The sequence below is a fragment of the Lissotriton helveticus genome, chromosome 6 (assembly GCF_964261635.1).
Source record: "Lissotriton helveticus chromosome 6, aLisHel1.1, whole genome shotgun sequence".
NCBI classification, from domain to species: Eukaryota; Metazoa; Chordata; class Amphibia; order Caudata; family Salamandridae; genus Lissotriton; species Lissotriton helveticus.
The window spans coordinates 620,961,893-621,033,981 of NC_136067.1; positions in this window are offsets into that span (position 1 = coordinate 620,961,893).

The following is a 72,089-nucleotide window of genomic DNA, read 5'->3' on the forward strand; positions in this document are numbered from 1 at the left end:
CTATAACTAGTGGACAGCATATGCCAAGCCAACTTCTCACAACTTACCTTTGTTTGTGCAGGCCTATTTGGAATGCATGTTCACAACACCCAAAATCAAACAAGTGCAAGAAAAACCTACATAAATCACTTTAGTGCTCAGTATTAGATGTGCTTTCACACCTGATTTCGACCTGAGTGATAAATTATGGTGACTAATAAACATGTTATTAACCCCCGACTTACTGCTTTGACATTCCTTTCTCACCATATGCATGCTGTGGAGAGAACATGACAAATCCAGCTGCTCATTTTATTGAGAACAAGTGATAAAATGGGTGTAAATGATCTGTGTTCAAGGTGTACAAAATTACCCCAATAGTCCTTGCTGGATCTGTCACCCCATTTCTTCCCTAGAAATGGTTGCACTTGGACGAAGAAGCACAAATCACCTGCTACACTTAATTGTTACTCCTGAAGGTGAGACTCAGTATGGTAAACACACCTAACAACCAGAGATTAAGACAAATAGTCAAGTGAGGTATAAAGTGACCTGAAGTTCAATTAAAATTCAATGTATGTGCTGTTGGGCACATTTGAACAAAGACTCTTCAGAAAACAAATTGTCATGAGTAAAAGGATGCACAAACATTCTTTGTGTTTTACAATGTAAGCAAAAGAGTTGCACTCTAAGAGGATTTGTGCGAATATTCAAGGCCAGTGCTTCAAAGTCTGTACTTGCACATGTGGCTTAACTTGACTTTTAGAAATAAATAATTTACAAAGGCAGCTTTTATCTGTGCTGTGCGGAAGAACTGAGTTAAAGATAAAGCAGACCTTCAATTACATTGTAAGCAAACTGTTTTCCTGAACTGTGTGTTCTACTTTTCAAATTAATCATAGGTTTCTTGGTTAAAACTTATGCTGGCTGTCTGACAATGTCTGCTTTGTCTGTTAACTCTCCCGGATCCCGTATTTATCCTGGCAAACCCTGCCACAGAGCCGACGAAACGTCCGGAGCTTTCGCCCTCCGCATCGGACTCACGGGGGCGAGCATTGTGGGACCGGCGGATGTCCCGCTGCGGAGTGGAGAGCCAGCACGGAGCTCCCGAAGGATTGCGCCCCAGGACCTAAGATGGCGGCGGCAACGGCCCGGGCTGGAGGGACGGAGGTCAGAGGCGCTGCCCGGCCGCAGGGAGCTGGGAGCGGCCGCCGCGTGTGCACGGCAGGACAGCGGCCCGACCGCACAGACGGGGCCGGCGATACCCGCGCTAAGGTGAGCGCTCGGCTGCTCCGCGGTTGGCGGGCTGGTGGCCCTTCCCCCACCGCTGTGCTTGGCTGACTCCGAGAAGCGGGCTGCCCTGTGACGACGGGGCCATCGCTGGACTGCACTGTGGGGCAGAGGAGGCGGACACCCCTGGGGATACAGGGCGCCAACATTGTGCAGCGGGCCCCGGAGCTGAGGTGGATCGGCTGCTCGGTGGGGGGTCCCAAGAACCACCCTGACATTAGGAGAGCTTGAGGGGACAGCGGGGGGCAGAGTGCAGACCCTTGGAGTGCCTGGTGTGGGGCTTCTCCCGCTGAAGCGGCGCTGGCCAGAAATACCGCTGTCACCCACGTTCGGGGTGCACTGCCCAGGGGGATGTCGGCGGACATAGCATCGCGCGGCTGGAGGTCCCTGCAGGGCCTGGAGCGGGGGACTGGATTGAGGGACCAGCGGAGGAGGTGGAACTGCGGGCTCCTTTTCCCCCTTTGGGCTTCCGGCGTCGGCTTGAAACGGAGCACAGAGTGGCAGGGAATCGTCAACATGCACGAGGACATGGTGGGGTCTTCACAGAGATGATTTGAGCCCGGGGAAGCACGTGGACTTTGATCACTTTAATAGCTGGTGTGTTCTCCCTCACGCCGGGCGACCCACAGTTGGGAGGGGAGCGCCCATACCCGGCGCACGTGCTGTGCTGGCATAGAGGGATAGCCCTGCCCGGGGATTTGGGACCGAGGCTGGACAGTTCTCCCCCGGGTGCTGTGGCGAACGTCCGTGTGCTATTCCAGATGGCTGACGTAGGTGGCGACATGGCGGCGGGACGGACTCAGAATCTGACGACTGGGCCGGACATGGCTGGCTCTCTCCAGGAATGCCCGGATGCATCAGCGCAGGAACGCAGACTGAATGCACGCCTTGATAATATATTGGAGGCGATTACAGCGACCAAAGACTCATTGCACCAGGACATAGGGCAGGTGGCTACGGGGTTGGGCCTCCTGAGGGCGGATCACACCAAACTCTCCGATAGGGTGAAAGAAAACGAACTGCTTCTCCAGGAGCTCAAACCTGCGGTGGTCACTGCAGAACATAAACTGTACGATATCCTGACCCGACTGGCAACGCTGGAGAGACGAGCGGAGGATTCCGAAAGTCGCAACCGCCGGAACAACGTAAGGGTGGTGGGCCTGCCGGAAAAAATCGAAGGGGACGATGCAGTGACGTATATGGAGAACTGGTTCAGATCCACCGTTGCCCCTGAAGGCTTATCTCCGTTCTTTTCGATAGAGAGGGCGCATAGGGTCCCGTCTCGTCCGCCCATGCATGGTCGTCCCCCCAGACCGATGGTGGCCAGGCTTCTGCATTTCAAAGACCGTGATTTGTTGATACAAAGGGCGAGATCGGCGGGACCCTTCCAGGTGGACAATAGCCAAGTCACACTCTTCCCGGACTACACCCAGGAAGTTCAGAGGAACAGAGCAACGTTCCTTGCGGTCAAGAAGGAGCTCAGGGAGGAGGGTATTCAATACTCGCTACTCTTTCCAGCCAGGCTGAGAGTGATCCTGGACGGAACAACCCACTTTTTCCAAACCCCTGATGAGGCCTGGTCGTGGCTAGAATCGTACAGGGCGGGAACTGACCATCAGCACAAAGGTGGGAAGGAGAAGAAGAGACCGGTCCAGATCCGAAAATCTCAGCGGATCCGCAAACGCGACAGGCTCAAGCAGGCGATGAGAGAAGACCTGTTGGCGGCAGAACGGAGGGGAGCGCTGGCTGCCACGGCGACTATCACGGGATCGCAGCGAGGGGAGTTGGAGGAGGACTCGGAATCGGAAGGCGGAGGGCGCAAGTCGGGCGGAGAACTTTCTGAAGCTGATAGCTCTGCAGGACCGACGGTCACGCCACAGACGGCAGATGGCCTGTTTAATGAATAATATGGAGGTATGAGGATGGTTCTTCACTGGTGTACATTTATCCTGTTGGTCGGCGTTTAGCAGGTACTCTGTTGTAATTTTCACATGGGATCGTGGGCTTGGGGTGAGGGTTGGCCCGCCGCGGGTTGGTATCGAGGCACCCCCCTATCGCCCTTAAGGCCCCCTGTGGTGACTGCTACAGGATAGTAGAATGTGTGTGATGTTATGGGTTTGGATGGGGGCTATAGCAGTGCTGTTAGGTCCTGTCCTGGGGAGTGGGGTTGGGGAAGTTTGTTGGGGTGTTTGGGGGGGAGGGTATGGCTGCAACGATGTGGTGGGTTGGTTAACACTGGTGGGGTGGAGGAGAGACGGCAGCGATGGGGTCATTACCTGATGTAAAGTGCCTCACATGGAATGTTCGGGGTCTCAGAACTATGTCAAAGAGGTACAAGGTGCATGCCTATCTGGTGAGAAGAGGGGTTCAAATTGCCATGTTGCAGGAAACTCACTTGACCAAACTAGAATGTGATGCATTGCAGAAAAGGTGGCGTGGCCAAGTGTTTGGAACCTCTTATTCGGCGTTTGCGAGGGGGGTGCTGATATGGGTCAGAGCGGGGGTCCCATTCCAGGTCACGGGTCGGGTGGTGGACCCTGGAGGTCGGTTTGTGGCGGTGGGGGGGAGGTTGCATGGTTCTGAGGTGGTCTAATGTAGTGTTTATGCCCCCAATGTCGATCAGGCCCGATATTTTGATGTTCTCTCGGGCTCACTGGCCCACTTTCTGGCGGGCCCCATTATCCTAGGGGGAGACTTTAATTCAATCACAGATATAGTGTGGGATAGGTCCCACCCGCCGTTGGCTGACTCCCCGGTGCGTAAGCTGTCGGAACGTAGGAGGGACTGGCAGGACCGATGGGGTCTGCTGGATGTGTGGAGGACGCAACATCCTACTGTTAGGGATTACTCCTTCCACTCGACACTGCACGCTCTACATGTCAGAATAGATTCCATACTGTGTAGCGCCCCCATAGCAGCCATGGTAACACACACTGAATACCTTGCTAGGACCATTTCAGACCATAATCCCTTGCTGATGGCGGTCAGCTGGCAGAGGGCGAGATCGGCGATCCCGACCTGGAGGCTGCGGCCGGACACTCTAGAGGACTTGGTGTTTGGCGACAGGGTTGGCCAGGATATAACGCTTTATTTCGATGAGAATGAGGGCTCGACCGCCACGAGATCGATGGAGTGGGACGCAATGAAGGTGGTGGTGCGAGGTGTGTGCATGGGTAGCTTCTCGAATGTACGGACGACCGTCCTGGCGGATTTAGAAAAAGCGGAATGTGTGCTGAGAGAGATTGAGCGGAATAGGCCTGAACGTCCGGATTTGCAGGGACGACTGATGGAAGCGAAGGAAGTGGTGGCAAGAGAAACGGAGAGACTGCGATGCTATGATTATAAGCTATACCTCACAAAAGTCCATGCGGAGAGGGATAAGGTGGGCACTTTGCTGGCAAGGCTTGCTGACCCGGCACCGAAGAGTGGCCCGATTATGTGCATCAGAACCGACACGGGGGAGGTGGTCCATTCTCAAACGGCCATTTTGAAGCACTTTCAGTCGTATTATACAGGCCTTTATGATACTCAGTTGGAGGCGGGGCCTTCGGACATAAGTGATTATTTACGCACGGTGCAGCTCCCGGTACTAGACGAGGGGCCAGCGAAGGATTTGGGCGGCCCGATCTCTTTACTGGAGATCCGAGGGGCTATTAAGCGGATGGCCAGGAACAAGACGCCGGGGGTGGATGGCCTGCCAATTGAGTTTTATGCGAAGTACGTGTATGTACTGGTGATAGAGCGCGCGAGGCCACCCAACCAATAGTTTTCGCCGTTTCCGGCTTCAGGGCCCATATACCTTTCAAATCACCATATACATCGATCAGGTGACTTCACGAGCTCTACCAAGTTGGTGTGTGTGTGTTCCCTGCTACCAATTTTCGGTGCACCCGACTTACCATCCACCGATGCGGGTGCCTAATGACCACAATGAATCAGGGAGCTAGCTGTAAAGGAAAGGCAGCAAAATACAAACCCAACCAATAACATTCAAATACTGTTTAAATGACCACGGACAACTGGAAGTTTTAAAATGTTTATCTAAAGTTCAATATTTTCTTGCATGAGATACAGCAAAATAAGGCAATCAATAACCAAGATAACGTAAATCACATATGCATAAAGAAATAATGACAGAGTAATCATCAAAGTACTAATAAAATGTAACGAGAAAAGATACTATATAAGTCAGTATTATCTAGACAGTGATAGACTAAGTGTGTGTGACTATAGAAGAACTTATAATGAATAACACGCTTCACTTAAGGTGAAAGGGCCTTTGAACAACCTAGGCAACGAAGTTCTAGACCATATCAGGAAATGACACACTGCTATGCAAAATATAATTTCAAACAAATGAGAAGACATAGGAATAAACTTTAGGGAAAAATGTAAATGACTTTCAGTAGTTGCGGAAAGGCATGGAAAAATCACATATGCAATGTTTAAACTTTATTAAAGCAAAAGTTAGAAATTCAGAAGGTGCAAGATTTTAAGAGTTTTCAGAGCAATATTTACCTAGAAAGGTGTGGAAACCAAACCCTGGCCACGGGTCAGTTAAGGACAGGAAACCCTCAAGGAAGGATACCCCTCAAAGGACAGCAGGTGCAGAATGGACACCCAGGACAGGACAGGATACCCTCGGAATAGGAATCAGGACAGGACCCTCAGGACAGGACAGCAAACCCTCAGGACAGGACCCTCTTCAGGACAGGACCGGAACCCACAGTTCGGAAGCAACGCCTGCGCTCCACCCGCTCTGCAGCTATCGATCAAGACCCCGATTGGGTCAGCGAACTCCCAGCTAAGTGCTTTGCCAGCACTTTAAGGTTCAGTAGAACCTTAGTCTATGGTCAAATTCGGACAGAGTGCTCCGCAGCGCTCTGTATCTTCAGTCACCTATTGAGTGCGTTGGGTCAGTGACAGGTCAGCTAAACCAGACAAGTCGGACGGTTCACTAGGTGAACCCAGGGTAGATATACAGTTTGGGGACAGTGTACCACCCCCCAATGTTGCAAAGTGTCAGAATCCCTCAATTTCGATTGGTCCTAAGGTAGGGTTTGGGTAACACACCAATCACAATACACGATTTGAAGCCTTCATTTACATATTTGGGTACCGCCTAGCAGATTTGGGGTTCCCATGAGCTAACAGTAGCGTAACAATACAATGTATCATATAAGGAGCCACATTCGCTGTTCTCGCAGGGCAGAGGTGACTTTCTCAGGAGCATCTCGCCCATCACTGCCAGCTGGCTATGTTCCATCAGCCAAGGTCCCTCGTGCTGCCGAATGTCGCACAGGCGCAGAAGGGACCTCCAATATGGCTCTCCTCTCACTCAGACCCCCATTTCCCGCGGTACATGAAAAGTAAGCGAAAACAAATTAATACATAATAATGTCATTATGAAAAACACATCATAAGGTTTGTACTTTTAACTCATCATCAAGAAATAAAATTATTGCATTAAATGTTAGCTACATTGACACAATCACAAGAGCAGTGGCACGAGCAGTACCACATCATAAGCACAGCTATGAATTACGCATGCGCATAACTTTCCCTCCACTTCTGCAGACGCGTCAGGACACGTGAGTGTGGCTGACGCATGCGCAGTAACTAAAATACAAGCGGCGGCCATTTTAGGGGACACGAGTAATTATTTTAGTAAAACACATGTGCAAGCTTCACGGTCTTTCTCCAAACTAAATATAAATGTTAGTAAAACATACACGGGTTACCTTGTTATACATAAACGAGGTTCTTGATTTCGGCAAGCCGCAAAATATGCAAAGCTTTGCTTCATCAATCCCCTCTTTGATGATATCTACTATCATCACAAATTATACTGGAACCAGATGCCAACTTTCTTTCACACTTTATAAAGTTCTATTTCTTCCAGCAACCGCTCTAACTTTTCTCTTTCAGTTTTAGCAGGGTGAGAAGTCTTCACCTTTTTGTATATCTGATCATTCACTTCCTCTAATTCAATCTCATCCACACTTCGTTTCACTCCTCTTGCATTAACCTCATGCTTTTTGGTGCGCTTGCGGTATTTACAGCATAAGAAAATGGAAAGTATAATAAGACCTATAATACCAATTGGCATCAGAATTTTGAATAATAAGCTTTTACCTATGCTAGCAAGCCAATGACCTACATTTGAGAGACCATCTACCAGTCTCTTCCAGGCACTATCAACCTCGAGTGGTTTGAGTTCCTTTGCCAAATTAGTAATGTTTTTCACATATCTTTTGATCTGTACACTTTTGTCCGGAATATAAGTGCAACAATGTTGCGCCTTCAACATCCGGCAGACTCCGCCCTCTTTCGCTAATAAGGTGTCAAGAGCAAGTCGATTTTGTAAAACCATTGATCTGATCGCAACCATTTCGGTATTGACCAGCAGAAATCCATGAGCCGTTTCAGTAGACAGCACATCTACTATAGTAGACAATTTGCAAATTCTGTGAGTATTCAGAACCACTCCCACTCCAGGTATCAGTGCACTGAAAATACTACCCATAATTTCACCTATACTCTCTCTTTTACTACGCACTAAGCCGTTAGTATCTTCATTGCTTCCAGCTTTTCCATTCACATGGTATATTTTCGGGAAAACAATGCCAAAGTAGCAGCTCCCATACCAGTGATCCGGCAATTTGAAATAAGCCTTGTCCCCACAAATATAATAAATTCCAGGAAACACAGGCTCTGACCCATTTTTAAAACCCCAACCTCCAATTACCTTGTAATTATGTTCGCATTCACTGGAACCAATGAAAACATTGTTATAATAGCTAGTCTTCTCGCGGTGAAGACATAGCTTGCCTTTCTTTTCAAAATCCAGCAACAGAGCAGGACCCGCTCCACCAGATGAGGTGCCTTCCATGTTTTCTGCCCACTTTGGCTTTTTCTGACTTTCGTCATTAGCCTTCTTCTGAATTTTAATTCTCCTTTTCTCTGCCATGTTCAGGAACATCTTTTCCTGCTCACGCAAAGAACAAGTCAAGTTATCTCTGTGTGCGTCTGCTATGTCAATGTTCCCTATAGTCAGAAAGTAGTCTCCCATATATCTTATGGTGTCAGTTTTGGTATGTACAGGATTCAAGTTCCCACGTATAGGAAGTTCAGAAAAGATCACGTCATTGTTAGAGTAATAATACTGTAACGGTCCCCTTTTGTAAAATAAACTAGCTAAAATGCTACAGGAAATTCCATATGTCAATGGCAGATGATGGTATGTCACGCCTTCAGCCACCGAAGTAGGTAGCTTCATGCAGACATAGCAATCTTCAATTTCCATAGTTTCTACATAGTGTATTAACAAGTTTGCGAAAACATTCAAATGTGTCCTGTTTTTCATTCCATGGTAATGTAGTCCTTTCTCATCTGATGCTTCTAAGTCTCGTTTAGTTTGTCTCAATGCTCTCTCATGTCTTTCTACACTCTGTGTTGTCAGCTCCTCATTGTCAGTATTTACAACTTCAGTAGGGACAATGTTAGTATCTTTACTTACAGCAAAGGGAATGAAAATTGTTAATCCTATCCAGATAACTATCAGCACTACTACACTACATATACACACCTTGCAACACGTCTTAAAACGGCTGCAACTAGGACTACCATTCACTGTTGAATCAGACATTTTAGCTCAGAAGGAGTGTTCTCACCCCTCTTTTTTACTTTCTACACAACTAGCTTACTTTGTGCAAATTCACGGTGGTTCGTCTTCCTCTTCAGCTGAGTACTCTGGGACAGGTTCTCCGTCGCTCACGTCAGTTATATCTAGATCTTCAAGTTCTTCCAAAACCAGTGTCCATTCAGGAGACTTGTACTTTTTGTTTTGTCTTTTTATTCGCTCACTCCTTCTTTTGGAAGAGTCTTCTTCTTGCTCTGCTATTCGAGCACTTCTTCTTGCTTCTGCACGTTTTTCTTCCACTGTCTTTATCCTTAGTCTCAGTCTTTTTACAAACCTAGGCTCAAGGTTGTTTCTTTTCTTTAGTCTCTTAGTTGGTACTTGGACTTCACTTTCTTTTCTTATTCTCTTATTCTCTTTATCTTGTGGTAATTCTTCTCCACTTTCTTCTCCTACTTCCCTTATCTGACTAGTTCCAGGGCTAGCATCAAATTCTTCTGCCTGGTTGCTAATCTGGCCTTGTTCAGGAATATTTTGTCTTTGGCTTTCGATTGTCTCTGTTTCTGTTTCTGTTTCCTGAACCCGTTTTTCTAACCCTATCTGATCCTGTTCAAGCACTTCGATCTCTTGATTTTCTTCTGCTCGAACTATTACTCTATGTCTAGTCTGTCCCTTATCCACATCAGGAGTTAATGGAGGAGTATCAAACACTTGTTCTGTACCTTGCACTTGTTCAGTATCGGGTACTTGTTCAGTATCGGGTACTTGTTCAGTATCGGGTACTTGTTCAGTCTTATTCACTGGATCTGTATCAATCACGTGCTCTGTCCCTGTCTGACCTTCTCCTTCCTCAGTTTTGATTTGAATCTCAAGTGGCTGAGGTTCTTCGCCTGTGCCTTGCTTTTCCTGACTAGTCCACTCTCTACCTTCACTAAGTCGTTCTCTTGTTCTGATAGGATCTTCGGTCAGATCAATCATCGGTATCCATTCTTCTGGCCATATGCTTGGCAGCTCGTCTTCAGCTACTCCTGGCTCAGTTTCCTGGACCTCTTCAGCAGGCTGGGTTCTTGGCAGTTCGCAGTCAACTACTCCTGGGCCAACGTCTGCTGTTCCTGCAACCTGACTGGTGCTGGGCTGCTCGTTGTCAGTTGCTACTGGTCTGACTTCTTCAGGGTCCTCTGCTGGTTGCCCCGGTTCTTCAAATCCTTTGTCTGGCAATACCTTCTGGGTGTGTCCGGCGTGGATCCACTGGGGAACACCTGCGACTTTCACTGCAGTGGTTGTCACCAGGATTACTTGGCGTTTCTTTCCCCACCTTGGTGCCAGACAGTTTGATCGAGTGTGCTTCTTTATTTTGACCCAGTCTCCTGGAACCAAGTTGTGGAGAGGAGTCGTTGGATTAATGATGCCGTCGTCTCCAATCTGGCGAGAGATAGAACGCACTTGGTCACCCAATCTTCTGCAGTATTCAAGCACCAAATCATCAGTAATACTCAACAGTTTGCTTCCTGGCACCCATGCTTGTCTCATCACTCTTCCCATAATGATTTCATGGGGACTTAGGCCTGTCTTGCGGTCCGGAACACTTCTCAGTCCCATCAGGACCAGGGGCAGGGCCTTCACCCAGTTCATGCCAGTAGCATCTGTCAGCTTTGCTAGTCTGTTTTTGATAGTTCCATTTACTTGTTCCACTATTCCAGAAGCCTCTGGGTGGTATGCACAATGGAGTTTCTGCCTTATTCCAAAGGCCTTACAGAGTTCAGCCAGTATGTCATTCTGGAAATGTCCACCCTTATCTGATTCAATAATGCATGGTATTCCGAACCTAGGTATCAGTTCTTTTAGTAAACACTTCGCTACTGTCAGTGCGTCACTTTTGGGAGTAGGGTAAGCTTCTACCCATTTCGAAAATACGCACACAATGACAAGGACATATCGCTTTCCTTCACAATGGGGCATGGTGATGAAATCAATCTGTATTTTTATAAAGGGACCCCCTGACCTCCCAATCTTGCTCAGTTCAACCATTGTCCTCTTGCCTGGGTTCATCTGTTGACATGACAGGCACCTCTGGCAGAGGGACTCTGCTACCTTCCTGAACTTCTTGCTGTACCAAGTCTGTTGAAATACCAGAATCATGGCATCCCTACCAATGTGTGATCCTTCATGTATTAATCTTGCCATTGTGCCAAGCAAGTGTCGGGGTAACACAGGCATACCAGTTGGACCTATGATGACACCATCCACACGTCTCGGTCTACATCCATCCTCTTTCCATTTCTCTCTTTCTTGCCAAGGAGCCGACTCCTGCCACTCTCTCACCTCATCCCATGTAGGCACTTCCTCAAACACCTGAAGCTGGCAGCTGGTTCCTGGCCCCCCTCGTTTTGGATTTACAATATACCGATCTTTGGCACACCATTGAGCCACTCGATCAGCATAATCGTTTCCCAGAGATACTCTGTCCATGCTCCTTTGATGAGCAGTACATTTTACCACTGCCAGTTCTTTGGGCAACTGGATGGCCTCTAAAAGGTCATGAACAACTTTTGCATTCCGAATGGGAGTACCTGAGGAAGTCATGAATTCCCTCTGCAGCCATAATTGGCCAAAGTCATGCACAACGCCATAACAGTACTGACTGTCAGTATACACTGTTATGCGTAAGTCCTTCCCAATTTTGCAAGCCATTATCATGGCTATCAATTCGGCTACTTGTGCAGACTTGATGTTATATAGGTAACCTGCTTGTTCAATTTTTGTGAAAGACACTACTGCATAAGCAGCACTCAAGCCTCCTAATTCATGTCTTAGGCAGGACCCATCCACAAATAGTTCTTTATCATGCACAGTCAATGGTACTTCCTTTATGTCTGGGCGTGGCTTGGTACTGAACTCTGTCAGATCAATACAATCATGTTCATCATCATCCCCACCTTCTATTTCCAAGGGGTCAGGGAGTAAGGTGGCAGGATTCAGAATACCGCACCTAACAATGCTCACATTTGCTGCACCCACAAGAATCCTCTCGTATTTAGTCAGCCGACTAGGGGTGAGATACTGTGTTTTAGTTCTAGTCAATAAGATTACCACTCCATGTGAAACATACACGGTCACAGGATGTCCCATGACAATGGACTCACTCTGTTCCAAACTTGTACAGGTAGCAGCTACTGCTTTCAGACAGCCTGGTAACCCAGCAGCTACTGGGTCCAGTGTGGCAGAGAAATAGGCCACAGGCCTCCTGGTTGTGCCATGTTCTTGAGTCAGGACTGACAATGCGCAATTATCGCGAGTGTCACAGAATAGTGCAAACTCTTTGGAATAATCTGGCATTCCCAACGCAGGGGCTGTACACAGACAGTTTTTCAATCTTGTGAAAGCCATTAGACTTTCATCGTCCCACTGTACAACATCTGGCATTCCTCTCGTGGTCATTTTTATCAAGGGCCTGGCTAAGGCTGCAAATCCCAGAATCCACTGCCTGCAGTACCCTAATACACCCAGGAACATTCTGACTTCTTTTTGAGTACGGGGCAACTGCATCTTTTGAATTATTCTCACTCTTTCTGATGTGACTTTTCTGACACCCTTTTCTATCTGGTGTCCTAGATATTTCACTGATTTTGCACAGAACTGTAGTTTTTCAGGGGCCACTTTATGCCCTTTCTCACACAGATGATTTAGAAGGGCAATGGTGTCAACTACACAGTCCCGGTGACTTTTAGACGCCAATAGAAGGTCGTCTATATACTGCACTAAGACAGAGTTCCCAGGTAAGGTCAAAGTCTCTAGACATTTCTTCAAGATCTGATTAAAGATAGAGGGGCTCTCTGTATACCCTTGAGGGACCCGGTTCCAACAATACACGTGACCCTCGAAGGCAAATGAGAAAAGAAATTTGCTGTCGGGGTGCAGGGGTATCGAAAAGAATGCATGACATAAATCAATCACAGTGAACCACTCAGCATCCCAAGGAATCTGGTACAAAATTACTGCAGGGTTTGGGACAATAGGGCAGCAAGGAACTACAATTTTGTTAACCTTTCTCAGGTCCTGCACTACCCTATACTTGCCACTAGGCTTTTTGATGCCCATAATCGGTGAGTTGCATGGGCTGCTCATCACTTCCTGTATGATGTTTCCTTCCAATAATTTTTGTATTTCCAGAGTGACACCTGCTTTCACCTCAGCATTCATTCGGTAGGGCCTAGTGTTAGGATATACTGCATTGTCTTTGATGGCTATTTGTATGGGGTCCACATCTTTCATCAACCCCACATCCTTTCCAGTGAAATCCCACACCTCTGGCTTTACGGCTTCCTGTAGTTCTTGGGGCAAGTCCTGCAGGGTCAATCTTTTAATTTCTGAGTCAGGTCTAAGCAACAATAATTTATAAATGCCGTCTTCATCTGGGGTCTGTATTTCAACACCTTTTGGTGTGCAAAAGATGGTACAGTTCATTTTGCACAGCAAATCACGTCCCAGTAAATTTACTGGACTGGTGTCACAGACGACAAATCTATGCATCTGTTTAAAATTTCCAATTGAAATCTCCATTGGTTCGGTAACAGGAGTACTAATCAATTGATTAGATACACCTACTACTTGGATATTTTCTCCCGAGAGGGGTAGGTTTGGAACGTCCACTGTTCTTACAGTAGAACGGGTAGCGCCAGTGTCCAACAGAAAGGTGACATCATTTCCGTCAACCTTTCCTTCAATATATGGTCCAGACTGGTCTACCGGCAAGGAAGCGCCAAGTACGCACTCCTCGTCCTCCCCTCTCAGGCCCCGTCAGTCCTGATCATTACAAAGGAAGGTATCATTCAGCAGATACTGCGAAGTTGCTGTATTTCTGTTCTCCCCGCTTTCCCAAACCTCTATCTCTTCATTTTCTGCCTGTCTTCCCCTGTATACCTGTTTGGGTGCTCGAGGCACCTGAACTGTTTTTACCTGGGGTTGAGTCTTTCTTGGTCTTTCTTTCTGCGTCTGTGGAATTAAATCAGGAGTTGTCTCATTAACATCGACTAATTGGGGACACTCGTTTCGCCAGTGTCCAATTTCGCCGCACTGATGGCAGGGAAATTTTTTCATAGCCTCTTCCCTGCTAAATTTGGGCCGGGGCTTTCCTCCACCCCCTCCCCCAGGACCTTTGTTCTCAGCATTTTTAACCATGTTACTCAATTGTTTTTCCTGTTGTTCTGCGAGCTTCACCTGAGCCCACATAACCTTCTCCTTAAGGGCCTTTTTCTTTTCTGCCATCTCGTCCTCGCAGTACTTAGCGTACCGCAGGACCTCATCCATTTTCTTAGTATGCCAACAGATTTTATTGTCTTTTATCCACTGACAAATTTCAGGTCTTAAACCATTTACAAACCTGTAAATAAAGTGTGTCATATCCTTCAGGTCGATGTTGTCAATACCACTGTATGTTTTAAATACCTGCAATAACCTCTCATAGAAGGAGTGCACTGTCTCGTCCCTTTCCTGTGTTGTTCTATCTATTTTTGTCCAATCAGTTTCCTTAGCGGGCACCTTTTCTTTCAAGTGCTGAATTACCTGCTCATATTTTCGCATGACTTCCTTTGATGGCTCCCCTGTTTCCTTGTTTCTGGGATACTCTTCACTGGGCCAATCTATGTTTATCTTACACTGGGTCCATAGATCTACTGGAACCACAATGTCGAAAAACCCATCCAGGTCTTTCCACAGACATTTCTGTACCTTCACGAACCTCTCCACCTGCCGGTACCAGTCAACTGGTTTCTCTCGTAATTTTGGAAAATCGTTCGTGAAGGACACAATATCCTGCCTAGACCAGGGGACATGCACATATTTCCCCCCTGGAACTTCGCGCATGGGGCATAACTGCTCAGGTTTTTCTACCTCTCTTAAAGCAAACTCGGGAGTCACTTGTCGGGAGCGAACCTCTTCCCTCTTTTTCGCCCACCTGCTTCTCCATTTTTCCACATCTCCCCATTTCTGCAGTACCCCCATTAATTCCTTAATCTGCAACTTCTTCCCTGCCACATTCAGGTGTTCTATATCTTTGTCTGAGAAGTCTGCTCTGTACGGTTTCTGTAAGGGCTTGGATTTGGAGATATCTACCCCCATACTAACTGCTGTTTCGGTCAGTTTTTCATGGAGCACTCTGGTGTTCCTTGTAAAGCTTTTACATATGAACGACAATTCTTCCTCAGAGTAGGTATTCAATCGATCCAACCCCACATTTCCTGCCATTAATTCTTCTATTTCAACCCTCAGCTTGTAGAGGTCTAAAGGCTTTGTTTGCGGAGTCTGCTTCTCTAATTCACGACTCCAACTCTCAATTTCATCCGGAGTTACCAGAGAGACATTCCTAGTACCTGTTGCTGTCTCTAATTTAATTTCTTTTGTATTAAAAGGGTTATACCTCTGCTGTATTCCCTTTCCAGTCTGTTTGTTTGGCAATTCCAAGAATGCAACTTCAGACTCACACTCACTGGACTGATCATCTATGATGATTGGTTCCTGTCTCGGGGTTGCTATGACTGGGGTCATGACTGGAGTAATCGGATTTCCCTGACCATTTCCGTATAACGGGACCACCGGTCCAATAGTTACTGGAATAGTCAATGCCTCAGGACTGGTATTTATCTGAGAAATTTTCTGAATTATTTCTGTTCTTTGTCTAGCTAGAGCCTCTTGCTCTTTTCCCACTAGTACCCTTCTTAGAGTTGTGTCATGTAATATCTGTGGGGTCAATGGAGGAGTAAAACTCGGGGCAGTAGGATGCGTTTCACTTGGTCCTCCCCCATAATTTGGTTTCGGGAATAAAGTTCCAGTATTAAAGGACCTGCGCTCTTCCCCATATGGAGGTTGAACAAAAGGCAGTCCCGAATTCGAAGGTTTCTCTTCGCTTTCATACAAGGGTCTGGGGAAAAAAGTTTTCGTACGTGGATATTTTTCTTCCTGACTTGCGGGCACTTTGGGATATATATCCCTTGTTTCCGCCAGTTCGGGTTTCTCAGGATAGGGTAATACTTGACCACCCCCTCCCAGTCCCAGGGACCTGTCTTCTTCCTTTAGGAAGTGGCGTCGGGGAACATCTCCTACACTGGAAGGTCGGGTTCCCTCATTGTAAGGTGGCGGACTTCTGGTACAGATGTCATCTATTAGTTCATCATCTGAATCCCCCAGGGCCCCCCAATGCTTACATTTTTCAGTACTTTTCTCACCCGCTCCAACGTTATGACATGCCGGCATCATGGGAAACAGACCCTCAACAATCATGCTCTGCCTCCACTGTTTCATCCTTTTATCCCTGGACTCCTGTTTCTGCCTGGGGTACCACTTGGTCAAACCCTTGTCCATTCGGGGTCTTTCTCTTTCAAAAGCCTCAATCTCCCATTCCTCTAATGCCTCATACTGCGTTAGTCTTGGTCTGGGATGCAGTTCATTCATTCGGGTTCTTAAATTAAATAAGATTCTACCATTGAAAGTACCATCTAACGGAAAAGCCAATACTCCGTCATCTTTTGTATACTTCACCCAATTCTCCAGCCACACACAGGTATTGTACCCTCGGTCAAACATCATGAATGAGGCGGGAGTATTGGGTGCTGGGACAAGAACACCTTCCCTAGATTTAATCGGTTTGTCCGTTTTAAAATAATTTTTCACCTTATTTATAAGGGACATTTTTCTCTTGGTTCCGTACATAATATCGTATCTGTTAGCCTTCCACTGATCCCTTTCAAACCCTAGATGCCTTGGATCAGGTCGCGTCTCTGTAGTCCGCGAGTGTCACATACGACTTCTGCGCTAACTTTGTTTACAAACTACCTCCAATCAGAATACGCTTCAGAAAATTCGTGCAACCAATGGGTGCGCGACACAAAATAAGCTCCGCCAATGGGTGCGCGGCCCCTTCGTGAGACAGTTCCCACGCTCCGGCGCTCACCCCTCCTTTACAATTTTCAGCTCCGCTACCCGCCCGCTGCGTCTACCAATCCCAGCGCGGCACAGAGTGACGTCAGAGGCGCTTCGCGACTGACTCCCTCCCTTCACAAGGTAACGGAAACTTTCTTTCTTTTAAAGTGCTCAGTGCTTGGTTATTTTACAACGAATACACATTCGCCACAGTGCTCAAGTGTCTAGACAGAGTAAGAATTCTATTACTGCAAGTAAACTACTTCCATTTACTTTTCACTCGCTGCGGGCAGATCTCTTCCGCCTACCCTTCACTCTAGCATCGGTGAACCTGTTATTCCCCTAAACTCATCCACTTCTTTCCGGGATATGTTCCGAGTTTAAGGTTTCTCAGCGGACCCCTCTGCTTTCACGCTAGCTCCGAGGAACCTGCTACTCTTCCGATGTGACCCTTACTAGGTTACGCCACTATGGGAATTTTGCCAATGAACCCCGTTACTGTCATTTATTCACACATGTATTCAGAAAACCCTAGTTAGTGCTTCCCGGTTATCCTAACCTGCACCTAACTTTCCTCGAACCTGTGACCTCAGGACAATGGATTCTATTCACCACTTGCCCTTTCAATTCCCCGGGGAGTTCGGACAACAAGAAACAAGACGGTTGACAATTGCATGGATTAGTACATATAACAATATAAGAACAAGAATAATAGTAATACAGTAATTCATAAATTTCAGCAGCGTATTCACAAGAGAGTGATCAGTTCCCTCAGAACAGCCGCTCTTATAGCAGCATTAATATAATAGCAGCTTCCGACTTAACTAGTCTAACTGGTCCTACCTAACCTTTAGCTAGTCCCTAACCATCCTCTGATCTACCAGAAAACTGATAGAGCGCGCGAGGCCACCCAACCAATAGTTTTCGCCGTTTCCGGCTTCAGGGCCCATATACTTTTCAAATCACCATATACATCGATCAGGTGACTTCACGAGCTCTACCAAGTTGGTGTGTGTGTGTTCCCTGCTACCAATTTTCGGTGCACCCGACTTACCATCCACCGATGCGGGTGCCTAATGACCACAATGAATCAGGGAGCTAGCTGTAAAGGAAAGGCAGCAAAATACAAACCCAACCAATAACATTCAAATACTGTTTAAATGACCACGGACAACTGGAAGTTTTAAAATGTTTATCTAAAGTTCAATATTTTCTTGCATGAGATACAGCAAAATAAGGCAATCAATAACCAAGATAACGTAAATCACATATGCATAAAGAAATAATGACAGAGTAATCATCAAAGTACTAATAAAATGTAACGAGAAAAGATACTATATAAGTCAGTATTATCTAGACAGTGATAGACTAAGTGTGTGTGACTATAGAAGAACTTATAATGAATAACACGCTTCACTTAAGGTGAAAGGGCCTTTGAACAACCTAGGCAACGAAGTTCTAGACCATATCAGGAAATGACACACTGCTATGCAAAATATAATTTCAAACAAATGAGAAGACATAGGAATAAACTTTAGGGAAAAATGTAAATGACTTTCAGTAGTTGCGGAAAGGCATGGAAAAATCACATATGCAATGTTTAAACTTTATTAAAGCAAAAGTTAGAAATTCAGAAGGTGCAAGATTTTAAGAGTTTTCAGAGCAATATTTACCTAGAAAGGTGTGGAAACCAAACCCTGGCCACGGGTCAGTTAAGGACAGGAAACCCTCAAGGAAGGATACCCCTCAAAGGACAGCAGGTGCAGAATGGACACCCAGGACAGGACAGGATACCCTCGGAATAGGAATCAGGACAGGACCCTCAGGACAGGACAGCAAACCCTCAGGACAGGACCCTCTTCAGGACAGGACCGGAACCCACAGTTCGGAAGCAACGCCTGCGCTCCACCCGCTCTGCAGCTATCGATCAAGACCCCGATTGGGTCAGCGAACTCCCAGCTAAGTGCTTTGCCAGCACTTTAAGGTTCAGTAGAACCTTAGTCTATGGTCAAATTCGGACAGAGTGCTCCGCAGCGCTCTGTATCTTCAGTCACCTATTGAGTGCGTTGGGTCAGTGACAGGTCAGCTAAACCAGACAAGTCGGACGGTTCACTAGGTGAACCCAGGGTAGATATACAGTTTGGGGACAGTGTACCACCCCCCAATGTTGCAAAGTGTCAGAATCCCTCAATTTCGATTGGTCCTAAGGTAGGGTTTGGGTAACACACCAATCACAATACACGATTTGAAGCCTTCATTTACATATTTGGGTACCGCCTAGCAGATTTGGGGTTCCCATGAGCTAACAGTAGCGTAACAATACAATGTATCATATAAGGAGCCACATTCGCTGTTCTCGCAGGGCAGAGGTGACTTTCTCAGGAGCATCTCGCCCATCACTGCCAGCTGGCTATGTTCCATCAGCCAAGGTCCCTCGTGCTGCCGAATGTCGCACAGGCGCAGAAGGGACCTCCAATATGGCTCTCCTCTCACTCAGACCCCCATTTCCCGCGGTACATGAAAAGTAAGCGAAAACAAATTAATACATAATAATGTCATTATGAAAAACACATCATAAGGTTTGTACTTTTAACTCATCATCAAGAAATAAAATTATTGCATTAAATGTTAGCTACATTGACACAATCACAAGAGCAGTGGCACGAGCAGTACCACATCATAAGCACAGCTATGAATTACGCATGCGCATAACTTTCCCTCCACTTCTGCAGACGCGTCAGGACACGTGAGTGTGGCTGACGCATGCGCAGTAACTAAAATACAAGCGGCGGCCATTTTAGGGGACACGAGTAATTATTTTAGTAAAACACATGTGCAAGCTTCACGGTCTTTCTCCAAACTAAATATAAATGTTAGTAAAACATACACGGGTTACCTTGTTATACATAAACGAGGTTCTTGATTTCGGCAAGCCGCAAAATATGCAAAGCTTTGCTTCATCACTGGCGCCCAGATTGCTGGCAGTGTACTCGGAGGCGATGGTGCTGGGGCGCCTCGCCGTTTCCATGAGGGAGGCGCTGGTGGTCCCGCTTCTGAAACCGGGTAGGGATGAGCTGGAGGTGACGTCGTACAGACCCCTCTCTATGCTGACGGTGGACTACAAAATCTTGAGCCGCATTTTGGCCACCAGACTGCTCCCTCACATGACCATGTTGGTACACGATGACCAAGCGGGGTTCATCCCTACTAGGAACACGGCCATTAACACACATAGGCTGATCCGTATACTGCAGGGTGCCTTGGGCTCGGACGGTGCGTCGGCTGTTTTGTCGGTGGATATTGAGAAGGCTTTTGACAGCCTTGAATGGTGTTACCAAGATGGGGTACTGGAGAGGTTCGGACTCGGTGAGGGGTTTGCGCGCTGGACGAAAGTTCTCTATTCATCAGCCACAGCTAGAGTGCGTGTGGGGTCACTCATATCATCCGCTTATCCGGTACGCAGAGGGACTAGGCAGGGTTGCTCGCTCTCTCCCCTTCTGTTCGCTCTCGCGATGGAACCGCTAGCGGCACGGGCCAGGGTGGGGGACTCCTTTATGGGAGTCCGCTGCGGCGAGAGTACTCATTACATTTCATTGTATGCCGACGACCTGTTGTTGTATTTGGAGGACACGGAGTGGCTTTAAGTGGGGCCGTGGGGCTGCTCTCCTCCTTCGGCGAATTGTCGGGACTTAAGGTGAACTGGGATAAGACCTGTGTTTTCCCGCTGCGAGCGGATATCCAGCGCCCTCCTCTCGCGGTGGACGTGCTCTGGGCGGACAGGTGCTTTACGTACCTGGGAGTCCGGATCTACCATGATGCGGCGAGCCTACTGGAGGGGAATATAGGGCGGTGTATCAGGGGATTGCGTGGCTGCATGTCCTTCTGGGCATCTCTCCCTTTGTCGGTGCAGGGACGAGTGGCATTGTTAAAAATGGTGGCACTCCCTCGACTGCTGTATTATTTCAGAACCCTGCCTATTTGGATCCTGCAGCGGATCTTTCAGGACCTGCGGTCGCTGATTATTGAGTTCCTCTGGGGGCATGGCAGGCGCAGGGTGGCATTGCACACCATGATTCGACCCAAACTTGAGGGGGGGATGGCAGTGCTGGATTTTGAACTATACTACCTGGCGGCCCTGCTCCAGATTCTGACACAGAACGTGGCCAGGGAGTTTAGGGGTCCTGATCGGATCCGAGGGATGGGTATCCAGAGACACGTCCTCTCCTATATTGTTATGCAACAGAGATTGGCATTAAGGGAGCTCACCTTAGAAGAAAAAACCTTCCGGCTATGCTGGAATAGGAGCCTGAGGCGGGCACGGGCAGTGCGACCGTATGCCCCGGAGATCCCTATAGGGATGCTGACAGCGCTGCCGCATGGGGGGGATTGGTCTCCACTGGCGGAATGGGAAGAGTTGGGACTATATGTTGTGGGTGATCTGTTTGTGGAGGGAGTGATGGCCCCGTTTGCGGTGCTTCAGGAGCAATTTGGCCTCCCGGATGGGGATTATCTCCTGCATGCGGCGATATCTGCTGCAATGCAGAAACACTGGAAGGTGGGACTGACGGAGCCGGATACGACCATGGCCTGTCAGTACGTGATGATGGCCGCGGGTACGATCAAGGCGGTGACCTGTCTCCAATCGCGGATGTTGAACGACGGGCTGGAACCGCTCACGGCACTGAAAGCCAAATGGGAGGACAGTATAGGCAAGCCTATTCCGGATGCAGAGTGGGGCCACATTCTGAGATGGACATGGAAGGGTAGCAGGAATGCTAGGTTCCAACAAGTACATTTCTTCCTTTTGCACAGAGCATATCTGACCCCGGGGAAGCTCCGCCGGCACTTTCAAGTACAAGATGCGGCATGCCCGAGGTGCTTGGCACCGGAGGTTGAACTGGACCACATGATGTGGGGTTGCCCGAAGCTGGGTGCGTATTGGCCCGAGGTGGGCGCCCTTCTGAACGCGGTCACGGATAGGGAAGTGGAATTTGACATGGCGGCGTGCCTCTTACTATGGTTTCCCCACACAGCGAAAACGAAAGTCACGAGCAAGTTCATTGATTTGGGGCTTATGTTGGCACAGAGGGAGATCACGTGGCGCTGGAAAACCAAGGAAGGCCCTGTGGTGGGAAGATGGACGAATGAGTTGCTGAAGTGGTCAAGATGCGAGAGTGTACTGAGGATGCGGCAGGCCACCAGATTGGGGAATGAGAGGGGCATAGAGGCAGCTAGGGCTTGGGAGACGATTGTGCAGGCCTTGTGTGATTATTTGACGGACGATATAGAGGAGAGACTTTCAGAGACTGAGTTCCAGGAGACTAGAAGCACGAAAACGTAATCATTATTGATGACGCGCCACTCTGTCCAACACACATCATCACCACTCACATCAGCAGCAGTTAGGGGGTTGGGGGGAATAGAGGAGTTCGTAGAATGCCCCGTTAGAGCTGGAATGCAGGTAACGACGAGTAAGAACCGGGTGAGTCGTCACGCTGATGAACCGGCGGGACCATGCTCTGTAGACCCAGTGTGCCCAAGTGTTGCTTGCAAGGTAGGCACGACCCCTCCAGGGGATATCTAGGGGGGGGGGGAGTTGTTGTTGAGGGGACATAAAATACGGAAACAGGATTATATTGTTGACCAGACATCCCTCTGTAACATACTAGGAGACTCTGTTGGACATTGAACTTACGCCGCCCGGCCTCCGGGATGTGGGCTGATGGGCTGTGTACAACCCAGGAAACATGTGGTACCTTGTATGGAGGTGGTGCTGATGGTTGATTTTCCCGATGTTTTGTCCGTAATTCTGCAATAAAAATATACTTTAAAAAAAAAAACCTCAGAATTATGCAAGAATTCTCACGTCTTGTCTAAAGCAAACTCTAAAACAGAATTGACAGAGCGGCGTAAGCGTTCTTGGCTTAATGCCGAGCTCCCCGACTTCTGCAATGCAGGGCTGCACCATATTTACAACAATATGGTGGCGCCCTGCGTTTCACCTTGTGCTGGCACCAAATTTAGTTGCTAGCACCAACGCAGACACCCTTGCGCCATAGTGCAAGAATGTCTGCATTGCAGGGGAAGATTGCTTATCTGCAGGAAGGTGTCCCTTCCTGCACATAAACAATCTTTTTAAATTACGTGTTTTTAACTTTTATATATGCTGCTTACTGCAGCACACATGGAAGTTGCAAAACATATTTTTTTTTAATGATTGTTCATGGGCAGGAAGCAACACCTTGCTGCACATAAACAATAAATGTTGTTTTGCTCTTTCCATGTGTGCTCCCTTATGCAGCACATGTGAAAATAGCAAAGAATAGGAGAAATTAAACATTTCTCCTCGTTGCGCCAGGGTACAACCAAGTTTTTCTTTGTCTTAATTTTGCTGCTTCCCCATATGTACGCCACCCTTGTAAATATGGGGTAACTAAAAATCAATGGATGATGTGGTGGAATGCCTTCCACAACACCCATTGCCATAGCGTGAAAAGGTGCCTTATTTACAAAGCAGCGTTAAGCCACGTTAAGGCGAAGCCCCTTTTGATAACACAACGCCATGAAAAGTGACATTATGGTGGCAATAGGGACCTGTAAATATGCCCCTCTATCTTCTTTGACTCTGAGGAGACAGAACGGTACCCAAGCTTGTAAACAAAATACAGTTAATACTGCTGAATTAAAAGCAGGTCACTCCAAGAGAGATTTCAAAGTGAATGTTACTTAGGTTCTCAGTTAGCTGGAGTGGTGCACTCACCATCTGATAATCCTCGCTCAACTGCTGCTCCTCTAAGTCCTATCGCCAAATTCTAGCTACCCCAACATTTCTAGGGTGGCGCAGGTCACACATCTTCCCCATTCTAACAACAACAATGCATAAATAAATACAACAATAATATGATACAATCTACATACTACTAAGGATCCTTCATATAAAACATAAAATGTTAATAAAGAATTACAATACAAAAAAAATAACCATTTATGAATGAAGAATTGATAATATAATTACTCTAAATTCCTCCCAATTAACAATGTAAAAAATAACTCCATACGATTAAAAAACATGACTACTTGCACAAATTAATCCAACTACAGTGCAAATCCATTATGCTTTGCACAAATTCATCAGTTAGTTGTGCCACTGATTTTTCTACAATCGATCTTTCAAATCCATACCATCAGATTGAATTGGATAATGATTCCAGGCAATCTACAACTTTTGTAACACCGAAAGGAACATTTCTGTATAAAAAGATCCCCTTTAGGCTTGCTAGTGCCTCAGCAGTGCTCCAAAGTGAAATGACAAAGATATTACAGGAAGAGGAGGGGAAAGGGGTTTTCCAAGATGATATCGTATTTTTTAGAGGGATAAAGTCAACCATGATGTTACTTTGAAACTTGTATTATCTATTCTTGAAAACAACGGATTCACCGTGAAAAGTGACAAATGTAATATTAGTAAAACTCAAGTGGAATATTTAAGGCATGCAAACTTTCGGAGATGGTATTCATCCTAAATTGGATAATGACTCAAGGCAATATACAACTTTTGTAACACCGAAAGGAGCATTTCTGTATAAAAAAGAACCCCTTTAGGCTTGCTAGTGCCTCATCAGTGCTCCAAAGTGAAATGACAAAGATATTACAGGAAGAGAAGGGAAAAAGGGTTTTCCAAGATGATATCGTATTTTTTGGGAGGAATAAAGTCAACCAAGATGTTACTTTGAAACAGGTATTATCTATTCTTGAAATCAAGGGATTCACCGTGAAAAGTGACAAATGTAATATTAGTAAAACTCAAGTGGAATATTTAGGGCATGCAATCTTCCGGAGATGGTATTCATCCTAAAGTCAGCCAGTTGAAACGGAGCAGTTGATATCATTCTTGGGACTGAATGTGAAGTTTGTGTGGGAACAAGGGCAAATAGAATGTTTTGACAGAATTAAGAAGGAACTTTTACATGCTCTCTTTTTGAAAACTTTTGAAATGGTTGTTGATAGTGCGCTTTCAGTAGTTCGGTAGATGTTAGTGGCATTAAAAGCAGTTCACTCCAAGAGAGATTTATAAGTGAAAAGTATTTAGGTCACAGTAAGCAGAGAGGAGCACCCACCATCTGACAATCCTTGATCAACTGCTGCTCATCGAACTCTTATCACCCGATTCTGCCCCAAAATTCTATGCTGGCGCACGCCACACATCTTCTCCCTTCTAACAACAATGCAAAAATAAATACAACAATATTATTCAGAGATAATATGATACAATCTACATACTACTAAGAATTCTTCATATAAAACATAACCAATTATGAAACAGGAAGTGATAATATAATCACTCTAAAATTCCCCTAAATTTACAATGTAAAATATAACCACATAGGATAAAAAATGAATACATTCACATATTCATTGAACTACATAACTTTCTAGGTAACCCAGTACCTTCTTCCCTCGTTCACTTTGTCATCATATATTTCCTTTGCCAGCCAAGTTTTTTTCACACATACTTTTGTTTGTACCTTAGGATCATTCATCCCATATCAGACTACACATCCACATGCTCACTAGCCACCTCAATCTCAACATCACACATTAAGTAACCACCACACTCATCTTTGTCCTTTTCACCACTTGTACAAGTTCTATAATCCACATTTTCACATATAGCTACTTGAAGAAAATTTCATACTCTTCCATTCTCCAATCTAACAGCACTTTCAAATATCATACTAATCCTTAATGGTTTTGACCAACAGGGTTTACTACCTTTGTCAATGATTCCTGGCTCTAATATATTGCCCTACTTCTACATTAAGTAACCACCACACTCATCTTTGTCCTTTTCACCACTTGTACAAGTTCTATAATCCACATTTTCACATATAGCTACTTGAAGAAAATGTCATACTCTTCCATTCTCCAATCTAACAGCACTTTCCAATATCATACTAATCCTTAATGGTTTTGACCAACAGGGTTTACTACCTTTGTCAATGATTCCTGGCTCTAATATATTGCCCTACTTCTACATTAGGAAATTGCACTGGATTATTATGATGTGCTCTTTTGAACATCTGACAAGATTCCCCCATTTTCCTCATTTCACAATCAGGTTCAACACAAATGTTCTTTCCATTCCACTCCATTAGCCACCACAGAACTAAATAAGTAGATTGTTTCCTTCCTCTCAAAATTCAAAGGCATTTTGTGTGTAACAGAATGTGGTGTTATTCTATACAGCATGAGCATACTCTGTAACGATTTCTGATAAGGAGGCCATGATTTCAATACCACATGTATCACTTCCTTAATACTCTGTTAAATCGCTCACCTTTACAATGCACTTCAGGATGATATAATGCAAACCTAGAATGCTTTACATACTTCTTCTTCAAAAAATCTTCATTTTCTTAGATGTAAACTGCACACCATTATTTAAGACTAATACTTCAGAAACTTCTTCCCTTGAAAACACATCTTCCAGAAATTCCATCATAACATCAGCAGTAATATCGGCTACCATACAAACTTCTGGCCACTTTGAAAACTAGTCAACCAAAATAATATCATAACATTTTTTAATAGGCAACATGAAAAAAGGCCCCATATAATCTACAGCAAGTTTCTTCCATGGTCTATCTGGGACCTCCACAGTCGCTAAGGGTACCTTACTCATTGACTTTATGCCTGTCTTTGACCATGTACTCTGCTCCCCTGCCTTTTGGCTAGGTTCACAATGTAGAAATACCATCTACATACATACATACATACATGCATATATTCATACAGAACTCTTCAGCAGAGTGCTCCAAATCACAATATTCCAATTATTTTTAAATGTATGATAAGTCTCCAATCAGGATTCTGAAATCATTACTTTGAGCATGTTCTGCTTTTCTTAACCATGTATGGTAAGAATATTTAAACTAAGTATCCATATATGTGTGTATTAAAGAGTGGTGTTAGCTACTACGTAGTTATAGTTAGGATTTCTAAAGACAGGAATACCTTGGATGTTTGCCTGCTAATAACGATGCCACCATTTGACAAATCTCCATGAACTTTGCAGATCTATTGGTTTTCTACACTAGCTGATAATGCAAAGCTTTGCGGTGATTAGTCAAGGGGTGCAAAGAAATAAGGGAGGATTCCAGACACATTTTCCACCAATATTTTTTCCATAGACTTTTCATCGATGTAGCACTGAAATGGCAAAACGGATTTTGATTAAATTTGGCATGGATATAGATCATGGTGTGTAAAGGGTCCTTTTCATTATTTGAAGTATATTGATTCAGTAGATGTTAAATAACGAGGGCAAAAAACTTAGCGATATATTGGGCTATGGTATACTGCCGCACAATTTCGTGGTATCAATTACTATGGGCCAGATGTAGGTAGCCAAATAGCGATCGCTATTGCTGAAAATCGCAGAATTTCAGCGTTTGCGATCGCTAATAAACCATGTGAAATGTAGAGGCAGAAACACCGAATTGCTAAATAAGGAATCGCTAAAAACAACGGAAAGCAACTGGCGATTCCTTATGTAGCAAAAATGCCACACCGAGTCACTATTTAGCGAATAACAAAATAAGGAATCAGTAAAAAAATTAGCTAAGCAATGTACATGAACTCGCTGCCACCAAATCCTTTAAAAATCGCTAATTAAGAGTTGCAAATTACCAAGCACTCGAAGAGGTGGTAACCAGGTGCACAGCATATAAACAGCCCCAGAATGCATCAGCCTGAACTCAATGGCGGCCCTCTATGTAATTGCAAGGCGGCTACGGATACAAGCTGCAGTACAAAGGATCAGGAGACGACAGAAAAACGTATACAGATTGCTCATTACCTTATTCCAACTCACAGAGGCTGAAATCCATGAGAGGTACAGGCTTCACCCAAACACCAGCCTGGACCTGATACGGGACCTGCACCCAATCCTGGAGCACCAGACAGCAAGGGCGCACACAAAACCTTCACATGTACAGGTACTCTGTTGCCTGCACCTCCCGGCATCCAGCAGTTACCAGGGGGTAATAGCTGTGGCAGGTGGAGTCTCACAGAGTTGCCTGTCACGTTTCTTCAATGCATTCTGGATGCCATGTTGCAAAAGATGCTACACTATATCCAATTCCCCAGCACATAGGCCGAATTGCATAAGACCAAGATGGACTTTTATCAGAAGGCCCAGTTCCCACATGTCATAGGGTGCATTGATGGGACACATATACCAATCTACCCCCCCTCTGCGACTGAGTACAGCTACTGCAACCACAAGTCCACACATTCAATAAATGTACAGGTTATATGTGATGCTTTTCACATCATCACCGACAGTTGCAAAATTCCCAGGGAACACGCATGATTCCTACATCTTCAGGAACAGTGGGATCTATATCCGTCTTGTTGTGGGTGAATTTGGAGAAGGCTATCTGCTAGGTAAATCCATGTGACACACCCTGAAGTATACATTTGTTGCAACGATTGCTGACTGAATAATTTTCCTTTCTTTTACACTTAGGTGATAGCGCATATGCAGTGCGTGCTTTCATCCTGACTCCATACCTCAACCCATCTACCCCAAGTGAAAGGAGATATAATGTGGCACATAAATCTACGCGCAATGTGGTGGAGCGTACATTTGGATTCATCAAAAGCAGGTTTCGCTGCCTCCACAAAAGTGGAGGTGCACGGCAGTACCGTCCTCTGTTCTGCTGCAAAATAATAGCTACATGTGCCATGCTGCATAAGCTTGCTACAAAGAGGGGGACCTGTGGAAATCAGTGAATCAGAGGATGAGGATGAGGAATGTCACCAGCCACAGCACAGCGCTGCAGGTGTTGCAGCTGCACCAGATGGGAGACAGAGACGGGCAGAGATAACACACAACTATTTCTGAGTAAGTAATGAGGCAAAGCTAGCAACTGCAATTGTGTGGCGGTGTTTAATTGACCTTCAGTCAGGCAATTTTACAGCATACTGCAACACTATTATGGTCTCACAGTGCCTTGTCAAGCCAAACATGGCATAGTCACTTCACCATGCAACATCCCTAGTCCCATCATTCTGTCAAATGGGTTATGTCACCCACCACACAATGGAATGTGATGGGAGTGCTTATCTTCTGTACCCACGTGCAGCACTGCTGCGTTCAGCAGGCACACTGTCCTCCCCAGTGCTGTGTCCTGCAGCTGATCCGTGCCTACAACTGCGCCTCCTGGTCTCCTGTAATGGGGGTGTGATGCTGCTGCGGCTTGTTGCCTCCTCACCCTCAGCCCCATCCCCTTATCCTGTAGCAGCAATTTAGTTGGTATGAAGTACCTCCAAGGCACTGGAGACTGTTACCCAGCCCTGAGTGACATCACAGCTGCACTTGGCCATCACCAATTGCATGGCCACCGAGCACCTGCTGAGGACACGGGTGGCATTGCACAGCCTGTTAACTGCCTTAGTGTACCCTTCCAGTCTCTGTCTGTCCCTGTGCCTGGCACCACAGTCGCTATCAGTCTTGCTGCATAGCAGCTTAACAGCATCAGACATCTCCCTCATGCCCTCAGCCACGGTGTTGTTGAGGCAGTATATGGCCTCCTTCATGTTGTTAATGTTTTTATTGTTTGCCACCATCTGGCATTGCATTGTCCTCATTGTTTTGACTTGCAGGCGCTGCACTTTAAGCATCTTTCCCTCCGGACCAGAGAAGACACTGGACTCCTCTGCATCAGGACTGTGTGCCCTTTGTCGGCGTCTTTGTGCACCTGTGTTACCAACCTCAATGGGGGACTGTGTTACAGATGCTTGTACATCATCATCCTGCGGGGTCTGTTGTGCTCCCTGCCTCTCATCCTCTGTGCCCTCCATCTCCTGGAGGCTACCCACTGTATACCTCCTGGCTCGTGGTGGTGGTGGTGATGATGGTTTGGCATCGGCAGGAAATTGGACATCCTCCTCCAGTGTGTTTTGCTCCCTGGAAGCCTCTTCTGTCCCCCCTGGTGCAGGCTGGCGCGATGTTTTGCCTGTGGATACAGGATATACTATTACTCACTTGTCTGACAGCATTTACCTACAAATACATTTCAAGATCTCCAATCTAGCTGTCTGTCCCCCGCTTACTTATCTATTGATGTGTGTGACATGCATATGCTTTTTGTGGACTGACTGATATGCTATTAGTTGATAGGGACTAAGGGTGGGCGGAATTTGCGAAATTGACTCTCGCAAACTATCGCGTAATTGCGCTAAATCTCCGCGAGCATGCGGAACTTTTGCAAAGGTTGCTTTTCCCGACCGTTCGCAATGTGTTTTGCGTGCTCGCAGGGAAATGTACCTCAATCTTGCCCATGCGGTCGCTAATGGGCGCGGCAATCTTGCTCGCGATGCTTATTTCCTCTTCCGGGTCGAATGACGTGTTCGTGATCGCAAACTCGCACGGGATAGCGCTACCGGTTACCAACAATCCAACATCTCATGGCGCACCAGAACAGATAGGAAAACTCGTCAGAGAACGCAGGGACCAGGTAAGTCGCTACCGCGAGAATGCATTTTTAAAGCGCGAACAAGAAAAAACTTCAGTTTCGCAGCAGATTGCGAAAGTTTTGACATTTTCGCGCTCTCTGCAGATTGCAAAAATTTCAAAATATCGCAAATTCCGTGAGCGTAACGCAATTTACCGCCCAGGCCTAATAGGGACTACATCTCCCATGATGCATTGCTGATTTTAGGCAAAACATGGTCTGGAGTGGGATTCATGCAGGGGGGTTGGGGTAAGATGTGCATGCATCTTACCTTGTCTGTTGGACCCTTTCGCTGAACTGTCCACGTCTCCAATGCCACTGATGCTCTCTGGCTGGAGGTTGGACTCCACCATTTCTTCCAATGCAGTTGGTGCAGGCGCTGTTGATGTCCCCCCACCTGTCTTTCTGGCTTGTTTGAGCCATTTGGCCACCCTCTCCTTCGCACGTTTCTGGAGATCGTAACAGCGCTTCTTGAGGTCCTCTGTTGAGCGATGGGTGATGCCGATGGCATTGATTTTCTGCTGGCTCACTAGCCAAATCTTCAGTTTTTGTGACTCAGGAACATGCAGGGATTTTTTACCAAAGAGCTTGTCGTGATCCTTCACTACCTCCTCTTTTTTTTTTTTTTTTTGTATTCCTCATATACCAATGATGAGCATTCTAGATGGGGAAACCCCCCTCCTCACTCCAATGTTACGATGTTCCGACCTCAGCAATTTAAAACAGAGGAGAGGGAGAGATAGGGAAAACCCCTCTAGCCTCAACTGTTTGCTTGCTCCACTCCAATCCTCTGTATCTAGATGGCCCTTGGTTGAATTGGAGGGCAAGCACCAACAGTGCCCAGGTGAAATCATCGGAATACTCTCGGATTAGTCTCATCTATTCCGCCATGCCACCAGGGCCGCCCAGATCTAATCCTGGCTAGTGCAGTCACAGGCCATATCAGATTCACTTGTGTATATAATGTATTTCAGGCAATCCAAAAAAGTGGGGGCATTTGCATCTTTCCAGGCCTTACATATTTCCCGCCTCGCTAAGACCATCACATAGAAATTGAATTTAGTCGCCATATCATTAAGCTGGTATTCTACAGCTAACCCAAACAAAATTATCCTGGAGGTGATTAAAAATTGTATACCCAATACTTCAGCTACAAACTCTCCTATTTTAGACCAAAGGTTTATAACCTTGGGACATTCCACAAACATGTGTAGGTCATCAGCGGCAGGAGCTTTGCACCTTGGGCAGTGATATTCTAGGTTTGTGATCTTAACCAGTGTTTTAGGAGAAATGTATGCTCTATACAGAGTGAATAGGTGGTTCCTTTTGAGAGGCGCAGCCTTAACTACCGCATTTAGCATCGTAAAAGAATCGCCCCACAGGTCCTTTAAGTTATTGTAGTCTAAGCCCACTATCCCAACCCACATCTTTTGGAGTTCTTGTTCTGTAACTCCCTCCGACTCCAACATGGCCTCATACCAAAAGGATACCTCTTTTTTCACCTCCCCTTTCTATTTACCAGATACAGCTTGGGTTCAAATGTATCAAAAACCCATGGTATGCCAGCCCACCAGCCTGACAACTGGTAGTACTTGTACCTGGTAAGGGTTCCTCCCGTCAACCTAGATATGGAATCCCAATCCATGAGCTGTGATTTATTTTGTAGGTCCTGCCAATGTGTAATGCCTGCCACTTTGAGGGGATTTGATAATTGATCTTTAAGGAATTCAGGTGTCCCTGGGGAATCCATTATCGGGGCCTGAGGCACATAATAAGGGATTCCTAGCTTTTTTCTAAAGAATACCCAATTCTTCAGAGCTGCACCCAAGATCTTTAGCCTTACTTTTTTATAAAATCTGGGATTGCCAAATTTATACAAGAAATATTTATGCCCTTGAGAGATGCCCTGTAATAACGCCTGAAATAATCGGCCCAAAGATGACGTATCAGCTTTATCTGCCATTGACTTGAAATTTTTAAAGTGAAATGAGTGACAATAAGTTAATAGATCCGGCAATGCCAACCCTCCTACTTTCAGTTTCCTCCTCAACTTTTTCCGGGAGATTCTTGGGGATTTCGAGTTCCAGATGAAAGATCCAATTTTTCCCTGTATTTTTGCTATATCCTTGGGGCTAAAACTTAGGGGTATAGTGTTGAACAAAAAGGTCACTTTAGGTAGGATGACCATCTTTATTAAGTTTACTCTCCTGAAAATATTTAAAGGGAGACCAGACCAGTGCTGCAAAAGCCCACAAACCTCCTTATAGACTCTATTAAGGTTTATTTCAGGTATCTCTGAGATATCGTGTGTCAGAAGTATTCCAAGATATCTCATCTGTGGCTTAGCTACAAGGGACTGATTCCACTGCATGATCTCAGTTTTTTCCTTATTTATTTTATACCCCGAAATTTCACCAAAGGCTTCTGCCTGTTCGAAAAGTCGGGGGATTGCCACTTCTTAATTAGAGGTGAACATTAAAAGATCGTCTGCATACAATGCAAATTTTATAGCTAATTCGGCTAAGTTAAAAGGTTTAATCAATGCGTCAGATCTTAACTGAGTAACCAAAGGTTCAATATATAAATTAAACAATAGTGGGGAAAGGGGACACCCCTGCCTTGTGCCACGAGATATTTGAACCCACTGTGTAAGAATACCATTGACCAGAATTCTAGCCTTTGGATTTAGGTACAGTGCTTGTACCGATGTTATAACATTTTTGGGAAAACTGAATCCAACTAACGCTTCCTACAGATATGACCAACTAACTTGGTCAAATGCCTTGGCGGCATCTATTGATACGATTGTTAAAGGGAGTTTCCTATCAGTAGCAAAATCTATTGCGGCAATAGCCTGGAAGGTTAATTCATTAAGCTGCCTCCCCGGCATGAAACCCCTCTGATCCTCGTGTAGCACAGATTTAATCACTTTGGCCAATCTCGCCGCCAAAACCCCTGCGAAGATTTTATAATCTGTATTCAGTAGCGAGATTGGCCTGTAAGACTCGATGATCAGGGGGTCCTTATTGGGCTTCAAAACCAAAGTAACTGTAGCCTCCAACCAAGTTTGAGGGATAGGTTCACCTGTCAAATTTATTTTATTAAATAAAGTCGTGAGAACAGGAACGATGATATCAGAGCCTGTTTGATAGACTTCTATAGGAAGCCCATCTGGGCCTGCTGCCTTTCCCTTGGCCATTTTTTTCAGCTGATTATAAACCTCTCCCTCCTTGATGGCAGAACTCATAAAGGCACTCTCTGCCACTGTTAAGTGTGGCAGGCCAAGCTGCTTTAGCCAATTCACTGCTCTTTGAGTTGAAGGGTCACTGTTCCTGGTATATAGGTATATAGGTTTTTCTTCAGAGATCTGATCATTATCATATGATATGGCGCCTGTGCTATGCATTTTTAGCCCACTAATTTGGTTTCTTGCCCTATCCATCCTAGCCTTCCATGCCAAGAGGCGTCCACACTTTTCTCCATAGGAAAAATTCTGCAACTTACTCGCATCCACCTCTCTTTAATAATTGTGTCTAGGCTAGCCTGATATTTAGCTTTTAGCCCCTCCAGCTCTTTCTGTATGGCAACCAAATTCGTCTGCTGATCTAATGAGGCCTTCTGTAGCTGCTGTTCCTTTTGTTTTATCCTAGATAAGGAGTCCTCCTCTGCTTTTCTCCTAGCCTTATTCCTGCCAGCCATGACAGCAGTAAAGAGTCCCCTTAGGTAAGACTTAAAGGCTTCCCACACTATTCGGTCGGATGCAGTGGCGCTGTTAAACCCAAAATATTCAGCTATCTGCTTCAGAACACTGTCTTTTACATCCTCTTGTAGGAGTAAAGATCTATCAAGGGTCCAGCGTCTGCTTTGCACCCCCTGCGGAAGCTTAATTATTAATTCTACTATTGAGTGATCTGATAATATAGCTGGAATATATGAGGTAGAGAACACTGCCCGAAATAAACCTTGGTCCACAAGAAAAAAGTCAATGCGTGAATGGTGTCTATATCTATGACTATAAAATGAGTAGTACTTATTTTTGCCATTTTGAATCCTCCAGATATCCAATAAATTGAAATCCTTCATGATGTTTTTCAGCTCTCTTTTTGATTTATGTGGGGTGAAAAAACGGCCCTGGAGGTGCGGTCTAAACTCGGATCAAAGACTAAATTAAAATCGCTTCCCAGGATAACAGGTACATTCATAACAGACAGACTGGTTTTCAAGTTCAACAGAGCCTCCGGGGAGTCTTGATTGGGCCCATAATATGCTGCACAGGCTAACCTTATATTATCTAAGACCAAAAATGCAGTCAGCCATCTAACTGAGTAATCAGTCTCATACTTTTCTACTCTAATCCCACAATTTGCCCGGATGATCATTGCCACTCCCCTGGTATTTCCACTTTGCCTAGAACAGAGCAAGTCTTGGATCCACCTTTGATTTTTAAAAGCTTCACTACATTCTTGCGACTCAAGATGAATTTCTTCCAAGAGGAAAACATGGGCCCCTGACTTGTTCAGAAACTCACAATTTTCTATTTAACTTCTTTCCCTCCCTTAACCCATTCACATTCCAGCTTATTATTTTAACTTTATTAGAAGTGCTGGTCATAGGGTAGGGATAGATGCTTCATAGATAGCTCAGTACTGGGCCTAATACTTTTCCAGGGCAAAATTTGCTTCATAGTTATTTCAAATTTTATGGTTCTATGAGGAATAATTTTTCTCTTTATCAACCCCTCCCCTCCCCTCCCCACCCCTCACCACCCCCCTTGAGGAACCCCCCCTGTGGACTTTGGCGATCATATCGCCATTGAGAACCCTATCCCTTTCTTGGATTCTGCCTCTTTATGTGTATGAACTATGTGATTTACCTGTCCCCACCTCATCTAAGTACATAACCGATGGGGGAACTCTGTCACACACATATAAATTCCTCGCCCCCCTTTTTTTTCCTCCTTTTTTTTCTTTTGCTTTTTTACCCACTCTATGTGATATTAAATATTCCTATTAACTACCCCATGTGCTCAAAAGTTCTATGACTCTTAAATTAGTTTTTTCTTTTTTTTACTATTCATATTACTCAGAGCTAACCCTATTAAGAGCAAAAAAAAAGTCTATTGTTGAGCTTCTTTCATGCTAATTAGAAAGCTATCAACTTCCTGTGTGGAGGTAAAGTTATACGTTTTATTTCTCCACACTACTTTTAATGCTGCAGGAAATTTCATCATAACCTGGACTCCTTGGCTTCTCAGATCCGACATGCGAGACCCTAACTCCCACTGCCTTTGCGTGGTGACTCTACCTACATCAGAGTGGATCAAGTATTTGGAAGAATCCATCTGGAGAGATGGGTCGACAAGAGCCCTGGTCAGGATCAGTTCTTTTACCGAGTATGTATGGAAATTGACCAGAATCTTCCTCGGTGCACTCCTATCCGGGTGCCGACAAAAAGGATCTCTATGTGCCCGCTGGATCTCACTCTCAAGGTTGATATCCGGTCTGTCTTTCAGGACGCCTTCTCTCAATAATTTACATATTAGGGATTTCACATCCCCATGTTCTGCCCCTTCGGGAATTTTTAGAAATTTCAGATTGTTTCTCCTAGCATGAATCTCCAGGCGTTCCATATCAAGTTGTAATGTCCTATTCTGAGCTTTCAGTTCAGATATAGTTTTAGAATGTGCCTGAGAGACCCTGGAGAGAATAGCCACTTCCCCTTCCAACGCCTCCGTCCTGGAGCATACATCATCCAATTTGCTCTCTAGGCTGGTACATTTCTCAGCAATCTCTCTCTGATTTCCTTCTGAAATCTCAAACTTCGGAAGTAGTTTAGCCAGTAGATCTTCATGAAGGGATCTAAAAAGGCTCTCCCTGCTGTTACTCTCGTACTCTCTTTGTTGTTGCACCCCCAAAGAACCTACTACTGGAAGATTACAGGTAGGAATAGCCAGGGGCTGAGAGACGAGCTCTGGAGATGACTCTAATACCGGCTGGGACGCAGAACCCCTCTCTATACCCTCCTCTGCCCCCGAAACTGATGGAGAATCTTACAAACCTAGGTCTGTCTCAGGCTCAGATAACAACGGGGCATACTTATTTTGAAGTGCAACCGATGGCTTAGGTTGGGGAGTAGGAAACTTCTGCATTACTAGTTGCGTTTCTGTCCGCTTGCCGACCCCACAGCTTTCTCCATTATTTTGAAGTAGGTTTTTAATGAAGGAGCAGGTTTTAGTATAGCGGACCTTCTTTTGGATTTTTTTACCTCCCCTGTTTTACTTCTCTCTCTTCTCTCTCTCTTTTTCTGGCGTGGGGTCAGGGGGACCAGTTGATTAGCGGTTTGATTAACAGTAGAATATAGCAGCTCTTTTTCTGGTTGAGAGCGAAGGAGATATCTGTTCCTTGCTACTGAAGGAGCTAACTGAGCTGACTGAGCTGACAGAGTTGGCTGGGCTTCCCCACCTGCTTTTTTCTCTCCCTCCCTAATGAATCTCCCCCCCTCTGATCTTTCTTCCGACTGGGAAACTCTTCCTGTGTATTGGGGGGGGGGCCCGTTCAGGGTCAATGTCCATTCCCTTGCAATCTACTCGCTCTATTAAGCCAGACCACCCTGCTGCCTCAGCTACCTCGGCTACCAGCACTGCTTCCAAGATTACACTACCAATGCTACCTGCATCGGGGACACAAAGCTAGTCCTCCCTCCTCTGTCCGACTTTAGGATGATACCGGCTCACCGCTGTCGTTGCAAGTCGAGGATAAGCCTTTGCCGCTGCCGTCCGAATTTTGCACCACAATCTAGCCCGGTTTGTGCCCCATACACTGCTTCCGCTCTCTTCCGCTTCAAGCCTCGTCATCTGCCCGCGTTGTGCCGCGCCGGTGTCCCGGCGTCCCCGACCCGCTTGTGAGCCCCAGGGTCCTAGTGCTCAACGAATGATCGCCGGACTCGATATCAGAAAAAAAGGAATGCCGGTTAGTGCGGAGAATTTTTAAAGTTAAAAACATATCCCCCGTAGTCTCATCGCGTTCAAATGTAGTTAAAAGGGCGCAGGTACTCCGACGTTCTCCGGCATCACCAACTCGGGACGGAGCTCTCGCAGCCAGCGTCAGCCCGCCGCCATGTTACTCCGCAAAAAGCAATATTGATGCATGTCCCTTCACCACCTCCTCTATTAGGACCTGCAACTGCCTCTCACTGAACTGCATTATGCTTTCTTTCTGCTGCATCCTTCGCCTTCTCCTGTGAGTCCATGGTTCTGTTTTTGTGTATCAGCTAGGTAGTAGCTGTGCAGCTCCTGTACTTTTGCTCCTGCTCTCTGCCTCTCAAACAGCTTCAGAATCAGTGTAGCTGCATGGCTGTGGCCACTTCCTGGTTGTGAGGTCATCAGGAAGCACAGGATTGGCTGATTCACAGCTTTGCGATTTTTTTAAATTCCGGATTCGCTAATTACTGAATCGTTAATATGGAATCGGTAATATCGATTTGGTAATGAGGATTCGGTAATTATAATAGCAAATTTTAACGAATTGCTAACTTTTAGCGATTTTTCATCTACATCGCATATAACGAGTTCTTAATAGCGAATCTGTAAAATTCTCTATTAAGAACTCGCTATTCGGTTTGACCTACATTGGGCCCTAAGTTTCTAACATTTAGGAAGATGTGAGTAGGATTAATGAACTGTCTAGATGTAGGCAAAATTATTTTTTATATAGCTATATATTTTTTAACAGTTTACGGAGGACCATGGTACTTCCTTGAAAATACTGCAATTCATATAGAAATTGTTTAAAAAACGAAAAGATTATAACATACACTTTACAACAAGCCACTGCACTCTATGTCACAGCACTCTGCATCACTGTGCTTTTCATCACTGAACCCTTCGTCACTTCACTGTTCGCCACTGCACTCTATGCCACTTCACTCTATGCCACTCTAAGTCTATGCCACTCAATGTTACGCTATTCCACTCCACTCTATGCTACTCTACTGCCCTCTACTCTACTATGCCCCACTCTACTCTACACACTGTACTCTTTGCCACTGTACTCTGCAGCACTCTACCCCATTTTAATTTTTTTATTTTTGATGTTTTCTATAACGCTGTCAAGACCCAGAGGTAACACAGCACTTTACAGTAGAGAATAGCATATAATCAACAAAAGCATGACATATGAAGGGTTTTTGACAATCCACGAGTGTCACAATGAGAGCTGCATATGTGTACTGCAGAGCTTCTTTGGTTTCAGGGGTTCAATACACTTTATAGAATCGCATATAATCACCAAAGGCATGACAAAAGAAAGGTATTGACAATCCACGAGTAATAGTAAGAGCTGCATAAATGTACTGCAGAGCTTCTTTGGTATCAGGGTTCCATGCGGGCACAAAGTTCTGATGTTGCAGTATGTTACATCTTATCCACAGCCAAGAGAACGGATGAGGAACAAGGATTTGAGTTGGGTTTTAAATTCCACAAAGGACGGTATGGTTCTGATGTGCGTGGGGATGGAGTTCCAAATTTTAGGGGCGTTTCCCGTGAAAGAGCAGTCCGCTGTTCTTTTCTTTCTGGTTTTTGGTACGATGAGCAGGAGGGAGTTAGAGCTTCTCAGATTCCTGGCTTGACCAGCTTTTTTGAGTTTTTTTGCCAGGTATTCGGGTTTGCCGGTATGGAGGGCTTTGTGGGTTAGGCAGACCGTCCAGAAACTCACAATTTTCTATTTAACTTCTTTCCCTCCCTTAACCCATTCACATTCCAGCTTATTATTTTAACTTTATTAGAAGTGCTGGTCATAGGGTAGGGATAGATGCTTCATAGATAGCTCAGTACTGGGCCTAATACTTTTCCAGGGCAAAATTTGCTTCATAGTTATTTCAAATTTTATGGTTCTATGAGGAATAATTTTTCTCTTTATCAACCCCTCCCCTCCCCTCCCCACCCCTCACCACCCCCCTTGAGGAACCCCCCCTGTGGACTTTGGCGATCATATCGCCATTGAGAACCCTATCCCTTTCTTGGATTCTGCCTCTTTATGTGTATGAACTATGTGATTTACCTGTCCCCACCTCATCTAAGTACATAACCGATGGGGGAACTCTGTCACACACATATAAATTCCTCGCCCCCCTTTTTTTTCCTCCTTTTTTTTCTTTTGCTTTTTTACCCACTCTATGTGATATTAAATATTCCTATTAACTACCCCATGTGCTCAAAAGTTCTATGACTCTTAAATTAGTTTTTTCTTTTTTTTACTATTCATATTACTCAGAGCTAACCCTATTAAGAGCAAAAAAAAAGTCTATTGTTGAGCTTCTTTCATGCTAATTAGAAAGCTATCAACTTCCTGTGTGGAGGTAAAGTTATACGTTTTATTTCTCCACACTACTTTTAATGCTGCAGGAAATTTCATCATAACCTGGACTCCTTGGCTTCTCAGATCCGACATGCGAGACCCTAACTCCCACTGCCTTTGCGTGGTGACTCTACCTACATCAGAGTGGATCAAGTATTTGGAAGAATCCATCTGGAGAGATGGGTCGACAAGAGCCCTGGTCAGGATCAGTTCTTTTACCGAGTATGTATGGAAATTGACCAGAATCTTCCTCGGTGCACTCCTATCCGGGTGCCGACAAAAAGGATCTCTATGTGCCCGCTGGATCTCACTCTCAAGGTTGATATCCGGTCTGTCTTTCAGGACGCCTTCTCTCAATAATTTACATATTAGGGATTTCACATCCCCATGTTCTGCCCCTTCGGGAATTTTTAGAAATTTCAGATTGTTTCTCCTAGCATGAATCTCCAGGCGTTCCATATCAAGTTGTAATGTCCTATTCTGAGCTTTCAGTTCAGATATAGTTTTAGAATGTGCCTGAGAGACCCTGGAGAGAATAGCCACTTCCCCTTCCAACGCCTCCGTCCTGGAGCATACATCATCCAATTTGCTCTCTAGGCTGGTACATTTCTCAGCAATCTCTCTCTGATTTCCTTCTGAAATCTCAAACTTCGGAAGTAGTTTAGCCAGTAGATCTTCATGAAGGGATCTAAAAAGGCTCTCCCTGCTGTTACTCTCGTACTCTCTTTGTTGTTGCACCCCCAAAGAACCTACTACTGGAAGATTACAGGTAGGAATAGCCAGGGGCTGAGAGACGAGCTCTGGAGATGACTCTAATACCGGCTGGGACGCAGAACCCCTCTCTATACCCTCCTCTGCCCCCGAAACTGATGGAGAATCTTACAAACCTAGGTCTGTCTCCGGCTCAGATAACAACGGGGCATACTTATTTTGAAGTGCAACCGATGGCTTAGGTTGGGGAGTAGGAAACTTCTGCATTACTAGTTGCGTTTCTGTCCGCTTGCCGACCCCACAGCTTTCTCCATTATTTTGAAGTAGGTTTTTAATGAAGGAGCAGGTTTTAGTATAGCGGACCTTCTTTTGGATTTTTTTACCTCCCCTGTTTTACTTCTCTCTCTTCTCTCTCTCTTTTTCTGGCGTGGGGTCAGGGGGACCAGTTGATTAGCGGTTTGATTAACAGTAGAATATAGCAGCTCTTTTTCTGGTTGAGAGCGAAGGAGATATCTGTTCCTTGCTACTGAAGGAGCTAACTGAGCTGACTGAGCTGACAGAGTTGGCTGGGCTTCCCCACCTGCTTTTTTCTCTCCCTCCCTAATGAATCTCCCCCCCTCTGATCTTTCTTCCGACTGGGAAACTCTTCCTGTGTATTGGGGGGGGGCCCGTTCAGGGTCAATGTCCATTCCCTTGCAATCTACTCGCTCTATTAAGCCAGACCACCCTGCTGCCTCAGCTACCTCGGCTACCAGCACTGCTTCCAAGATTACACTACCAATGCTACCTGCATCGGGGACACAAAGCTAGTCCTCCCTCCTCTGTCCGACTTTAGGACGATACCGGCTCACCGCTGTCGTTGCAAGTCGAGGATAAGCCTTTGCCGCTGCCGTCCGAATTTTGCACCACAATCTAGCCCGGTTTGTGCCCCATACACTGCTTCCGCTCTCTTCCGCTTCAAGCCTCGTCATCTGCCCGCGTTGTGCCGCGCCGGTGTCCCGGCGTCCCCGACCCGCTTGTGAGCCCCAGGGTCCTAGTGCTCAACGAATGATCGCCGGACTCGATATCAGAAAAAAAGGAATGCCGGTTAGTGCGGAGAATTTTTAAAGTTAAAAACATATCCCCCGTAGTCTCATCGCGTTCAAATGTAGTTAAAAGGGCGCAGGTACTCCGACGTTCTCCGGCATCACCAACTCGGGACGGAGCTCTCGCAGCCGGCGTCAGCCCGCCGCCATGTTACTCCGCAAAAAGCAATATTGATGCATGTCCCTTCACCACCTCCTCTATTAGGACCTGCAACTGCCTCTCACTGAACTGCATTATGCTTTCTTTCTGCTGCATCCTTCGCCTTCTCCTGTGAGTCCATGGTTCTGTTTTTGTGTATCAGCTAGGTAGTAGCTGTGCAGCTCCTGTACTTTTGCTCCTGCTCTCTGCCTCTCAAACAGCTTCAGAATCAGTGTAGCTGCATGGGTGTGGCCACTTCCTGGTTGTGAGGTCATCAGGAAGCACAGGATTGGCTGATTCACAGCTTTGCGATTTTTTTAAATTCCGGATTCGCTAATTACTGAATCGTTAATATGAAATCGGTAATATCGATTTGGTAATGAGGATTCGGTAATTATAATAGCAAATTTTAACGAATTGCTAACTTTTAGCGATTTTTCATCTACATCGCATATAACGAGTTCTTAATAGCGAATCTGTAAAATTCTCTATTAAGAACTCGCTATTCGGTTTGACCTACATTGGGCCCTAAGTTTCTAACATTTAGGAAGATGTGAGTAAGATTAATGAACTGTCTAGATGTAGGCAAAATTATTTTTTATATAGCTATATATTTTTTAACAGTTTACGGAGGACCATGGTACTTCCTTGAAAATACTGCAATTCATATAGAAATTGTTTAAAAAACGAAAAGATTATAACATACACTTTACAACAAGCCACTGCACTCTATGTCACAGCACTCTGCATCACTGTGCTTTTCATCACTGAACCCTTCGTCACTTCACTGTTCGCCACTGCACTCTATGCCACTTCACTCTATGCCACTCTAAGTCTATGCCACTCAATGTTACGCTATTCCACTCCACTCTATGCTACTCTACTGCCCTCTACTCTACTATGCCCCACTCTACTCTACACACTGTACTCTTTGCCACTGTACTCTGCAGCACTCTACCCCATTTTTATTTTTTTATTTTTGATGTTTTCTATAACGCTGTCAAGACCCAGAGGTAACAGAGCACTTTACAGTAGAGAATAGCATATAATCAACAAAAGCATGACATATGAAGGGTTTTTGACAATCCACGAGTGTCACAATGAGAGCTGCATATGTGTACTGCAGAGCTTCTTTGGTTTCAGGGGTTCAATACACTTTATAGAATCGCATATAATCACCAAAGGCATGACAAAAGAAAGGTATTGACAATCCACGAGTAATAGTAAGAGCTGCATAAATGTACTGCAGAGCTTCTTTGGTATCAGGGTTCCATGCGGGCACAAAGTTCTGGTGTTGCAGTATGTTACATCTTATCCACAGCCAAGAGAACGGATGAGGAACAAGGATTTGAGTTGGGTTTTAAATTCCACAAAGGACGGTATGGTTCTGATGTGCGTGGGGATGGAGTTCCAAATTTTAGGGGCGTTTCCCGTGAAAGAGCAGTCCGCTGTTCTTTTCTTTCTGGTTTTAGGTACGATGAGCAGGAGGGAGTTAGAGCTTCTCAGATTCCTGGCTTGACCAGCTTTTTTGAGTTTTTTTGCCAGGTATTCGGGTTTGCCGGTATGGAGGGCTTTGTGGGTTAGGCAGACCGTCCTGAAGTTACTTTGCATTTCTACTGGTAGCCATTTGAGTTCTTTGAGTGCCGGGGAGATGTGATCAGATTTTTTGATGCCGGTGATCATTCTGGCTGACCAATGTAATGTTCTTTTGATCGGTGCCAGGTGTGATTTAGGAATACCTGTTAGGATTGCGTTCCCATAGTCCAGTCTTGACAGTACCAGGGATTGAGTGGCCAGTTTGAGATCCTTGTTATGAATATAGGGTTTGATTTTGTTCAGAAGTTTGAGGTTAAAGAATGCACTTTTGGCAGAGCTCTTAATGTGTTTCATCATGTTTAGTTTTGGGTCCAGGGTGACGCCAAGAGATTTAACAGAGTCTGCTAGAGTAAGATTCCCTTTGAGCGCATCGATTGCCTTTAGCCACTCAGTGATTTGAGGGTTGTCATCCTTGTTCGAGATGAGGAGTGTCTCGGTCTTGTCTAGATTTAGTTTCAGATGGTTGTTTGTTAGCCATTCTTGAACATCTTTCAGGACATCATTTAGTCTTTGGATGTCAATGAGAGAGGAGGTTTCCAGATAGATCTGCGTGTCATCCGCGTAGAGGTGGAAGCGGATGTTGGTTTTATTGAGTAGTTGGCGAGCGGTTCCATATAGATGTTAAAAAGCTGTGGAGAGAGCACCGATCCTTGGAGGATGCCTTTATTAACTTGCTGGGTTTCGGAGGTGAAGTTCTTGATTTTTATTAATTGGGTCCGGTTGTGTATAAAGGAGGAGAACCACTTGAGAACTTCCTCGCCGAGGCCAGCTCTTTCTTGGAGAGCCTTGATGAGGAGTTTGTGGTCCACTGTGTCAAATGCTGCCGAGAGGTCAAGGAGAATGAGGAGGCAGCATTTGTCTGAGTCTAGAAACCATGGATGTCATCTATGATGTTCAGCATCGCGGTTTCTGTGCTGCAGCCTTTTCTAAAGCCAGACTGGTGGGGGTCTAGAAGGTTGATGTTGTCCAGGTGTTGTGTCAGTTCATGAAGAACGCAGCGTTCAAGTGTTTTTGAGAGCAAGGGGAGGTTAGATATAGGTCTGAAATTGTTCAGATCTGTCGAGTCTAGACCAGGTTTTTTCAGCAGGGGGGTGACTTGTACCATTTTTAGGCAATCAGGGACCACTCCATTTTTTAAGGAGCTGTTTATGATTTTGCCCCAAATAGGTGCAAAAGCGTGTTTCAATTTCTTGATTAGTAGGGGAGGAATGGGATCTGAGATGTGGGCTGATGGTTTGGAGGACGCGATCAGCGAGATTATCTCTGTTTCTAGAACAGGACGAAAGCTGAGCCAGGGGGTGAGAGAAGAGCCAAGAGAGAGGGCAGGGGGTACAGCAGAGCTGCTCTTCTAAGGGAGTGATTCATTGATGTCTAGTGATAGTTCGATTCTTGCTATCTTATCGTTGAAGAAGTGAGCAAAGTTATCACAGAGTTCTTTGGACGCCTGTACAGATGAGGACACTGGTTTGGAGGTTTGTTGTCTGATGATGCTGTAGAGTTCCTTCGGTCTGTTGTTGGCCTTGTCCAGTGCCTCGCAGAAGAAGTTGGATTTCTTATTTTTGATGTGGTTGTTGTACTTCCTACGGGCTGAATTCAGTTGGTCATGAAGGAGGTCTCCATTTTCTTTCTTTGGCTCTTAGGATTCTCCTTTCTGTGTTGAGGTCATCGTTGAACCAAGTTCTAGAAGGAGTGGTTCTGCTTCTTTTGAGCTTTAGTGGAGCTAGCTTGTCGAGAATGGACCCTAGCTCGGAATTGTACCGATCAGTGAGATCTTTGGTGGAGAGGTGGGCTTTGTTGTCCGGGAGAAGTGAGCTTAACTGCGCTGCCAGGGTATCCAGGGGTACTTGGGAGATGTTTCTCATCCATTTTGGGGGGTCGTGTGGAGGTTGGTAGGAGATAGTGGGGTGATTGATATGAAATAGGATCATGTGGTGGTCTGACCAGTCGATGGGAAGTATGTGGTTGATCCTGATAGAGTTATTTTGCGAAATGATGGCATCCAATGTGGCTCCTTTGTAATGAGTTTCCTCAATGCAGTGTTGTTTAAGGTTGTTATCCTCGAGGAGGCTAGATAGCGATTGGATTAGTGGGTTGTGTGTCTCGTTCCATCGTAGATTCAGGTCCCCAAGAATTAGGCTATTGGAGTCGCCGAGTGCACCTTGTGTTATCAGGTCGGATAGTTGTTCTCCAAAAGCGTTGTTTCTGCCTGGAGGGTGGTAGAGCAGATGACATGGTAAAGAATCATTATCTTTGGTCTTGATGATGGCGGATAGACATTCAAAGGGATCGTAGTCGAACGAGGTGGTTTCCGAGATGGCCAAACTATCCTTGTGGATGATAGCTACCCCTCCTCCTCGCTGCTCTATCCTGTCTTCGGTGATGAGGGAGAAGCCAGGTGGTACTAGCATGTCTAGACAGGGAGGAGATAACTTATTCAACTAGGTCTCCGTGAGGAACGCAATGTCAATATCATGAGTGAGGATAGCCTCGGCTAGTTCCGTTGCGTGTAGTGAGGCCGATCTGCAGTTGATTAGTAGGCAGTTAGTGAAAGGTATCTGATTTCTGGTAGTTCTATCTTTAGTCCCCTCGGTATGGCGGTCAGGACAGGATGTCTCAGTGGTTTGGTGCAGGGAAGGTCTTTCCGGTGTCCTGGGATCACTTGAATTTTGGATTTAGGAGAGTCTGAGGCGGGAGTGTGGTATGCAGCAGCTAGAAGGGCTGCTTCACAGTCTGACATTGGTGCTTCTGTTCTGGAGGGCCCTAAGGTCGGGAGTTTTGTATCTGATAGAGTATGGATCTTGGTCTTAGGGAAGGGGGCTCCGGTTTTGGGGCCTTAAATGCATATGATTCCGGGACCCAGTCGGGGGGACCGTGCAGATGGGTACTAGTGGATTCTGAGAGCCCAGGGGGGCGGTTGGTGCTGACGGAGTGGGGAGACCCGGATGGGGGTTTCAGGTGTTTACGGGCTATACCTAGGTTGAAGAGGATTTCCATTAGGCCCCGGGAGATTACGTCTATCTGGCTTTCAAGAGCCGCGAGACGCTGTGACACGGAATCAAGGGAGTAGTTGGGGGCATCTAGGGTGCTGTCGTTCAGGTTGAGGAGTTGAGGTCTCTTAATGGTGGAACAAGTCAGGTTATCCTTTTTCGGGAACGAGGGAGAGGCCGGAGATAGAGGAGGGGAAGGGACAGTGAAAGGTTTTGAGTGTCTGAGAGCTGGGATGAGGCTCGTGGGGAGGGTGGTCCCTGTCGGCATATCGCATCTGTGGGTTTGCTGGTGAGGGATCCCATAAGGAGGCGGGGTATCGTTATCCGTACGGAGCTGAGGGATATGGTAGGTGTGGGAAGTAGGATGGCTGGCATGGGGAATTGAGGGTGTGGTTAGAGTTTTCTGTTGTGGTCGGTTGGCTGTGAGCATGCATTGGAATGTGGCGGGGAGAGGAGGAGCGTGAAGGGACATGTCGGTATCGCAGAAGGGAGGGACAAAGGCTTCTCTGTTGGTAGTGGATGTGGGCGAGGTGTGGATAGGGGCGGGGTGAGGTAGGGATGGGAGGGCTGATCTTAATGTGGGAAATAGGGAGTAGAAGGCTTCAAGGTTCTTATTGTTAGCCTGAATGAGGACCATGCCGTTCATGTAGATGCTCACGGATGTGTACCCTCTTCCAACCAAGCTCATAGGGAGTATAGAGGTTAGTTTGCAACTGTGGGAGGTGGATGTGGTTTTGGCGATATACAGTTGCCTTCTGATCAAGGAGATCCAGTCTTCCGGTCTCTCAGTGTGGAATATCAGGTCCATCTTAGTCGGGCCATTGGAGGCCGAGTGGTAGATGTCTGTGATTAGGGTTTCTTTGTGTTGGCGGATAAGTTTCTGTTTGAAGAGGCGTCTCATTTTCGTAGAGAGGTGAGGGAGGAAGAAGATGGTGAAAGAGTTCCGGCTGTGGGGTATTAGGTGGGGAGTTAGGGCTTGGGTGGGAAGGGAAGGTGAGTCACGAGCCATCGTGACGGTATAGTGACCGGCGGGGTGCACGTGTGGGGGGAGGTGACGGGATGAAAACCGGGGGTAGCAGGATGAGACCGGGGGGCTGCTAGGGGTGGAGGGAGAGAGTAGAGGTCCAGTCCCCTGGGCTAAACGCCGGCGCGGCTCACCTGTATCTGTACTGCGGAGTACTGTGGATCAGTATAGCTGGAATCCTCGGGCTGGACAGTCCTTATTGGTCCGCCATTATAGGTCGGGTGCGGGAGGGTGGAGGTGTAGTTCTTAGGAAGGGGCTGCTGGGTGGCCGGAGAAGGCAGGAGTCAGGTCGCCAGGGATTAGCGCCGGCGCAGCTCATCTGTGCCTGTGAGGCAGACACCAGCGGAGGACGGTCTCGAGTGCTCAAGTAGGGCTCTGGACGAGTACGGGACGGTCCAGGCTGCTCTAGTGAGGCTCCGATCAGGTGGAGTCCTCACAATCCACCATTTTGAGGTCAGGCATGGAGGAATCGTGCTGCGAGATTCGAGCAGCTTAAAGGAAGTTCGTTGTGTGTGGCGGACAACAGCGCAGGTTGACCCAGGGTGACTCCGGTGAGGTTCTGGTCGAGAAGTGACGTTTCAGGCGGCTACAGTGGGGCTCCGATCAGGCGGAGTCCTCACGATCCGCCATTTTGGGTCCAGGCGAGGCGGAGCCGAGCTGTGCGACACGGGCAGCTTGGGGGAAGAGAATCCGTCTATGCGGTGGCGGATTTCCTTTCACTGCGTGGTGGATATCCCAGTGGTATCGAAGAACGGGGAGAGGTCAAGGTATGGTAAGGCTCTGATCCGGTGGTGTCCTGGGGTCACATGAGAACAGGCGAGTGTTGATCCCCAGACGGGGAGATCCGGCGAGCAGACCCTGTTCTCCTTAGCGCGAGTCAGGCGGCACTTCTTGAGTCAGAGGATCCGTTGCGGGGCCAGGAGCTGGGTGGTGGGCATCGTAGGGGTGGACCAGCTGGGGGGGCACTGCTAGAATAGTAATTGTTCATGTCCGTGCCCGGAGCTCGAATTCGGAGCTCTTGACCCAGCGGCCATCTTGGTGAATCGCCAAGATTTAACTCGCTACTGTATGCCACTCTACATCTTTCTACTCTACCCCACTTCAGTGTTCCCAACTTCACTCTTTGCCACTCTATTATATGCCACTCTACTCTATGGAACTCTACTCTACTCCACTTAACTGAACACAATTCACTGTACCCCTCTTCGCTCTGTGGCACTCTACTCTATGCACTCTACTCTATCCCACTGCAGTCTGTGCCATTCTACTGCACGCACCTAACTCACCTCCATCTACAACACTCTGCGCCACTCTACTGTATGTACTATTCTCTGTCCCACTTCACTCTACACCACTCTACTTTATGCTACTCTACTCGATGCTACTGTACTCTATGCCACTCCAAGTTACTTAACTCCATTCCACTGTATGCCACTCTACTTCACTCTACTCTACTCCACTATATATCACTCTACACCACTGTATGCCACTGCCCTCTACACCACTGGACTGTATCTCACTCTACTTTTGTCTATACCACTGGACTCTACACCACTCAACTCTACTGTGCAACACTTTGCTGTACCCCACTGCACTCTATGAAGTTGCATTCTATGCCACTCTATTGTACTCTGCACCACTCTATGCCACTACACTCTATGGTACTGCACTGTACTCTGCACAGCTGTATTCTACACAAGTCTACTTTAAATTACTTTTCTCTATGCCATTCTTTCCTATGCTACTTCACTCTAACCGACTTTGCTCTATATCATTCTACTGTACACCACTGTACTCTATGCAATAGCATATCTTTGACACTGAACTCAATGCCACTCTACTGTACATCACTCTACTCCACTGTACTCTACTCTGTACCACTCTCTTCTACGCCACTGCAGTCTATGCAACTGTGCTTTACTCTTCACCACTTTGCTTTTCCAATTTCACTCTATGCCCTCTACTATACACCTTTCTATTTGACTCCACTCTACTCTACCCCACTTTACTCTATACCATTGTATTGAATGCCACTGTACTCTTCACCACTCTATTCTACCCTATTTCACTGTACTCCACTTCACTGTACCCTACTTCACTCTACACCACTGTACTGTATACCCCTGTACTCTATATCACTCTACTCTATTCAATTTTACTCTACCCAACGCTACTCTAAGCTACTTTACTATACACTGCTCTACTCAACCCCACTTCACCGTACATAACGTAACTCTACGCCACTCCACTCTATGAGACTCTACTCTACACCACTTCACTCTATGCCACTCTAGTTTATGGACTATATACTTTTCCCACTTCCCTCTACACTGCTCTACTCTTTGCCACTCTGCACTACACTACTGTAATCTATGCCACCGTACTCTAGGGCACTCTATCGCATTCCACTCGACTCCATACCACTCCACGGCACTGTACTCTACTCCACTCTACACCACTATACTCTACTCTGCCCTACGTAAATGTACTCTACAGCATTGCATTCTACTCTGTACCACTACAGTCTAGGTCATTGTACTCTACTCTAGTCTACTTAACGTCACTTTACCCTACTACACTTCACTCTATGCCACTCTACTGTACCACACTTCATTCTCCCACACTTCTGAGTCTGATAAGGCAATGCTACAAGAAATTGCTCAAGATAATTTGTATTCATTTTTTCGTCTTTTGCCGATTTCTGGCGTATTAACAACCGGTCTGCATCACCTTTCATTATATAAAATAAAGCCTTTATGGTATCTCCTGGTAGACCCCTTTCTTTACTGAAATTAATTCTATTTGTCTTGTCATCAATCCCAAGACGATCAAAAAGAATCTTTTTTATTTTGGTATATGCGGCAGTGCTTTTTGCATTGGCAAATTCATAAGTGGATTAGGTTTCATTAGTCAACAAAGGGCCAAATAAAAAGGCCACTTTTCCATTGGCTATGAACTAGCCCTTGAAAATGTGGATAAAACACAATTGAATCTTCTCTGGTATCATAGTTCTGCAGTGGTACTATTGTATATGGTGCTGTTATCTGTCTTCCTTGAACCAGTCCTGCACTAGGTTGTACCTGTCCTTCTGACATCTTGGTCAGGTTTTCTCCTTGTGCCTGGATGGCGTTAGTGAAGACCATTTGATCCAGTTCAGCTTGAGCCATATGTTTCACGAGGACCCATTTGAGATTCTTCTGACCCTATCTGAGTTGGTTCATTGGATTCTCCAACTTTTATCAGGCGTCACTTTGCCGACATTTTCCACCACGTGTGACCCTTATGCCTTATGGGTAGGTAATAAAAGGCACAGGGTGCATAACAACTAACCTTGGGTGTAATTCGCGTAGTAGCGCTACGCGTACCTACGCAAAGTACACTTCGCACCACACGGCCTACATGGTACGGTAGGGAAATGCTGTTCGCAAAGATTGCACAGTGCAATCATTGCAAAAGGCATCTTGCACAGTGCAAGCTGTTGTTTTCTGCCGCTCAAGTAGATTTTTACTCGAGCAGCAGCTTTCTCGATGTGGACAGGTAGTCCCTCATCGCGAGCGGTCGTGAGCATACGGAAACCCTTGCCACGAGAAACCTGACCTCCCCGCATTGAGAATCTCACCGGGAGGCCTATTTTCCATGCTCGCGATCGGCAACTTGATGTTGCTGATCGCGAACGAGGAAAAAGTCTCGCCTGGATGTCATGTTGCTCGCTCTAGGTCGCCAACTTGACGTTGAGGACTGCAAGCAAGCCAAAAATGCCAACTACGCTTTGCGTTTTTGCACTGTGCTACATGCAATTAGCGTAGCGCGTAGTTGCACAAACTATGCAAACTACACAAGCATAGAGTAGTTTTCCGCCCAGGCCTAATTATAACTTTATATGTGAGATTTATATTTCTTTACAGGCATATGATCAAGAAATTCTCCATCGGTCACTCATGAGAGAAGTGAAGTATAAGCAGGTATTATTTCTGTATCCTTATGGGTCAAACCTCCACCTTCACAGTGCTCTAATGTGCAGTATTCTTAGAGCTTGACAGGGTTACTTCTCAGTTTGTCATTTAATCCACAGGAGAGGGGTGGACATAAAGTCCCATGTAACTATAAAGTGTGGGTGGAAGATGGTTTTAAGCAACCCAGCTTGTCATATGTGCCATAGTGTATAGTCACCAGGTGGGAGGAGATAGAGTCTCAAAATCTACACTAAACAAAATCAAGTAAAAAACATAGCTCTTGACTGTGACCACCTTTTAGAGTGACCCACAGTCTCAGTGTCTTTTATGCTGTTCTCTAATCTTCTTCTTCTACTTCTTAACAACAAGAGAGGTAGGGTTGAAGGACACTCCTCTACCCCAATTCAGAATATGGAAAACAACAAAGGAGTATCTATTGATTACTTGTCAAAACACAAGAGGATCAGTGTTTAAACCAAGAAAAGAAAAGAAAGATTGGGGGTGTATATCAAAGTGTAAAAAACTGAGACGTTTTTTAAGAAAACCCTCACTCACCCACCTAGTGGGTGACATGCTTCATCATCGGTTTCTACCGGGTGGGCCTAGTGCCTACCCGGTGTGCTACAACACCTGCGACTGAAGTGGTTGTTAGGGTGTCCGAAACGCGAATTTGGTGACAAAAAGTGATAGTTAAAAAAGGGCAAACAGAGGCCAAAAGAATATTTAATTAAGGCCAAGTATGCACTTATTAAAACCAGTGGTGGACAATCGAATTTGGCTTTTAATTTGAGCCAATGATATCTAATTAAAATTCAAAAGGTCTACATGTTTCTGCTCTTTAATGCCAACTTGGCTGAGCTTTCATCAGGACCAGAATTAGTGCAGGCAATGTCACTGGGCGGTGTACCCGCTCTAAGGCGTACCCTAACCTCAGTGAACTGTGTTAAAAATTGTAAAGAAACTCACAATTTTCCTTCCAGACTCCCCTGGTATTTCCAGGTGTCCGAACGTGAAAGCACTTTCGGCCTCACTTCATGGTGCGGTGAGCGGGGGTATCTTCACGTTGGAGATAATTCACTCCGAATGACTCCCCGCCTCGGACCTGTGTTGATCGCCTTCACCGCCCGTTCTCTAATCTTCCCCATGCCCTGACCCTGTCATGCACCTGCACAAGACATGCTCCCCCTAGAGCCTGGATGGGACAGCTGGTCTGCCGGTTAGACTCTTGGCTGTAAGAAAGTACACAGTCCTTCTGTACACAGTCATCGGCTCCTTTGGAGTTGTTGGGTGATCCTGACTCCCCTCTGAATCTTTCTGGAGTCACCAATGCTCTCCCGGTCCCTTGCTGTTCTTGTGGCATTTCTTATCTTATGGTTTCTTTTCCTTCGACCTCTCTCCCAGGTTCCGGACTCTCACTGTTCAGACTTCGCCTCCAATGATGTGTCCTGCGTCTTTTTGTATTGTAGCTGTCTCTGAGGCCCAAACGTACGGTCCTCCTCGCAATCTCAGGAGGATCATCATTAAAGGGGTCAGTGGCAGCCTGCGAAGAGAAGGGTTTTGTATATGACTTCTGGGTAAGTAGAGCTCCTGATCTCATATGTATAACTCATCCCTAAGGTAGGCTATAGGCAGAACATAGGGCAGGGTGATATGTGCTTACAAGGTAAGATGTGTACTTTATCAGGAGGTAGATCTGTTACATTTTACAGCTCTGGTATGGTAAGCAACACTAATATAATTAATTATGTATGGATTTAGTTGCTTGAAGATTGTAATATAACATTTGTGTTGTATTTGATTTTCAGATATCTACTTGTTTTTAAAGACAAGAAATTGATATGACAAAAATAGAACAGATTAGAAAACTACAAAGGAAACTGTACTACCTGCAGAAATCTGAGAACAAACGAGAAGATAATGGGCAGAATGGCCTGGAAAAACACATCTGATGGTAAAAGAGCTAAGGAGTTTCTTAGAACGGTACAAGGAAAAATTAAAGATGTGAAAAATGATGTGAATAAGAAGGAAGCTTTAGGAAGAAATCAGAAACAAAAAAACAGTAACATGTTCAAAGTGGAGAAAGTTCTATAAAAACAACTCATCTGACAGTAAGGCAGAAACACTGCAAAAACATAATAAGAAGAAACCTTATGAGCAAAAAGAACACATAGAAAGAGGAGTAGATACGGAGTAGATAAAGCATTTACCTTGAAGTGTAAACTATTTATTTCAATAGTAAAGAGAATGAGAACACAGGATCAAAGAGTGTCCTGTATGAAGAGGAAATACCAGAAAAAAGACTTGTTAAGAGAACTAATTTTTGTAAAATCTTCAGAGGAGAATGAAAGAATACATCTAGGGCCAGATGTAGGAAGCCCTTTACCGGTCGGTAACGGCCGAAAATCAGTATTTTCGGACAATACCGATCGGTATTGAGCTTTCGGGATGAAGGAGACCGAAAATAGCCCGATTCGGTAAATTTACCGATTCGGAAAAGTTACCGAATAGGTAAAATACCGAATCGGAAAGTTTACCGAATCGGTAATTTTACCGAATCGCAGCGGTTTGCGATTCGGTAAATTTACCGAATCGGTAAATTTACCGAATCGGTAACTTTTCCGATTCGGTAACAAAACGAATCGGTAAATAAGAAGTGTGAAAATGGATATTGAGATGTAGGGAAGCTCTTAAATACCGAATTTGCTACAACTTCGGTATTTAAGAGTCGGTATTTACCATGGATTGGAATCAGGTGGTAACCAGATGCAACCTATAAAAATGGACCCAAAATGCAATTCTGTTTGCACAATGGCGGCATTTTATGTCATTGCAAGACGGCTACGGCTACAGGAGGAAGGAGAGAGGGAATGGCAGAGAGAGGAGCAGGTCTACAGGCAGAGGGTCACCTTGTTCATGCTCACAGAGGCAGAGTTACTGCAGAGGTACAGGTTGGCCCCAGACACCATCTTGGAGCTCATCAGGGACCTCCAACCACTGTTGCAGCACACTACCCCAAGGGCACATGCAATTCCACCCCATGTGCAGGTGCTGTGCAGCGTCCACCTGCTTGCGTCTGGGAGCTACCTGAGCGTGGTTGCTGCGGTACGTGGGGTGACACAGAGCAGCCTGTCAAGGTTTTTCCACAAATTCCTTTTCGCCATGTTACACAGGATGGAGCATTACGTTTCTTTTCCTGCTACCCATGCTGAACTGGTGCAAACAAAATCTGACTTTTACCAGATGGCTCGATTTCCAAATATTATTGGCTGCATAGATGGCGCACACATTCCCATTTGTCCCCCTGCTGACAGAGAATATATCTACAGGAATAGGAAGTCAACCCACACCATCAATGTGCAGGTGATTTGCAATGCAAAGTGCACCATCACTGACATTGTGGCAAAATTCCCTGGGAGTACCCACGACTCCTATATTTTTAAAAAAAGCGGCATCTATGCACGGCTGACTGCAGGGGAATTTGGTGAAGGATACCTCCTAGGTAAGACACAGTGTCTGACCCCCATAATACCTATTGCAGTAAGAAGTAAATGTATGCATGTGAGTAATGTATTACCTTTTCCTTTTAGGAGACAGTGCATATGCCCTCCGCTCTTTTATACTCACCCCCTACCTCAACCCCTCAACACCCAGCCAAAGGAGATATAACCGGGCCCACAAAAGCACACGGAATGTTGTTGAAAGGACCTTTGGTATCTGGAAAAGCAGATTCAGATGCTTGCACAAGAGTGGAGGTGCAAGGCAGTATACCCCCATCACCTGCTGTAAGATAATTGCTGCCTGTGCCATGTTGCACAACCTTGCTGTTAAGAAGGGTACTGAGGTGGAGTTGTCTGACTACGAGGATCATGACGACGACCTTGCTGTGCCTGAAACACAACCTGCAGGAGTGACAACACGAAGTGATGACAGATACAGACGTGAGGAGATTACAAGCAACTATTTCTGAGTAAGTAATGAGACACATACAGGTTGTGAATGAGAAGAACGTAATTTAATGTTGCCACAACGTTCATGCACTGAAGTGCAACTAATTAAACAAAAGAAAGGTGGGGACTACATGTCCTGGGTTACATCACCCACACCGGTAAAGTCATTTGCGCCCGCGCTTCCCAGAGCCACTGGGATGTTGGTCACTGCTTTCCTCATGGCCTGCAGCCTCAGCTGGGCGCCTGCTGCTCCTACGTGGCTGAACTACAGCGCTTGCCAAGCTGCCGCGGCTACTGCTGTCGTCTCCCTCAGCCACATCCAGGGCAGGATTCAGTGCAGTGTGTGATATTATCATTGCCTCGAGGGCACTGGTGATCCTGGCCATGCCCCTGGTGACCTCGGCCATGTTCTGAGTGAGGCTCTCCTACATGTTAATGCCTCTACGGCATAGCTGTGATGTGGCAGTGGCCAGATGATTCATGGCCCTATTGTTGACACGGGCGTCCCTGTGCCTTGTGTGCTCCAGGCTGTCCAGTTTTGAGCACAGCTGGGTGATTGAAGTGCTCATTTGCTGCATTCCTGCAGCTAGGTCAGCATTGGTTTTTGATATCTCCCTGTTGCTTTCTACCATGTCTCTGATGCCCTTCCCCATTTCTCCAATTTGTTCGTTTAGGACACGAAATTGGCGGTGGCAGGCCTGTATGACTTCCCCTGCATGCGTTGGATGCGCACCATGCTCCCCTCCAGCCCACGGAACACAGTGCCATCTCCAGGTCCACCTGCACTGCTGGGCCTGCGTTGCCGTCTGCGCGAGGTGAAAGTCTCTGTGGTGGGCTGCAGTGCAGCAGGACTCACAGGTGCAGTGGCTTGAGCCTCACCCTCTGCTGCCTCCATCACTGGCAGTGGGGCCACGACTCGCCTCCTGGCTGGTGAGGTTGCAGGTGCAGGCAGTAACAGTGATGGGGAGGTCTCAGGAGAGAAAACCAATGGAGGGGATTGTGAGAGGTGTGGGGAGTGGGGAAACTCGGGGGTCTGGACTGTCTCCTCTTCCTGGGAGATAGCAGTTGTGTGTTCTTCCTCCTGTGAGGCATGGACATGGCTTGGCCCTGCCTCGTCACTCTCTTCCCTCGCTGGTGCAGTCCCTGCTGTTGCTGTGGATGGACTGGCTGATGTTGCCCCTAGGTATGAATAAGCGTATGTCAACTGAGTGCTACTGTGTCACAGTCACTAAAATAAATGCTTTACACATTTTACTGTCAATATTCAGCATTACTTTCACTGCCTTGCTGATGTCTGTGCAGTTACACATGGTCTTACATTAGCTGACTACATTTCCCATAATGCATTGCTCCTGTATAGTGCTAGCAGTACTGGACCGGGGTTGCCCTGTGCACAAAGGGTTATGGGTAGCAGGTTGGTATGGGGTGTCATGCTGCACATGCGTCTTACCTTTTCCTTTGGCTCTGGCTGAGCTGTCCACATCTCCTAGTCCCACAACACTGTCTGGCTCGATGGTTGAGGCCACCAACTCCTCCAGGTCAGTCAGGGGGGGCGCTGGGTTCCTGCCTCCACCGGTGACACCAGCTTATGAAGCTCCGACATCTTCTTTTTTGTGAGGCTCATGATGTCATAGAAGCGTTTCTTAAGGTCATCAACGCTCCTGCTTGTAACTCCCACTGCATTGACCCTTTCTCCAATAGCAAGCCACAGCTTGCGTTTTGCTGACTCAGCTACTGTGAGGAAGTGCCTGACAAACAGTTGCTTGTGGACTCTCACCACCTCCTCCACAAGTACCTGCAGCTGAACTTAACTTTCCTTTTCCTCTCTGCCTTCTGACTCTCACTGCTGCTAGCCGTTTTCACTGTGGTAAACTCCCAAAAATCACTCCCTGCTGCTCTGTGTCTCTGCTCAGCTCTGACTGCCTCTCCAGAACCTTCTAATGAGTTGCAGCTGCCTGGGTAGCCACTTCCTGGTAGGCAGGGGGAGGGTGGTTGCACCTGATTGGCTGTTTTCATTAGTTTCACTTTTGCTTGCTTCCCGATTCGGAATGTACTGATTCTGTATTTACCGAATCGGTATTTACCGATTCGGTATTTCCAATGCATTCCTATGGGCCTTTTGGCCCATAGGGATGAATGGGAAATACCGATTCGGTAAATACCGAATCGGTAAATTCCGAAAGTCCGATACCGAATTTTACCGATTCGGTAAAAAATACCGATTTTTTACCTACATCTCATTTACCGATTTTTGAATACCGAATCGGTAAAATTCGGTATTTAAGAATCGGTAAAATCAGATTACCAACATCTGGCCCCTAGTGTTAAGTCTTACTTTAATGAAGGAAGTTTTTTTCAAGAGAACACATTAGTGCATGCAGTTGAAACAACTGGTCAATGTAATGAGGTGAAGGATAGTACTCCCATTGAAAAGAGGAGATGGTTTCTAGGAATGCTGAAGAAGTGATAGCTGTAGAGGTACAAGGACGGCGCAGACAGGGCCCTATATAAATGGAACTGCAACAGTATTTGCAGTGTTTGGCAAGACTCAATTGATATATTGAGAGCTTTACTACATACGTTTCCATGCAGAAGTCTGAAACTGAAAATTGGGATTTTGCAAGGATTAGCTCCATGCAAAGTAAGGAAGTATACAAGTTTGAAGGGACATTCATTAGCATGTCAATTAAAAACAGTGTGCCAAAGTACCTTCCAGTACTTCAGAATGCTAGCTGTGCATCACTCTAAAATGCAAAATTTAAGTAGGAGGCTTTCCTATGTGAAAGTCCTGCCTTAAGTTAAGGAGAAGTTACTAGAGCTCTTTTTCATCGTACAATAGCAGACATACAAAAGGTCTTTGAAGATGTCCAGTTTAGTTTCTTTGGTCCTAAAGAGGAGTCTAGGGAAAATGAGGAGTTGGTATGTGCGGGTGTAGAGGAAAAGGACACAGGTATTACTCTTGATAATTTGCACAAAAGATTGCAAAGTTTAACACAGTTTCTTCTGAGAATTAAAACTGTGTTTGTATTCTTTGTAGATGTACTCACTACAAAAGTCAAACTCGTAATGTAGTTCTATTCAGAAAAACAAGAGGAATACTTTCAATTGTCAACACAGCAAATCATATGTAAGCATTGCTATGATAAGTTAGAGGATAATACAATGGCAGCAAGAGCAATACATAACAACTTAGAATTGAAATCATTTCCAGAAGAACTTTGAGAATTAAATGTTCATTAATCAATTCTCGTACAATATATACACATCCATTTCAGGCTATCATTTGTATTGAGCCAAAGACAAGAAAATGACCTCCAACCGATCTACTGAAAGTCTTAGTGAAAGAGTTGTCTACTTGCTGTTAGATTTTAAACAGAAAATTGAAACTGTAGGGGTAGACAGAGATATTGATTAACCACTAATCATTCTAGTAAATGTTGTTCCTACCAAGAGCAAAACAATCTGGCAAACGTTAGTGAATACTAATAAAGTAAAAACAAAGCTAAATTATACTTGGTACAAAATTATATGTATTATAAAAATGTGGATGTTGTTCAAGATATAACATATATGGAGGATAAAACTTTACCATCAAGTGGACAGTTTGAAAAGTGGATCGATCCAGATCAAAAGTAATTTATGAACACTATAGCATCCATCCCCTACATTCTAAAGAAGTCATTGGTGATGCTAATCTTTCAAATGAAACAAGAAAAATTAGCTCTCATGCATGTGTGGGAGAAATGTTTAGACGTTTGCTGCGTTCCACAACTGTTTTCCACTGGAGCAGGTGGCTGCTATGATGACCTTCCAGTACAGATACCAGCAGCTGAATACCGGTCAACTAGATGATATGCAGAGGATCCAAGATTTTGCAAGTTCATTCCATACATTTTCCATCTTCTGTTTGAGAGTGACTTGTATGGACTGTCATATGCTGTAATCCACCTACTAAAGAGAGGAGTCAATCTTCAAATTCTCTCTGCAAAGGAATTTATTGACAAAGTTAATGAAAAGGATGAAAAGTTAGAATACAACTTGAATAATTAGATGGTTTGCCAATATGCCACCAATGAGTATTGGTATCATCATCATGGAGAGCTCATATGTATGTTGAGAAACCTAGGAACACCTACTTGGTTTCTGACACTCAGTTGTGCTGATTATGCATGAGATGACCAGCTCGAATCTTTTCAGAGAAGTAAACTCAAATATTATGGAAATCAATGTGAAGAAAGCAGTAGAAGTGTGCTTATTGGATCCTGCTAATGTTTGCAGATATTTAAACCACAGGTTCCAAACCATGCTGTCTTTCATCTGCAACAAAGCAAATACCTTGCTTGGTTAAGTAACTGATTGCGTCTGGCATAAAGAGTACAAAGCAAGGGGGTGGACCTTGCCCGGCTGGAAAATGGCCGCTCCGTTCTAGAGCTCCGCCACACACCACAGTAATCCAGCAGTAATCCACTTACTCCTCACCTCAATTCGCTCTGCTGCGATGTCTTTGGCCTCTTGAGCCCTCGACCCATCCGGGGCTGTGCTTGTGTGCCCGAAATCCCTGGGAGAAACCACTGATCTGCTGCTTCGTGGGTGCGGCGTGGTGCGGCCTGCTGCCTGTGCGCTCACGTGAGGTGCCGGCTGGGTTTCCTGTTTCCAGGGCAGGGTCTTAGGTGTCGGAGCCGGTGGCTGCTCCAGCCGGGCTCATGATAGCTGGACACTCGTGGCATACCTGGATTGTGCTGCTGTTTGCTGCTTGGGAAGGCTCCCTGTCGACGGCTCGCGGTACCCGCTCCGCGGGTCCCGCTTCGGACTTCTCTCGCTGTTTGGCGCTTCGGTGGGGGTCTGAAAGGCTGCAGGGCTGCGAGCGGAACCCGGGACTCACACTCCCAAGAGTCCCGGTGTAAGCGGCCGCACCACCTGGCCCCGCTCTCCCTGACCGCCCCGCCCCACCTCCTCCAACAGAAAAGAGGGAAGGACCCTGCACTGCGTGGGACACTCGTGGCATACCTGGATTGTGCTGCTGTTTGCTGCTTGGGAAGGCTCCCTGTCGACGGCTCGCGGTACCCGCTCCGCGGGTCCCGCTTCGGACTTCTCTCGCTGTTTGGCGCTTCGGTGGGGGTCTGAAAGGCTGCAGGGCTGCGAGCGGAACCCGGGACTCACACTCCCAAGAGTCCCGGTGTAAGCGGCCGCACCACCTGGCCCCGCTCTCCCTGACCGCCCCGCCCCACCTCCTCCAACAGAAAAGAGGGAAGGACCCTGCACTGCGTGGGACACTCGTGGCATACCTGGATTGTGCTGCTGTTTGCTGCTTGGGAAGGCTCCCTGTCGACGGCTCGCGGTACCCGCTCCGCGGGTCCCGCTTCGGACTTCTCTCGCTGTTTGGCGCTTCGGTGGGGGTCTGAAAGGCTGCAGGGCTGCGAGCGGAACCCGGGACTCACACTCCCAAGAGTCCCGGTGTAAGCGGCCGCACCACCTGGCCCCGCTCTCCCTGACCGCCCCGCCCCACCTCCTCCAACAGAAAAGAGGGAAGGACCCTGCACTGCGTGGGACACTCGTGGCATACCTGGATTGTGCTGCTGTTTGCTGCTTGGGAAGGCTCCCTGTCGACGGCTCGCGGTACCCGCTCCGCGGGTCCCGCTTCGGACTTCTCTCGCTGTTTGGCGCTTCGGTGGGGGTCTGAAAGGCTGCAGGGCTGCGAGCGGAACCCGGGACTCACACTCCCAAGAGTCCCGGTGTAAGCGGCCGCACCACCTGGCCCCGCTCTCCCTGACCGCCCCGCCCCACCTCCACCAACCCCGCCCATTGACTTAGGATATACAAATACGGACACCAAACGCTGCGCGGGAGCGCGCGCGGGAGCGACCGGGGCGGAGGCCGTTCGAGGACGGCAGCGGACGGCCCCGGCCCAAAACCCCTGGTCCGCTGTGTGATTATAGTAAGATTGGTTGAAGTGTGCCAGGAGGGGGTTTTGGGTTCCTGTATATTGGTACCGTCCATCAGGGTGGCCTATCCAGTTTTTATTACACCTGCATAAAGATTGTTATTAGGTTCTATTATAGAAGCTGGGACGAATTCCGAAATCATGGTTTTGAGATCCGGTAAAACTCGCAATGTCCAAATCCAAACCCCAACTGGTGTGGTTTCAGGTCCACTAGACGCTTTTATTACGCGAGCCTCGGGCATCCTGGAAAAGGAAATTGCAATGGTGGAAAAGCGTCTTTCCTTAGACTTAGTCAGTGGAAAACGCTCTTCTATAGGTAGATTGGCCAAGGTTCCTAGCCCCGTACCACCAGCTCACACACACGCAGCTTTTAATTGCATGCACTTAGACACCACGGAAGCTATTGTCCATATGGATAGCGAGGAACTTAATCCTCCTGCTCACACCACACTTTTCCCCAAACATCCCCTGGACGACCCTGAAGTAACAGGAGAAAATGATACTCAGGATAGCTATTCCACTAATTTAAGTTTTGACTCGGTTGATTCAATCCCTGATACACCCAAAGCAGATTCTAATACACCAGTCCACACAGATTTTATAGATATAAACAAGGGTTCTAGGAAAAGAAAACAAGACTCCAGTTACAAGGGAGGGAGAGAATGCAAGATGCCGAAATTAAAAGATCCCGTTGGTATTCGTATACCAGGCACAGGGCATCCAAGCGGAATTCAATGCACAAATGCACTGCCTAACACTCTATGCCCCTCCCTTATTTCTTTAGGTTCCTCAAACCCCTGTCCAACATGTCTGAGCAGCGATGAATCCCTGCTGGCAAAGATGGAGGTCTTAATGAAAAACCTCCTATCACCTGTTTTGGAGAGGACTAGATTAATGTTATTGCAAATAAACTCTTTAGAGGCCGTAGTTAATGCAAACTCTGCAATACTATTGTCCTTATCGGACATAGATTCTGGGTTGGCCAAACATACCCATCCATCTCTGGCTCCAAAAACAACTTTAATTCCACCAAGCCTAGTTAATAACAATCATAATCCATCAGGACCAGCAACGGACAACCCTAACTTAAACAAAGGGAGTGCCTATAAAAATTCTCCAAATAAGGTACCAAAGGCTGCTCCCCAACACCCTCAAAAGCCAAAGCCTATGAACAAAACACCCACTAGACGTCAACCAACTAAATTACCCGCTCAGGTAAAACCCAATCCCACCACCCAGAGTTTCCCACCCCACAGGCCCCGTATAAATCTCCAAAATGCCCCTAATCCTCTGGCAAGGAAGCAATCCAGACATCCCACGCCGCGGGTCGACATCCCCATAGAGGCAACACCTTATACCATGGTGTTGACTGGTGTTGCCCCATTGCCATCGGGTAACAGGGAGACCCACGAAGACCTACGAAATAAGGTTACTTTTTGGCTGAACAAAAATAGACCCTTGCCCCCATCCTCGCCAACAGAAATCTTATTTGTAAGGAGGGTCGACTGGGTGGGCCAGAGTCCCAAGGATTTGGAGGGTGATTGTATTTTAATATCGTTTAGGGACCCATGGGTGGTGGACACAATCTGCCGTGAAGCCAGGTTTGCTAGACAGGGGGACGTCCAAACCCTAGACCTTTCTTATTTCTATCCCCAAAGACAGGCTCTCTCCCAAAAAGCCCCGAGACAGGGACGATCCATTGTTATGAATAACCCCAGGACACTACATCTACCAATTTTTCCACCTTTATTCAACCGCTTTGGTCCCCTGTCCGATCTGGAGGCAATTGATTGACTCCGTAAACCACCCCAAACTTCGGAATCTGTAGAAAATGCCGACTCTGGGGTAGGGGGTAAGAGGCAGGGCCAGGTGCCTACCCAATTTACAGTCATGGTAGAGGAGAGGGAAAGGGTCCCACCTTCATCAGGGGAAAATTCACCACCTTTAAGGGAAGGGGGAATCTCTCTGTTGTTGGCTGATTATGGCCTCATGGGGGGGTTAGAAAATGGGTTGAAAGCTGGGACGGGTCAGGATTCGCATGTAGTCTCCGCAGTGGTGGCCCCTTCTGTACCCACATCAGAAACTCTTGCCATAGCGTCCTGGAATATTGCTGGGATTAAAAACCGCGTCCACTCTAGTGATTGGCTTGAGTTCATGGATAAATATGATGTCATACTACTCCAGGAAACCTGGTCTGTGGACCCAGTTTATAAGCAGGGCTATGTAAACTTTTATAAAGCAGCTACCCAAAGTGCTACTGGGAATACCAAAGGGCGAGCCTGCGGGGGGTTACTGATCTGGGTGCGACAATCCTTGGGCTATTGCATCACGGAGATAAGTGTACCTAATCCGGACATCCTGATCGTTAGATTGCGAAGGAATGGTCACCAGGACCTGATATTGGTAAATATATATGCACGAGGCCTGCCAGGCGGACGCACGCCACCATTGCTGGGGGTACTAGAATCTGCTTTGGCAGCCCTCGATTGTTCCAATGTCATCTTGCTTGCAGGGGACCTAAATTGTTGCTTTGAACCTCTACTAGACCCTGGGGATTGTTGGGGCTCCGTGGAGGACACAGTATGGGGTATACCTGAGCTGACGTCTGTAAAATCAGTACCCGCCACAGAGGCTGCGGTAAATTGGACGGCCTTTTGTCTTAACAGTGGCTTCAGGGCCTGTAATGGCCGAACTAAATCAGACCAGGGAGCCAGCTGCACTTTTGACAACGGGCTGAGAAGAAGCCGCATTGATTACATTCTGCTAAAAGTAGCAGATTGGTCTCTGATGCTGGACATGGAGGTAATTCCCCGCCCTGAAAGTGACCACAATCCCCTGATTCTGCAATTAAAGGTGCCAGGTCTAGTAAGATTAGAGGAACCTGGTATCTCACAGACGGGGGACGCCTACTTAACGAATGATAGGAAGAGGGTAAAATGGTCCAAAATTGAGGGGGACGACCTATTGAGAAACAAGATTACTAGTGTGGTTAACATTACTTTTAATGAAATGCTGACTCACGTTGAGTTGGGGGACATAACCAGAGCAGCTGATCATATTTTAAGTCTCCATAATCGTTGTTTTAAGGATTTAAAAATTCTGCTTTCACAACCTCGCCGACAGGGAAAAAACCTGGTACCCACTCGCCCCCGCAAATGGTATAATAAAAAATGCAGGGAAGCACATACAGCCCTAGTTAATGCTGTTAAGTCCCGGAATGCCGGGTTGGTGAAAGCCGCCAGGTCATCCTATAGGAAAGCACAAGGGGAGGCTAAAAGGGAGTGGGAGGATAAACACTGGTCCGACCTCCTGATAGCCTCCATGTCTAGCAATCCCATCAAATTCTGGGAGATAGTTAAGTGGGGGAAGGATCCGGATGGTCGCATTCCAACAAACCATGTGCCCCCTAATGAATGGGTTACCTTTTATGCAACTCAGTTCCGTGCTGTTAACCCTACGCCATCCAGCACAATTGAAAAGATTCCCCACCCTAATACTCAGAGCGAGACCATCACTTTTACAGAAGGTGAGGTCGAGCTTGCATTACATTGTACCACGCGAGGGAAAGCGCCAGGTATGGATCTTATACCCGCTGACCTCTTCAAAGCTAATCCTGCCCTGTGGGTACCATATATTGCCATGGTGGCAAATTCTATTGCAGCAGGTGCAGGCATACCCAAATCTTGGAAGGGGGCGGAGATCCTGCCGATTTATAAAAAGGGCAATAGGTCTAGTCCGGGTAATTATCGCCCGATTAGTCTTATTGACTGTATACAAAAACTTATCGCTCGCATGGTCCTGGGTAGGGTCCAAGGATGGATTGAGATGGAGGACATCCTATCCCCAATGCAGGCGGGCTTCAGATCGGGAACCAGCACCATCGACCAGGTGTTCAGATTTTGTTTGATCTACTGGAAGGTGGTGCTGCTTGGCGGCGGTACCATCTTTGCTGCGTTCATCGATCTGAAGTCCGCATTCGATCTTGTACCGAGGGAGAAAATGTGGGGAGTCCTGAAGTCTCTAGGGATGCCAACGGAATTGCTTGATTTGATAATTAAAATGCATAAGGACAACTTTGCTAGGGTAAGATGGGGTGCCCAGGGCCAGGTAACAGAACTCTTCCCAGTCACCCGTGGTGTCCGCCAGGGCTGTGTTTTGGCCCCAACCCTCTTCCTTTTGTTTATTGACCAAGTTGTAAAATTCTTCGAATCGACCCCAACCGATGCTCCCATGCTGGCAGGACAGCGATTCCCAATGCTCATCTTTGCTGATGACACCTTACTCCTCTCCAGAACACGTAGCGGCCTACAGCGGGCTCTGGACCGCTTTGAGGAGTTCTGTGTCATCAGCGACCTCAAGGTGAACGTTGGGAAAACCAAATTTATGGTCTTAAGTAAGAACCGCACCGTCCGAAGTACAGTTAGTATGGGAGGGGTCAAGTTGGACCAAGTTGAGAATATGACATACTTGGGGGTTATGCTAGACAGTCGCCTGAAATGGAAAACACAAGTTGATGCCCAAAATCTTAAACTTGCACGACTTACAGGCTGTCTACTGAGTGAGCAAAGGAAAACTATAACCAAGCGGGTCACACCAGCCCTCAAAATTTACGATGCCAAAATCAACCCTGCAATCCTATATGGTGCGGATTTGTGGGGTCATATGGATTTGCAGGGCTTGTTTAAAATACAGTGCAAGTTTCTCCGCAATCTGGTTGGTTTGCCACAGTCGTCCCCCTCAATCCCCCTCTGTATGGATATGGGATGCCCCCCAATTAACGAGTTGGCCAGATTCAGACTGGTTGCCTTCTGGAGGCGTCTATGGACCTCGCCCGACCTCACCTTATTTGCAAACGGGGTAGTAGAAGTAAGGGCAATCAGTGGATCGGAAAAAATCCCCTGGTTTCAAACGGTCAAATCAATCCTGACGGACATGGGCTTAGAGCACCTTTGGTTTTCCCCAGCAGTCAGCATTTTCCCAACTAAACAGGCATTTAAAGAATTGTACTGGTCCACGCTTCGCCTGAACAGAATAAATGCATCATGCTCTGCTAGTCTTACTGGTAGGTTTCTTTGTTTTAAGTTGGACCCCACACGTGAACACTACTGGGACACGGTCTCTAAATCCTTAGACAGGAAACTCTTCCACCAGTTTCGGGTGGGCACTTTGCCGTTGAATACCTTCACGAAAAATTGGTCCTCTAGTATTACGGATCAATGTAAATGGTGTCCAGGCCAGAAAGAAACAGAGGGACATTTTTTGTTTGCTTGCCCCAAATACCACGCACCAAGGACCAAATGGCTAAAACCACTTTTTCAGAGTCTGCCCATAAGAAAGTCAGAAGAGGCAATCTATGTATTAAAAAGTAACACCCAGGAAATCATCACAGTGTGTACTGCCAAATATTTGGGTTGGGCGTGGATACTCAGGACAAAACAGTAGCCTAAATTTGGATAGCAAAAATTTACCTGTAATCCCATTTTATCTGGGGAAATTTGTCTAAGGGAACTTAACTCAGGATTGTCTATAAATTGTTTAATTCATTTTTAATGCTAAATTTGCCTTTTTTAATGTATGTGTATCTAAAATGTTAATTAATTATTGCTTGTAAAATTGTCTTTTATGATTCTTTTAACAATCGAAATAAAGACTTTAAAACCTGAACCTGAAACCTGATAGCTGGAGATTCATTGTGGCCCGCTGCCAGCCTGCGCTGGGCTCCCTGTAGGTGTGAGGACTGCCCTGTTCCTGCTATTTGGCGGCGGGCTGGGGAGGCCTCGTTGCTGGCCGCACCGAAGCCTGGGGAGCGGCGCGGCAGCTGCTGTTCCGTCAAGACTTGGTGAGTGACGGGACCTGGCCGTGCTCCCCTGTGGCTGCGCGGCACCAGTGATCTCTGCTTGTTGAGGCTCCTGGGAGGGTGAGGTTTGCAACAGTGAGCAACCCAAAATACCCTTGAAGGCTTGGGTAAATATATGGAAGGGTAAGGGGTGCCTTCAAGGGAATTTGTTTAAACAAAATAGTATTATTTTGTGAAGATTAAGAGGATAATTGAATAAACCTCTAAAGGACTAAATCCTATATACTGTTCACTAGTAACCTAAGACAATGCACATTATTGTAAAAACATGAAACAAACAAAGACAAATATACATGAACACAGATGTGTAGAAAAATCTCGAATTTATCAGTTCATAAAAAAAGGCATTAAATTATATAATACAAATATAGATGGAAAACAGTTCTACAGGTATAAGAATTTATACATGAATATATAACTCTGTAGATCCTGGTTGAGCCTATCCTTAAACATAATACAATTCATGAATGGAGAAGGACAAGGCGCTGGTCGACGTTTCGGTCTCTTAGGTATTAATCTGTGAGACCATCTTCAGGACGATCAATATTTGTATTTGTATTAGCCCTATTGTAATCTCTTTCTAGTAGAAGCCGTTATTTTGACAGTCAGATGTGGTCAAAAAACGATATATTGATTGATATGGCGTAACCTTAAGCTTAATTTGTTGGAGTCTCGCCTACAGGAAATTTTGTAAAACGATATATCACTCTTAGATTTTAGATTCGACACATAGGGGGTATCAGCAGTAGTTGTAATTATTTGGCATTAAGATATATGTGAATTTTGTAGTTGTAACTGTGGCGGCACCATTGGCTTCAGCAATTACTAAGCAGCTTAGTAATTGCTGAAGCCAATGGTGCCGCCACAGTTTTTCGACAACAACTACAAAATTCAAGAGTGCGATACGTCTATACAGCTGCTCACAAGCTAAGGCACCGCATAAAGGTTATAAAATAAGCTGGCAAGCATGCAAAGGATCAGAATGACGCTCCTGTACAGAATGATGCACCCCGCATTCTAGATGACAATGACTGAGATAATGTTGGCATTTTATACATGCAATGATGCTTTGTCGGCATGATCATAGCGTTATGTATGCATCGCCGACCTCTTTTTTTGCAGGTTTGCTAATATGTTTAGTTAGATATGAAGTTGGGAGTTTTCTCCAAGTTAGTTTCTCGCTACAATATTATCTCCCGCCTCTGGTGCGGTCCCTGGATGGGAGGGTTAGGTCTTTATATTACTCCCCAAAGAGGTGTCATTTTACTTCGCTAATGGTAACAACATGGCACATCTTTATTTGCTCATTGTGATTGGTCTATTACGTGGTGTCATGCAATTATGGAGTTATTTGCGGTGCGGTGTTGTGGCAATGGGTTGGTTCAGTTTGTATTGCTGGGTAACATCTGCCCTACTGCACTAAGCGCTGCATCACTTCTTGTTTTTGGTTATTGTTATGTTATTTTAGGTGTGACTGTATCGTGGTCACTTTCTTTGTTCTTTTATGGATCACATGGTTAATTTCTCTATGCATGGTGGAAGGGGTGGGTGGTGATCACACTTTGAGCAATTGCTGTTGCCATGACAGAACATCAGGCTAGGGCCAGCTTGCCCAAACGAATTACATTCATGACATGGGATGTCCGTGGTTTAAATGACCATCGCAAGGTGCGGAAAGTGTTTGCATCTAAAATGCATCTAAAATGTAAAGAGATTGACGTTGCATTGCTTCAGGACATGCATCTGCCTCCGGGCTCTGCGCTTCTTACTGGTGGTAGATTGGCAGGGATTTCACATGCGGCTTGTTTCACGTCCCATTCTAGGGGTGTATTGACATGGCTTAACCCTAAGGCAGGTTTCAAAATAGAACCATTAATGACTGACTCGATAGGGAGATATGTAATATCTATAGCCCAGAGTGGGAATTCCTGGTTGTCAACTCATATGGTCTGAACTATGACGATCCAGGGTTTTATCTCACTCAAAAATCACTGTTCCCTTACGATATTCTGGGGGGGGTATTTTAATTGTATAATGGACACAACTCTTGACCGCTCTGAGGGCCCCATTTGTCCTCTTTCTGCCTCAGAGAAGGCAGTGGCGGACATTGCATTACAACTTAGCTGGCAGATGTATGGCGGTCTTGTTCCGGTGACCGTGGGGGGTGCAACATTATTCGACGCAATATGACATTCACACACGCATTGACTACTGCTTTATTTCACAATCCCTGTTGCCCAAGGTGCCTGGATTGCTCTGTCCTGGGCCGTTCTTTCTCGAACCACTCCCCGGTCACGGTCAGGGTTGCGGTGCCCCATCGTTCCCCTCCTACATTTTTGTGGCGCTTCCCTCCCTATTCGCTGTTAGATTCCGTTTTTTCACTCAGAGCTGAGTGGTGCGATCTCTGAATTCTTCGAGATCAATTTGGCATCGGTCGACTCCTTTACCACAGTGTATGAGGCATTTAAGGTCTTCATCAGAGGTGTAGCCATTTATAAATATGCGGGTGTTCTTTGTGCTATTCGTGGTTGCCTTGCTTTGCTGGAGACTCGTCTCTTGGATCTAGAAGCACACCTATTAATCACTTACAACCCTGAGTTGCGTGAGCAACTTAACACCACGCTGGCTGAATTCTATGAGGATGCTGACAGTGAGGTCAAGCATATGGGTAAGTATGCTTCTTCTAGAGCTTATCAGAGAGTCTGATTGGCCTGGCTCAGTGTTGGCGGCAATAGCCCACCGCAGACTTGATGCTGGAGGTATCGTCGAATTAGAGGGGGAATTAGAGGGGGAAGATGGATCGCTCCTGATGCAACGCACTGACATTAATGCTCAGTTTCGCTATTACTATCAGGAGCTGTATCGCTCTAAACTTTCCCCAGTGATGAGGATATCTCCAACTATCTAGAATACATACAGCTTCCCTGGTTACAGAATTGGAATCTGCAGTTTTTGATGCGCCCTGTTGAGGCTGCAGAGGTTCGCCTCACTTTGGGTTCGATGCGTGAGGATAGCGCCCCAGGGCTTGATGGCCTTACGGTTGGATTCTATAAGGGTTTTAGTGACCTTCTAATTCAACATCTAATACCTCTATTTCATGAGATAGCTGCAGATGGTATTATGCCTCCATCCATGCGAGAGGCATTGCTCATTACTTTGTTAAAGCCCAATAAAGACCCCTGTAAATGCCCATCATATCGTCCGCTCTCATTAATCAACGTGAACACTAAGCTGTTGGCAAAAATCTTGACCAATCGTTTATCGCTGCTTTTCCCTCAGCTTAAAGGTCCTGAATAACTGGGTTAATCCCGGGTCACACGCTCTCACACAACCTCTATATGGTTTTTGGGGCTCTGCAGCATTTCCGCCCGGAGGTTTAGGCCGCTGCTGTCTTTTTAGATGCAGAGAAGGCTTTTGATTCAATCGAATGGAAATTCATGTACGCTGTGTTGCGCCGAATGGGCGTCGGTGAGGTGTATCTACAACTGGTTTCAGTTTTATATAACTCTCCAGTGGCTCGGGTGTGTACGGGGGATGTGGTCTCTGTCCCGTTTCCAATCATGCGGGGCACCAGGCAGGAGTGCCCGCTGTCCTCGTTGTTGTATGCTGTGGCTGCTGAGCCTCTGCTGCGGGAATTGCGTGAATATCAAGGGCATAGTGGACTTTCTTTTTCCCCATTACAATCTCATTACCTCTGCTTACGCGGATGATACCCTTTTATATATTAGCATGGGCTATATTAGAGATCCTGAGATCCATCTATCACCAGTGATACGTGAGGTGCTGCGCTTTGGCGGTATTTCAGCCTAAGGATAAATTGGGATACATCCACATTGTTTCAGCTGACACCCTCTAAAGAACAGTTTCCGCTTGATTTTCCATTACAATGGACAACTGAACCTGTGCGTTACCTGGGCATTCAGGTCCACTCCGACGCTGACGAGGTGATTAAAGCTATGCATGGAAAAGTGATTGATAAGCTTGGAGATGATATAGATAGATGGATATGACTCCTATTGTCCTTGGCTGGTAGAGACTCTTTGATGAAAATGGTTGTACTCCCTCGTCTGCTCTTTCTCTTCACTAATATACCCATATTGGTACCTCAACATCTGTTTCGTGTAATCCGATGCCTGATTATCAAATTAGCATGGGCTGGTAAGTCCCCTAGAGTCGCCTTGGACACCCTCATGCTTCCGTACACTGCTGGCAGACTGACTGCCCCAAATTTTGTTACTGTATTACAGGGCCACACAGGCCTCTCATGCATGCAGCTGGGTGCATGGGCCCTATGATTTGCCTCATCTTCACATCGAGAAAGTAGCTGCTGCCCCGCACTCCCTGCCTCACTTCCTCACGCAGACCCCAATGAGGCGCTGTAGTATATTGGACTCGATCAACTCCGTCATTCAGGCGTGGAATGCATTGCTTAGAATGCGTGATGGGGCGCAATTAAACTCACCCGAATGCATGTTGAATGGTGCCAATGGTTTGTGCTTAGTTCGGATAAAAGGACCCTGGATTCCCTCAAAAAATTACGCATACAGAACATAGGTGACCTCTTCAGACATGGGCAGGTTGGTACGTGGGAGGAGGTGGCAGGTGCAGAAAGTGAGCATTCGGCTCTGACTAGATACCTCTTCTTCAGAACCCCGCACGCTCTGCGGGCGATACTGTGGAGAGAATTGCAGGAGCCCTTGGTCATTCCTCCATTGACTGCTCTGTTGTGTGCTCAGTCCCCGTGTAAGCTCATTTCCAAGTTATACGCCTCTGCTATGGACGTAAAGACTTCCTCCCTTAGCAAGGTTAGGCAAGCCTGGCAATTAGATATAGACGTCCCCATCACAGACGACATATGGTTCTACTGCTGCGAGGTTACCCGTAAGTTCTGTATTAATGGCCATCATCGTCTCGCCCATTTCAAATTTTTAAATAGAGTTTATTAATCCCCTCTACGACTATTTGGGTATGGATTGAGGGACACTGATAATTGTGAGCGGTGTCTTGCGCCGCAGGCTGGCTTTTTTCATCAGGCATGGCAGTGCCCACAGGTACAACATTACTGAGGATCAGTATTCCAGAAGCTGAATGACATACTTGGGCTACCTCTTGCTCCAGATACCCTATTGGCGCTCCTGGGTTATACTAAACCTC